A 72,089-nucleotide genomic window follows, 5' to 3' on the forward strand; every position below is an offset into this window, starting at 1 on the left:
AATATAGTAAAAGGTAACTCAAAACCACAATCATTATAATTATGTAATTATAATATTTGTTTTAGCAGTGGGTTTTTGTTTTGTTTTGTTAAAATCCCAAAAAAGGGACGTTAGACTGCTGAATGCAGACGAAATGTGCAGTAAACTCTCAGACGAATATACGCCAAACGATGTATGATAGATGTTCAAATAGTGTACTCTGACATCCACTGTTTATCCAAATGTTGATATAATATCGCTCACTCCTTTCAAGAACGTCATAAATCAAAAAACTTGATTTTTCAGGAGAACGTTTTTAAAGTTTAAAAATATAATACAATGTATCAAAAATAAATATCAAGCCACTTATTGCACTTTTTACTGTGCAACAGATCTTTTTAAGAAAAACCTGATTGTTTTTTCTCCATTTAAAAAATATTTAGTACATTTAAAAAAACAATTAAACAAAACCTTTTCTTCAAAATGCAAAAACGACACTTTTTGCCCAGTTGCGGGTAAATATTAAGTTAAAAATATGCCGCTAACATTTTTTACTTAATATAATAATATTAAGTAAAAAATGTCTTGCTGGGATATAGTACATTTTCTAGGCATTTCAAAAACATGCACAACTGAAAATTGACGATTTTTGATTTATGACGTTCTTGAAAGAAGTGAGCGATATGACAATAACAAAAGTGTCATTTAATGTCAATATTTAATGCCGATAATTTAAATATCTAGAATAAACCATTTTTGAGTTATATCAAAGAAAATGTTGATTTGAAAATATTTGTATGGCAGATTTAAAAATAGGAGAAAAAAGTAAGGTCAGCGACCATGGAATGACCCAGGTGCCGTCTGACTTTGAGGCTTCTAGAAAATAAAAATAAAATACGGGGTTTCAATTTAATTACAGTATTCAACGTAAGAACCGCCGTCTGTAAACAAACCACCAAAGGTAATGAAAAGAAATATATCAAATATTTTCATATTTTCATTTCTGAGAAAATCTTAGCGCTGTAATATTATGTAGGATCTGCGAAAAACAGTAATATCAAAAATCATAATCGACCTGCTTTTTCACAAAATATACAGAATAAATGAGAAACGATTTTTCCATTAAAACTTTTCTTCCATTTCTGGCCGACGCTAGATATTCAAAAATCGGTTATTTTTTTAAGAAAGCAAACAAACGATATTCATGAGAACGCAGCGATAGATCGAATTCATTTAGTTCTTATTTTTTTAAGTTGAGAAATTATTTTTCACTACTACAAATCGTTTTTTTTATAGTTTTAAGGATTCATTTTATCGATTTAATGTAAAATAGTTATATTTTGTATATTAAAAGCATTGATAACTTTGTGGTATGGTAATAAAACACTTTCCTTATCATCCATTGTTCACATTATGTAATACGACTTTTATAAACACTCCATCATCAGGTCAATAAAATAAAATATTACGATTTGACATTTGTATTAAAATAAAATTTTGAAAGAGAGAAAGAAGACAAATGAATCACAATGGGCATATTTAGTTGGTTATTTATTTTTATTCTTACAAAATTTTATTTTTATAAACACAAATTAAAAACACAAGTTGAAATTTTATTTTAACGACCTGATGATGGAATCATTTTCTGATACCATTTTTCGTGACTACCAATAAGTGTTTATAAAAATGGTATTACAAAAAAGTGAACAATGGATTATAAGGAGATAGTTTTTAAATGATTATTTCTCAGATTTGACTTTGGTTATGGAGCGTGTGGAAATATGATAAAGCTGAGTAAATATAATGATTTCTGGGTAAATAAAGACGGATATACATTTTTATAATTGCAAAGTAAAGATGAAGAAAGAAACCTGCTTTGATTAAAAAATCGTAAACTCAATTTATCGTACTAGATTTCTTAGCGTAAATATCTTTCTCTAACCCTTATCCACACCCCAAGGGCACTGCATCATGTAAACGCAGTGTTATCTTGATCGTAAATATATTAAGGTAAGGCGTTTCTGGTACCAGTACAGGGTAATATTGAATAAATATTGGACTGACAAAATTACTTAAATTTATTTGACACCTCTGGGAATCGAACTCGGGATCTCCAGAACGGCAACCGAGCGTGCTGTCCATCACACTACGGAGGTGGACAAAAAGGAGAAGGAAAATGAGGCAACAACTAGATCAATTTAATACTTAAAATATAGCGCTAGAATACATACAGAATTAATTTTTTTTTTTTAAAGTTTACAATTCCAAGGGACAGTTATCATTATCCAATAGGTATAATTACAAAATAAAATGTTTTTTGCAGATATTATACTTAATGACGCATTTTATAAAACTTCCTAAAATAAACTTAGAATTTTGTTTTTACACGCTTTTATTTTGTTACTGTTCTCCTGAAAAAATTTTAAAAAAATAAAAACGTTCCAAAAATAAAAGTGGTTAAAAACAATGTTTCAGTTTTATTTTATGAAGTTATGTAAAAATAAAACAATGTACAAGACCATTTTTGAATTTATAAATGTAAATTAATGCACAATTCTTTGTTTTATATGTTCATCTTTTTTAGTATTTTTCGATCGAATAACATACTTAAAAAGTAATAACACACTATTTTATCTTAATATTTTATTGTAAAGTGTATACTTTACGACAAAATAATAAGATAAAATTATATGTTTTCTAAAATTAATATTATGTTTTGTATAAAACGTATTTTTTATGTTTAAATTGGCTACGGTCTTTAATAAAGAAGAAAATAAACATTTTTAATCTTCAATACAATGCATTCGGAGAAAAGCAATATACAATTATGGTTTCTCTCGAAAGAAATACAATACTGTTGAATTGATCGCAAATTGATATTAAACTAGCGCCATTTATACCAACTTCGTAATTGTCTATACGTTCAATTTGAAACGGTTCAGAAATATCCAATACATTAATCAATTGCAAGCAAATATTTCATGGATACGAAAATAACAAACGATTATGAAACGCTCACAATACTGGTGAAACTTTATAAATGACATACTAGCTATAACTGGCAATCCGTTGCTGTGGTTCAGTCTGATGAAATGGAAATGAAAGAAATTATGTAGCACACATTTCTGATAAACATAATTTAACAATGTTTATGAAGCAATGAAATTATTTAAAAAATCTGTAAACCGACAATTCAATCGAAAATATAGAAAATTCTTAGTGACAACAGCTTTTAATAAGCATACCATGAGCTATGTTTATTTTATATCGTGTTGCCATTTTATCTAACAGACGGCACTGCCATTGAGGTAAAAAAAAACACGTTTACCACAACCGCAGAGTATGGAAAATTATTGAAAAATGTCAATAAAATCTGGTCAATTATAACCTTAAATGTGTCATAAAAATTTATATTATTTTATCATAATTTCAAAAGAGTTTGGTACATCAAAAAATGTTGTAAATAACAAATAAATTAAATGAATTATATACTTGTTTATCTAAGAAAGAAAAAGAAAAACATACAAAATAATAATAACACCAAGAATATATTGTATAACCAACAAAAATAAACAATAAATAAAAAGTGAAAGTCCCTCTTCAAGCACAAGAGCTTTTTCGTTTTATTGGTGAGAACTACGTAATTAATTTTAAGCTTGTAAAATTAGAAATGTCCTTAAAATGAATTAAGGTAATTTTAAAAAAATATGTAACCACATTAAATAATAAAAAAATACAACAAGTAAAAAAAAAACGGGTCCCTAGAAAAAGTTCGAGAAACACTGGATAGACAAGTATAGTATAGTATACATATGTTACAGTCGTATAGAGCCATCAGTGGCAGACAGTACTTAAGGAAATAATGATATTCATTCTGCAATCTGATATCACTATGGAATAATATTTACGTGAATACGATAGCAAGAGAATACACAATTGTAGTTACTTGTTATATCTACATTATCTGTATCTAAATCGTATAAATACATATATAGTTACTCCACGTATGTTCTCGTACATACATAGAGTTACAACTTGGCAAACAATATGCAGACCCTCACATAATTAACTGGAAGTAGCTAGTAATACTCATTCCTCTTAACCTTAACACCTTAACTACGGGTAAAATTTCAAATGAATGCATTAATTTTCAACAAAAAAGATATATATTTTATTTTTTATTTTTTTACAAAAATGTTAATAATATTAGTATATAACCACTCACCGAGATTTTTATGCCTAGCGGTTTCGAGACGTACCCGTCTCTTCGTCAGGACAATCACTACCACAGAATACAAACAATACCACCCTTCACTACCATAGCACCATTTTAACACTTAAAACTACACAAAATGTTTAACACGTGTGATTTTTGGTCGACCCGAAGACCAACGTGCACTACAGGTTTCAGCACGAGCCGAGGTTAAACTTGTACTATAATTATTAGATTTTTTTATCGTGATTATTTACACAAACACTTTGATTATAAACTATTTCTGTATTTTAATATCGGCTCATTATAATATATAAATAGATGTTCCTAGTGAATTCTAGTGATTCAAGTACAATGTTTTGAAATCGGATCATATATATAGAACTAACAATAATTTAATAAGTGTGGTTGTCAATCATGGGTAGAATTACTGAATATTACACATGTATAAAGTGATCACTTAAACCAGCCTATGACGGTCGTAAGCCCCGTAAATGCCCAGACTTCCATATTCTTCATCTTTGTTGAAATGCCAATATAAAATAACTCCTTAGTGGACTACATATAGTACTCTAGCAGTACATATAATGGTGGGTATTTCGGTTGGTAATGTGGATTTCTAATCCAGCATTACATGTACTCCTAGACCTAATAATATGAATTATTATTAGTTTATAAGACATTTTGTAAATATTTTTAGTCAGTGTTTGAAAATGTCCGCCTCCGTAGTGTAATGGTCAGCACGCTCGGCTACCGTTCTGGAGGTCCTGGGTTCGATTCCCAGGGGGGGTAAAATAAATATAAGTAATTTTTTCTCTGTAATATTTATTTAATATTACCCTGGACTGGTACCTGAAGCGGAGGGTTGATCACCTTTCCTTCATGTGTAAACGATCAAGATAACACAACAACACTGCGTTTATATGAAGCAGTGCCCTATGCACCATTTGGGTGAGGATAAGGGTTTTATTATTATTAATATTATGTTTGATAATGTCCTAAGAAGACGAAACGCGTAACGTATTAACATATGTTTACATAAATAAATGTAGAATTCAACCAAATAAACCTTGTTTAATTTTGGATATATTACCCAACAATTCAATATGGAATTCTACCAACTGTCTGCAGTTACAATAAAACAAAATTTACGTAATTTTTGCTGATATACCGGGACTTCAGAAGTTTGCACGGGTATACTTTCTCCCGCATTTGATATGCACTTCCGCGGTTTTCCTGAATGATCTCGACTGAAACCCTTCATAAATAGCGTAGGAGTGCTTAACAGCTCATAGAAAAGAAGTGTTTGGTATACGTATTAGCTTATTAATAGAAACTACTCATGTGAAATAATGAGATTACGTTCGTACTTTTTCAAAAAATGCAATGATATTAAAATATATAAATTGGACCCTTTTCTCTTCCCGGCTTGGTGGAAATAAAAAAAATATTGAAAAAAAATACCCACAGAGTTTCAAAATAAATTTAATATAATTTTTTTCGCTTTTTTGGTCAGCACGCTAGGCTTTCGTAATGGAAGTCCCGGGTTCGATTCCTAGGTGAGGGGGTCAAATAAATATAAGTGATTTTTTTCACTCTAACATTTATTCGATATTACCCTGGACTGGTAGGTACCTGAAGCAGAGAGCTGATCACCATTCCTTCATGTGTTAACGATCAAGATAATAATACTACGATTATATGATGCAGTGCCTTATGCACCATCAGGTAAGTATAAGGGTTTGAAGAAGTGAATATTTGGTCAAGTTATTCAAAAACTTGGATGTGGCCATGATTGAAGAAAGAACGGTAAAACAAATTTATAATGCAAATATTAGAAACAGGAAAATATGGCGTTGTCAAATATTTCAAATACTTAAAATAAAATGGCCAGGTCATGAATTGAAATAATCGGCGGATATGTATGAGAAGATGCATGAAAGTGGAATAAGCGATTATTACTTGCATAGATTGGTGTGGCGTTCTATTCTCTCCGCCTACCCCTGTAGAGAAGCGGTGCGCATATTTATTTTATCTTATACGACGGCATACAAGTTTTAAGTTCAATGTCTCTATATTTAATATGACATATATTCTTACTCAGATAATGGATGAAAAACAGAGTAAGTTGAAAAACGTTGTGTTTCTTTGTTTTATCTTTTAAATCGTAGCAAGTTTAAGGATTAGGTAAAATAAAACACTCTCTTTACAACTAAATGGAACATAACAAAGTTTTTGTTATGTATGGTCGCTATTTTAAATTCGCCTTAGTAACCGAAACCAAAGAAACTTTTCCGAAACACTTATCCTGTATTTTTGGCAACCACTGCTTGCGAGAGAAGCATAACTATTAATTATTTGACATTAAATGGCACAAATTCGGTAAAACGCGAGGTTTCCGGCACTAAAACAGATTTTTATGAATACATTGAACCATAAAACCTTCGAAGTTGAATGTCCTTACATTAATATTCAATAAAAATACCTTGTTTGAGTTTACATTGAGCTAAATTAATTTAGTTAATAATAATGAAACAAAAAACGTACATTTTGAATTACTTATTATTAAAAATATTTATAAACAAGGCAAGTAAATAGTCATTTTGTATAAAATCGCCAATTCATATTTCGATATTTATTACTCTTTAAATATTTACGTTAGCGTAAGTTAAAGTAAAAAAATATTGACTTAACAGTTTCGAAAGTTTTTACGACAGACATTTTACCGAATATTTTTAACGATACCTTAACGGTTTTACATAATCATTATAGTTAGATTACACACGTGCGGTTCAATCAATTTTCCTGCAAGACATTTGACAATTAATTGGAAAATAAATTAAAATACGTTATTTTGTATTTTGTTAAAATTACATACACATTAAGTACAAAAGGTCATTATTTTTAACAAGCGTATTGTTGCCAAGTTATCGGCAACAAAAAAGTATTTAAAAATTAATACATTGTTAACGGTATGCACATATTGGTGTATTTTAGTTACCTTAAACTACCTTAAACTACTTAAACTACAGTCGAAATGCGATCCCTCAGACGAATGTGTGGCAAAACGATATTTGATAGATGTTCGAATGATGAAATAAGGAAAGAATGTAAGTCTGAGATAAGCATTATCGATAAAATTAAGAAAGGTGTGTTGAGATGGTTTAGACATGTGGAGCGTATGAGTGAAGAAAGAACGGTTAAACAAATTTATGGGGCGAATGTAGTCGGAAAAAGAAGCAGAGGACGACCGAGGAAAACTTGGCACAATCAGGTATATCAAATACTTGAAAGCGGCCTGGTCAGGAGTCGTAATAATCGTCGGGTATGTATGAGGAGATGCATGAATGTAGAAGAGGCAAAGAATGTTTGCAAAGACAGAGTGGTGTGGCGTTCGATTCTCTCTGCCTACCCCTGCGGGGAAGCGGCGTGATGGTTAGTTAGTTAGTTAGTTAGTTTAAACTACCTACATATTTGAAAAAAAAAACACGTCCTAAACGTCTTATTTCTTGTCATGTTTGTTTTCCTGTGTAGCGGATAGGTGTCACTATAATACAAATAAAATCTTCTTTTCTGTGATCAATATTTTAATGCGTTCAATTTGATATTAATCAAATTACATTGCTTTAACAAACTTTACCGTAAGCAATTTAACAATCACACGAGCTTATTCGAAGCTTTTAAAGAGACTTTTTAGAGATATTTTACCTCAACAGATAGAGATATCCTTTTAAGAGATATTTTACCTCAACAAAGCTCCGCTTTTCACAAAAAAAAATGTGATATGTTCCCTTAAAGGTGGGAGCTGACCTCCACATTACGTCGTAACGTAACATTCGCGGCAAGCATCCGACTTCGGATGGAGCACTTGGAACGCTGCGCTGTACTGACTATACGAATGCTCGCATCGCAACGTGTGACGTTACGACGAAATGACTCCGGTCAGTCCCAACCTTAATAATGGTTAAAATAATATATTGTTGTCCGCCGATAAGTACTGATTTAAATCTATATATAAAACTAAGCAGGTACTAAGTTTTTTTTAATTATCTGATAATTTTTTTTAAATAATCACATACGGCATTGAAATCTATTTCACGATTTATATAATTCCTCTTTTTATGTAAAGATGTTTCTGTGTCAAAACTCATACAGATGTGTAGACAAAACACTCCACCCTAATTTAGTGAAAAAAAAATTCAAAACCCACTAATATAATTCAAATCTCTTACAACGATCAACCCTTAAATATTATTGAGACTACGTAATTAACATATATACTCGTACAAAATATAAATACTGTTTGAAGCAATTATTGAACTTAAGGGATTCACAACACGATATAAACGTACGCAAATCGCTTAATGTTTATGCTAGCATGGATATAGCTGTAAACGTTGCTGAAAGCTCTAGGTACGGAGCTATGTGGAGCAAAAAAGACCAACTCCAGCGTAATTATGCACCCGACTGCATTTATAATTTTGAAAAAGACAAGTGCGCGAACTTCATTACGTTCTTGCACTTTTCTGAAATTAAACCTTTGTTCCCGGAGCATTGGCGAGCTCGTTTTATTTGTTCCTCTGCATGCATATTTACACAACCCTAGCATTGTTAATGGAAATGATGTCGTTTTTCATACATTCCAAACAGACATATTTCTAGATGGATCATTAAAATGCCGGAAGCAATTCATATCATTTTTTTTTAACCTAAAAGAGAGGTATAAAAAATCAAAAGTTTATACATATTTATTTTTACAATTTCAGCTCTATGGCACCAAAAAACTCTTAAAAGTGTGTCAAAACATGGTGTTGGTGAAATAGTAAGGTTGGTAATATAATTTAATTTGACCTGATATTAAATTTTAAAAATTAGTATTCGTATTTCAAGGTAAATAAAAATTCGCATATTTTTATGCAAGTGTATATATATATATATATATATATATATATATATATATATATATATATATATATATATATATATATATATATATATATATATATATATATATATACATTTTTTCATATTGCTGGTAACATTACAAAGCTGGGCTATCCCTGGAATTATTCAGTTATACCCATTTTCATATCATCATTGTTAATGTATTTTTTTCCTTCTAAGAAATGTTACTTTGAACAAAAAAAGTGGTAGACGGAAGGAACAAAGTCCAGGGAGTATGATGAATGTCTCAAAATATTCCATCCTAGACTATTAATTTTTATTTTGTAAAAAACGAAAACAAAATAAAAAATTTGGACTGACTGGAATCGAAAACGTTAACGAAAAATAGAATTAAGATTTAAAATCCCGGTATATTGTGGTGCCTACCCAACGGAAACACCTGGCTACGTCGTAGTTGGCAACACTGGAGAGAAGTTATAAAAAAAGCTAGCGCAGCTCTATTCCCGGCTTTTTCTTTCTGCACTGCTCGATGTACTTACTCATCTGTAAACTTCGTCTGCACTTTTTTCAATCTTTACGAATATTTGAAAATTGGTTAAAAATGTACTTTATTTTTAATTAATTTTTTTCTTTTCTTAAACTTTATTATGCAATAGTATAATGAACATACATATATATAATGACATTAGTGTAATTTTCCATAAAATATACAATGGTATAATAAATACAATAGTGAAATAAATGTAGACTTAAATATAAAATAATTTTAGTACATTTTTCCATTTTTTTAATTTGTTTTGAATATTTGTTTTGTATTTTCTTTCACTTATATTTTTTGAGATTTTTTAGAAGAATTTCGGTTAAAATTTAGATAAAAGGTTTTTTTTCAAAAATCTTTAAACTCAATCTTCACCTGAATACATCGATTTATTTGTCCCTTGAAATGTACCTTTATTCTTCCTATGCCAACTTTATGCTTTCTTGCTCATATAAGTGATGGATATCCAGAACTCAGGATAAACTACATAACTGGCAGTTCTTCCAAATCATTATTCATAAACCTAAGATTCTCCACTTAGGCTGAGAAATACAAATTTGTGAATAAGGATTTCAACAAACCCAAAAATAATGAATACAATAATCTTGTCAAATTGTAAGCTACATAAAAAAAATTGACATCTCAACATAGATGATGAAGAATATGGTATGACTTCCAAAAAATTCAAAACAAGAATCAGGGAACATGAATTATGTTTGAGACATAATAATTTGTCGGAATTCGCTAACCATTTAATAGATAATGATCACAAATTTAATCACAAGAACGTAGAAATCCTAAAAATAATTAATACAAAAAGCCATAAACTGCAACATTTTGAAACAATAGAAATTCATAAAAATATAAATAACAATAAACCCATAATTAACAATTTGACAATGACTAAAGGCTATTGTCCTATCCTATTGTCTATGTTCCCACTGATAAGATTTTTTTTAAAAATTAAAATAAAATTTAAAAAAATAAATAAGAGACAGCTACTACCCCCTCTTCAACCTTCAACGTCCCAAGGACCCAACTCTAAAATTTGGAATTAGCTTCACATACGGTGTTTGAAAATGATGCGGAATGCATCGAAACACGTGTCACAGTAGATTTTAAGAAATAGTGGTATTTACTAAGTAAAAAATTAATTAAATAAAAAATATATGGAAGTTTGGGTTTTTACAAGGCGCTAAAAAGCCATTTGCTTCAACTGATTTCAGGGCACTCACTCTGTTCCTTTCATACATGGGAATACAAGGTACGGATAATACGTGACAATGAACTTTGACGTATGTCTCTGTGGAGATAGGGGGAATCAAACCCGTGACGCGAGCTTCGCAATCAACTATTTGCGCCACACAAGTGAAGTTTTGACTGGATTAAATAAATCACATAATGGCTCATGTCCATCTCGGGGATTTCCCCGCCGTTGCCGCTGCATATGCGGGTTTTACTTTTACAATTTGCATCCGAATGTGTTCCGGTTCCGGAATTATTTACAATAACTGCGCGCGCACACAAAGCCGCCGCTAAACCTCGCGTGGTAGTTTTCATATTCGGTAATAAGTTTATTGTGCACGTCTCCCGAAGATGCACTGCAGCCGAGGCGGGAAATAGTATGCAGCCAAGACTTGGATACGTACGACTGATTTATGAACAAATTCTTTAATTCAAGATTAAAGAAATTGTTAAGAAGCTTAATAAAATCTCAACATTTTGGATGTGTCTAAATATAAATCTATCCTTGTTTACATATCTGGGTTTGGACGTTGGAATTCTGGGGATTAAATAGGTTAAAAACAGAATTCCGTTGTGTACTGGCAGTTAAGCTTTTGCTTGTACAATTTTAATTGCTTAAACTTATTTCAGTGGACTTTTCACCATGTTCGCAGCATTTACTATATTTTTCATATTACAAATAATTTTTCTATCACTTGAAATCATACTACCTAAATAAATGATATCATTCTACCTGTTTCAAAATTTCCCCATTTACAAATATTTTACATCCAAATCTACATCCATCTCTTTCATAGACCATATTTTTTTATTTACTTCTTCCATCAGTAAATCACTTTCTTTACACACATTATACTCGTACACTTTTGACACCAACCCCTACAGATCTTCTCTGCTATTAGCAATAAGCAAAGCAATATCAGCATACAAAAGCCAACAGATAGTCAAATCGATCATTTTAACTCCAATTTTTAGTACCTAGAAGGTCGACAAGGTGTGGGCATGAGAGAGATCTCCTGGCTTCGGAAATTACGAGATTGGGCTGGGATCAGGACTGACGAGGCGCTGTTTAGAGCTACCCAAGACAGGCACACATACTTGCAAATGATAGTTGACGTACCTGACATGACACACACAAAATAATAAGGGTTTAAATAATTTAAGCCCTTAGTTATAAATACATACAGGTATTTTACTACGAAGACCTACATGTAATTTATAAATTTCATTGTTAAAAATATTAGGAAAAATACTAATATTAAAGCTATAAGAGAATGGAACCTTCCAGACTACCCCACATCGCGCTGTACGGCCAACCTCATGGTAGACCACTCCCGGGCAGACCACCAAAGAGATGGGTCGATAGCTGGGAATCGACATCGCAGGAAGCTATTCCCTCTTAAAAACAGTCCACAAGGCCTACAACAAGATGAAGAAGAAGAAGAAGAAGGTAGAAAATACGGCGTGTATGTATGTGTATATACATATATGTATCAATGGTATGGTATTTTTGTGTAATGGTCAGCGTGTTTAGCTACCGTGCTGGAGGTCTCGGGTTCGATTCCCAAGGGGGGAGGTGAAAATAAATATTAGTGATTTAACACTGTAATATTTATTTAATATTACTCTGGACTGGTTCCTGAAGCGCAAGAGTGATCACCTTGTCTTCATGTAAGTAATGATCAAGATAACACTGCGTCAATTTGATGCAGTGCCCTATGCACCATTAGGTGCGGATAAGGGTTATAAAATAAATGGTATACTCGTATATGGTATATATTGCATAAAAAATTATGACAAACTGCTAAAAATGCAGTTTATCGGGACTTATAATCTTACGCCGTGAAATTTCATATTTCATGCATTATTCTTTGGGAATTTTTGAAACTTTCTCGTCTTCGCTCGAAGCAGTAATTTCAGAACGTTTTCAGCTGAGATTTAAGCTGTGCGGGTTTATTATTCATACATTTTACACACTACTCGACTCAAGTACTCGCTCCCGGGAGAAATAATCCCAAATCTATTGTATTAAAGTTGCACTGCATATTATAATGTGTGTGCTCGTACCCTTAGCGAAATGTCTTTTATCCGCCCCGTGCATGAAGACTGTGAAGAGAAAACACAAAACATTCTTAATATCTATGTATTTACAGCGTGACACATTCTGCTTTACCACCAGATAAATTCGTCTACAAACTAACAAAGATCTTTTTTATAAAAATAATGGAAACATAAAGGTAAAATCCTGATTTTTGGGGATGGGTATTAATTTGTCCGCCTCCGTAGTGTGATGGTCAGCACGCTCGGCTAACATACTGGAGGTCCCGGGTTCGATTCCCAGGGGGGGGTCATTTAATTATTAGTAATTTTTACACTTTATTATTCATTCAATATAACCCTGGACTGGTATCTGAAGCGGAGGGCTAATCACCTTTCCTTCATGTGTTAATGATCAAGATAACACTGCGTTTATATGATGCATTGCCCTATGCACCATAGAGTACGGATAAGGGTTTGAATGAAAAAAAAATGAAATAAATTTTAAAAAAAAACAAACAAGATGGTGACAATACGTCAGTTTTAAGAAAGACTTGATAAACTTATCGTAAGGTAATGTCACCATATTGGTTTTTCATATCGTACTCGAACACTTTTGAATTTGAAAATTAACGGAATACGTGTCTTTACATATTATTAACATTTGTTAAACTAATTTTAAGCTCATATTATTTTTCACATCTCATCAAAGATGAAGAAGAATATGGAAGTCTAGACATTTACAGGGCTGACGACCGTCATAGGCTGGTTTAAGTGATCACTTTACACACGTGTAACATTCACCAATTCTACCCATTATTGACAACCACACAACTCAAATTCTTGGAAGTTCTATATATATATGAACCATTTTTTCACTTTTTGAACTTCACTAGATATGTCTATTGGTGAGAGGAAAATAAGCTTTTTATTGAGCAGAAACTCTTTTATTAGTATGTGAGGTCTTAATCCTGGATTTAATCACACACATGAGAAATGCCAGAAAATACCATTTTATTTTTTTTTTATTTAAGCTTATAATTTGACCAGATAATTATTTACATTTTGAGTGTGTCCAAAACTCCTGTAATTGGAGATAATCCAGATTTTGTGAACAAGTGATTGGACACACTCAAAAATTTATAAATTTATGCTATTGAGTCTGACAATTAACAGTTGGAAATTTTGAATATAAAATAAAATAAAATTATGTTAATAAAATGAAAATGTTTCATTTCCGGATTAATCTCCGAAGCTATACGTCTGTAGTTGTGCAGTTTTAGTTCACTTGTAAAATGTTACATACACTCTCGTACAATTTATATGCTAATGGCAGTCACAATTTTAAAGTTTGCATAGAACATTTTCCGAACTAGTGTGTGGATATCTTTAATATTAAAAACAAACTTGAGCAATATTTTAAAAAATCCTTTCAATAGAATTTAATACGAAATACTGAATATTTAACAGTGTTAAAAGTAATTTTATTGGTTTTTAATAAATAAAATGTAAATCTATGATATGTTATCGATCACGGTTAAAGGATCCCGGTAATATGTAATTATTTACGTCAATAAATAAGTTGTACATCTATGTTACGTTATCGATCACGGTTAAACGATCCCGTTAATATGTAATTATTTATGTTAACAAATCCAATAAATATCTAATTTATCGATCACGGATAAGAGATCCCGGTAATATGTAATTATTTACGTCAATAAATAAGTTGTACATCTATGGTACGTTATCGATCACGGTTAAACGATCCCGTTGATATGTAATTATTACTGTATACAAATTCAATAAATATCTAATTTGTCGATCACGGTTAAAACATCCCAGTAATATGGTCAATAAATAAATTGTATATGTATGGTACGTTATCGACCAAGGTTAAAAGATCCCGTTGATCTGTAATTATTCATGTATATAAATTCAATAAATATCTAGTTTATCGATCACGGTTAAAAGAGCTCGTCAATAAGTAATAATTTATATTAATAAATTTAATACATATCTACATTATCGATCGCGGTTAAAAGAGTCCATTAATATGTGTGTATGTGTATATTCATCTCAACCATTGTGCTCTAGGTGATTTATGGAAAATATCCAGCATAATAAATATTTACCCACAATACAAAGCAATACAAGTTGTCTTAATATCTGGTAAGAGGATCCATTACGTCATCTTGCGAAGCCTTTTTTGCCATTTCGTTTATTCAAATAATTCTCTTATATTTCGTGTCTTTTTGCAAAGGTCTATAAAGAAGCGTTAGGTCGGAAACGGGTGACAACAATGGAGGTCCTCCTTTTTTTACGGAAATCTATTCATCCTAAAATGCTCATTGTACTCAATTTCTTTTACAGGGCGGAGAAATATGAAGTGAAAACTACCCCCGAAGGAAAGGGGATGTTTACTTTACAGTGACTGGAGCGGTGGTTTAATATTATTGAAAGGTTATCGCTTCCGAAACTGTTGCCTCAGCTATTTTTATAGTTGTCAGCTGTCAATCCAAGCGTAACTTATCGATTCAGAAACTTAGCAAGTAAATTAACTTATTTATTTATATTTCATCATTTTATTTATACAAATAATTTATAATTGTAATTATTTATTTTTTAACAAAAATGTTAAAAATATCTGTACATGACCACTCAGCGAGATTTATATACTAATATAAGACTCGGTGAGTGGTTATATACTAATATTATTAACATTTTTGGAAAAAAAATAATTAAAAATGACTAGCCACAAAGTAAATGCTTTAAATATTAACAAAATTGATAATAATTTATATTTCATTCAATTTCATCATAAAAATAATTCCAAATTACAATTTTATGCTCTCACTGAATATGATTAAGAAACTATATTATTTATTGATTCGGCATTCACTTGTGGAATGACATGTTGATTATTTTATGATCGTCGGTTTTTGTGATCACTTGTCGATGAAAATATCTGTAGTTTTTTTCAAAAATTGTCGTGTGAAATTGAATAAAACACATTAAGTGGTATAATATTAATAGTAATAATATTTGAAAAATACAACATGAAAAGAAAAATAACTGATAGAATTTATAATAAATACGAACGATTTTCACTGTTTACATTACGTTTTCATGTATTATTATTTGGAATGATACTTTTTTTCGAAAAAAAAAATACACAATTTATCAATTAAGTATGTTAATAAAAATATTGAAAAACAAAAAAATATAAGCGTTGTAAAATGTTCATTATGTGCAATACTACTTGACCAAAAATACGACATGATGACAAATCTACTCACCTCTATTATCTTTTTATTAATAACTCCTTTCTACTATTAAGTAAGTTAACCACATTAATTAAAAATGGATAGATTTTACCACAAAGTGACTGCCGAATCAATTAATGAAATTATTGAAGCCAGTACGGTTAAAAAGGCAAAATGTATAGAAAGTTAAGAAATAGTGGTATTTACTAAGTAAAACATTAATTAAAAATGGATAGATTTTACCACAAAGTGACTGCCGAATCAACTAATGAAATTTATTTTTTAATAACTATATGAATAAAGAAGGTTGTACAACTTGATTGCACAATAATTAAAAATGTTTTGCATTTTTGACATCTCAACGTAGATGAAGAATCATATGGGAGTATTTACAGGGCTTACGACTTGTCGAAAGCTGGTTATTTGATCACTTTACACACGTTTATATTCACCATTCTACCCATGGATTGAATACCACACTACTCAAAATTTAGAAGTCATACATATGTAAATGATCAATCTCATGACTTTCTATGATTAGGTTTACAACAGCCATCTTTGATTGGATTAAAAAATATTTTATTTCTATGCAAGATTCGAATCAGTTATTATAAACACTGAGAAACGCCTTAAAACTTGATTTTCCTTTATTATGCAGAATGTACTTTTGACCAGTCATTTAATTTGCAACATTTTGACCAAAAGAGATATCGTTTCATCTGCCCTTGTGTTAGATCCTGTATTCCTATCTACGTTCCCATAAAATGTGTTTATTGTGATTTGTGTGCTTTGGAAGAAGGTGCTTTCTTGTGTTATGTGAGAGTAATTTTTGAATGCATATTTTAGGATTGCTCATATCGCTCACTCCTTTCAACAACGTCATATATCAAAAATCGTCAATGTTCAGTTGTGCGTGTTTTCGAAATGCCCAGAAAATGTACTATATCCCAGCAAAAGCGGTACATTTCCAACTTAATATTTACCCGCTACAGGGCATAAAGTGTTGTTTTTGCATTTTGATGATAAGGTATTGTTTTTTTTTTAATTTCCTTAATATTTTTCAAATGGAGAAAAAACCTTCAGGTTTTATCTAAAAAGATTCGTTACACAGTAAAAAGTTCAATAAGTGGCTTGATATTTATTTTTAAACACTTCATTATATTCTTTTACTTTAAAAACGATCTCCTGAAAAATCAAGTTTTTGATATATGATGTTGTTGAAAGAAGTGAGCGATATAAAAACTTAACTCGTGAATAATGTCGAAAAGAAAAAAAATATTATTAAACCCTTACACACTTAAAATACCCTGAATAAAATATCAAATTCACAATAATGATCTGAACGTATTCTCTTACATAAACAGAAAACATTATATATCACAAAATAAAATGGAATATAAGTTTTTTTCACAAAATTACATCTGGTAATATAGATGCGCAAGATATCCTCACACAAATTAACTTAAATGTTCCCCATCGCATTACTCGTACCAACACTTTATTATCTCTAAGACACGATAGAAGTAACACGGAAGTTAAATACAAACAAGTGAAAACATAAAAAAGAATTCTCAGTCAGTGGAACAAAAAGACGGTTCAGTGAATGTGTTCTTACAACAAAGGCAGCTATGAAAAAAATCATTATCACCCCAAAAAAAATTACGTTTCTTTTGTACAAAAAATGTTAATAATAAGTAACATAAACTTTATAAAATTAAACAACTTTGTTTAACCACTTTTGTTATTATTAGTACACTTTAACCTACCGGTTTCGAGAAGAACCTTGTCATCATCGCGGTTTATTAAATTCTTAAACATTAAAAACATTAAAATACTCATAATTAATTACATTCCCCTACCAAATACTTCCACACACTCCGTAAAAAATCCTAAATGTTATTTTTATTATGCATTGCGTGGCAACCCCAAAAAACAACTAATGGAATCACCCAAAAAAATTATTAACATAATTCAACTACAAACAAAAAAATGTGTTGAGATGTTTTGGAGTTTTTGTTTAACTGTTGAAATCCAAAAAAAGTGATGAAAGTACACTGAACGCAGTCGATATAGTATCTCTCAGACAAATGTGAGGCAAAATGATGTACGATAGATATTTGATTGGTGAAATAAAGAAGTAATTTAGTAAATTCAGGTATAAACATTGTCAACAATTTTGAAGAAAAGTGTGTTGAGATATTTTGGGCATATAAATCGAATGAGTTAAAAATGATCAGTAAAACAAATTTATGAGGTTAATATGTATGATAATAAAAGCAAAAGAAAACTTGGTTCGATCAAGTATATCAAATACTGTAAAAATGGTCATATCAGGAATCGGAATTATCAGTGGGTATGTATGAGATATATGAATTTGAAAAGGCGAAAAATGTTTTCAAAGATAGAGGTGTATCTATTTATTAGGCGTATTTATCTTCTCTGTCCACCCCTGCGGGAAAGCAGTTATATAGTTTAATTACATAAAACTGCAATCTAAACGATAGGCAATGCGTACAACTTTCGAATACGATGATGAAAGGACATTATCAATTTAAACATCCCTTGCTTTTAAGCAAGCGTTTTCTTCGACACCCTTTTCCGATATTCCGTAAATGGTATTTTTATTCATGGTCGTACACTATATTTTTTTTACGGCAGACAGAGGGCGTAAGTTAACCTCAAAGGGTGGAGTTAAAGCATCTTAAAATAGATTGATGTACACAAGCGTTGGCGAGGGACGTACTACACATCGCTCACTCCTTTCAACAACGTCATATATCAAAAATCGTCAATTTTTAGTTCTGCATGTTTTCAGAATGCCCAGGAAATGTATTTTATCTTTTTTACTTAATAATTTCCCGCTACAGGGCAGAAAGTATTGTTTTTTCATTTTGAAGAAAAAGTATTGTTTTTTTTTACATAATATGTATTTTTCAAATGGAGAAAAAACATTCAGGTTTTACTTAAAAAGATCTGTTGCACAGTAAAAAGTTCATTAAGTGGCTTGATATGTATTTTAAATACATTTCATTAAATTTTTAAACTTTAAAAACGATCCCCTGAAAAATCTGTTTTTTTTTATATATGACGTTGTTGAAAGGAGTGAGCGATATATTACACATACTATAATCGGGAACGTGATGACATATTAGACTTTTAACAAATGTTGGGTTTTCCCAACAATGTGCGCTATCATTCTAATTTAATGTGGTAGGAACGTTAAAATGAAAAATCGTGTTTTTGGAATAATTGTTTATTTTTATTTCAGCCATCTAACCTAACCCTAAGTATTATGGCGAATTTGCTTTATATAAAAATTTAAACGTGATGATATATTCGCCTTTTTACAAATGTTGGCTTTTCCCAACAATGTGCGTAATTTTTCTCATTCAATGTGGTAGGTCCGTTTAAATGAAAAATTGTGTTTTTGGAATAATTGTTAGTTTTTATTCCGGCCACGTTTCCGAAAGTACCTACGTACACAGCATAGCTTATTCTAGTGAATTGCAAACCGAAAACATTTCCAAAATCTGATCACATTGTGTAGCGCTGATCTCCCAGAGCTACGCGGCGCATTCTAATTGGCCGATCTCTTGTTAGGAAAGTGTCGGCAAAAACAAACTATTTATGCATTGCGAACCTCTCATGCGGTGGCACTACAACTACCAATAGGGATGGGAGGGCTAGTTGTAACAGGGCAAGTAGTTGTTAAAGGGGTTAGTTGTTACATCCTAAACAACTCCCTTTTCACGAAATCCTGTTGCGTGTGTCACACAGTATGCGTAAGTATCACACCTGCTGTTCACATTTTCAATGGAATGTTCAAAAATTATACTTTTCTTTGATATTTTATCACATTTTTTTGTTGGTATTTCTTAATGTTTAGGTTTGACCATAACTTGGCTATATGCAATAATTAAAACGTGTTTGATTCATGTTAAATTACACTTATAAGTTCCCTTGGTAAATACCATTTTTCATAGAATCTATTGTGACACATGTTCGATGCATTCCGAATCATATGTAAATATGGTATGTAAAGCTATTCTAAATTTTATGGGTCTGCCCTTGGGAATGATGAAGAGGGAGTAGGAGATTTTTGAGAGAGAGAAAAAATTTCAGTGGGAACAAAGACAATAATTGGGAGGTTTTAGTCACTGTCATATTATTTATTCTGGGTTTATTATTATTAACGTTTTTTTATGAATATCTTTTTAGTTTTTCTATAACTACGAAGTGACTGCCAAATCAATTAATGAATAAATTAAAATAAAACATGCAACCTTTATTGACCGACTTTAACGATTAAGTATTCGTCGACTTTAATACGTAAGTTGATTTAAATTAAATAATTAACATTAGCATATCTCTGCTTACATTTAAATAATTTACTGAAATCATAACTCATTCCGTTTTAAGATTTCCTTCTTTTTCTCAGTCAGAGGGGCTAGTTGTAATAACGAGATGGGACAATTTGAACGATAAAGAAGAATATGAAAGTCTGGGTATTAAAGGGCCTACGACTCGTCATAGACTGGTTTAAATGATCAATTAATACACCTGTAACATTCACCATTCTACCCATGATTGAAATGTAAATCTTCAACATTTTGAGTGTGTCCAAATACTTGTTCACAAAATCTGGATTATCTCCAATTACAGGAGTTATCTTCATATTATTTTTTGACATCTCATCAAAAATGAAGATGAATATGGATATAAGATATATTCTAAGAGTTTCTGCTATTATCAAAAGCTTCTTTACATCTCACCAATAGATGTCTCAAGTGAAGTTCTAGTGATTCAAGAACAAGGTTTTTAAAATAGTTCATATATATGAACTTCCAAGAATTTGAGTAGTGGGGTTGTCAATAATGGGTAGAATTGGTGAATGCTACACGTGTGTAAAGTGATCACTTAAACCAGCTTATGACGGTCCTCAGCCCCGTAAATGCCCAGACTTTCATATTCTTCTTCATCTTTGATGAGATGTCAAAAAATAATATGAAATGTCAATCACTTAAACAAGTCTATGACAGGTAGTTAACCCCCTAAATACCCAAACTTCCATATTTTTATTCATCTATGTTGGGATATGGAAGTATGGGTATTAACAGGACCTACTTCTTGTCATAGGCTGTTTTAAATGACCACTTTAGACACTTTAAACATTAATACTCTCCTTATCATTCACCGTTCACTTTGTGTAATACCACTTAAAAACACTCGTTCGTGACTTAGTGGTATAACATAAAGTAAACTATAAATTATAAGAAGAGTTTTAAATTATCATACCACTAAGTAAACAATGCTTTTAAAATACAAAATACTTGTAATATTCACCATTCTACCCATGATTACAATTTCAGTCACTAAAACCAGCCTAGGACATGTAGTATGCTTTTTAAATACCCAGACTTCCATATTTTTCATCATCTATGTTGAGATATCAATTTAAAGTTTGTTGAATTTGTAAATATTGTAACAACCTTCATAGTTTTAAGCTTCAGAAATTTTGTTTTTAGAAACAAACCGCAATCTTTGTACATACTATAGTTACTTCCCTCTGTTCACTAATGAGTTAATCAAACACAGACCTATTTAATAGTCCCCTAGTTTTAATAAATAATTAAATTAAACACGTTTCCACTAGGAAAAACGTGTTTCGACTAAATTTCGGTAATTACTGTAACGTACCGTATATAAAATCAAAACGTACTCGTTCTGGATTACGAATCAACAAAATAATATTGATTCATATACGAATCCGAGAGCGTTACAACCATCTCGATTTCCCCCGCGCCTCGCATCGTTTACAATCATAACTTTCTACAGCATGTTGGTCCATATGTATTTCTCAAACTTTACAGCCGTACATATTCAAAATAACACGGCAGTGGTTTCAATAATTGAAAAAGTTACTCTGTTTTGAGTTGAACTTAACTACGCCAAGGATTGTAGTTTTGTACAAATGTAGCAATTTAGTTTGATCTTATTAATCCCCAGACTCCAGAGCTGTTTGCTTTTGGCGAATGAAAATTTTACTGAACATAAATAGATTTAGTATTGCGATACGTACTTAAGCATTTATCCATATTATATTTGCGTTAATAAAACACACACACACATACAAATATTAACAATTTTCACCAATTTACGTAGCACTAATTTCATAAAATATAGTCAAGTCAAGGGTGCTCTACATTTCTCTTAGTTACTTTATCTTATCCTGTGTACTATAAACGAACTTAATACTTTTCATTAATCGTTGACTTTGTGTAATACCACTTTGAAAAATAAAAAATATAACACTATTTCATGATTACCGGTTTCGGAAAAACTATTATCACAGCAATGAATGATGAATGATAAGGAGAGTGTTGTATTACCATACCGTAAAATTATCAATGCTTTTAATTCACGAAATATATACAACTATAATAATAACCTAATTTTTAAGATCTTATTATTTTGCTTCCATATTCTAAATATTAACGATTAAATTTACTTTATAAAATAAGACAACCTTGTTTTAATCACTTTTTATTAGTACATTTTTTTATGTTTTTGGTATCGTAAGGGAAGGGTAATTAACTATAACCTAACTATGAGTATTTAAATATTTTACTGAAATTAATTATGAATTAGGACAAAAACACTGAGGATGACAAGGTTCTTGTCAAAACCGGTTGGAAAAAGTGTACCAATAAAAAGTGGTTTAAACAAAGTTGTTTTATTTTATGAAATGCAGATAACGTCAACTTTCTCTATTCAGTATACGTACAAAACATACATATTCAATTTCATTTTAAGGTTTTTTATTCATTTCTCTACATGAATTAAGAAATTGAACCGCAGTCTTTGCAAACATTCTTCACCACTTCCACATTCAAGCATCGAATACGTCTACTCCGAATACGGTTGGAAAAAGTGTACCAATAAAAAGTGGTTAAAACAAAGTTGTTTTGTTTTATAAAGTTTATAAGTTGTGCCACAAATTACCTGCAAAAAATATTCAATAGATTAAATTTACATTTTAGGTCATACCTTCATCAATGTTTAAGTATAGAATAGAAAACCTTAAAGCGGTGAAGAAAAGGGAGTTTTTTCTAACCCATTCAGCTTTTTCATAAGTGCTCCTTTAACGATTGCTTCATCTTGTTCATATATTTGGTATTAACTCTTGGTCATTCGAAATACCCAGAGCGTGTGCGGAATAACCAAATATGTTTAATTGAAAACCAGTAGCTTCATTTTAATGCTGCGTACGGGGCTCCTTTGCGAAGGCACCCTTGCTGTATGTATTATTATTTTATTTCGTGCGAAAATTTCAGGAATCCGATCGTCATTGGACGGGTCACAGTAATCGATAATCCAAAGTATTTAATAATTACATACGAGTAAAGGGTGTATCATTTTTGTAAACATTCGAATTTAGCAACTCAACATATCTCAAAATTTAGTTAATAAATAGTAAATTTTAGTTAATTGAATAAAAATAGTCAAACACAGTCAGCGAAAATTACTTAAATGTGACAAAATATTTTTTTAAATTTCAGGAAAAAATGTTTGCCTTTTCTCTTTTACTGTATTTATTTACCATTTTAGTGTTTTTTAACTGCTTTGTAACATTTTTTTTATTATTATTGAAAAAAATGAGAATAAGTTATAAATATTTGTCTAACCTACAGTTAATTAACTTACTTCAAAACAAATATATTTTTATAAACTTGTACATGTTCGTATTTTATTGAAGTCCATTTTTAGCTTAGCTTCCGAAACTAGTCGTCACAAAATAAACTCAAATAATGGTAAAAAACAAATGTTTTCATAAATTATTTCATCATGTCTTATCACAAAGTAAATGCCAAAACAATAAATTAAATACTTTGACTTAAAAGGAATTTTTAAACAAGCACTTTTAAGCACATCTCATATTTATTGTGATCAGACAACCAAAACGTTCCCAAGTTTCATTTAGGTTTTTGGCAAACTTAAAACATTTGTATTGTTATCCATGATTCGTGAATGAATCTATAACAAATGAAATGGATACAAAAAAAAACATGATAAGAATGCGCTTGTTAGATACTGCCAGAATATAATCATTACTCAAAATTCAAGGTTTGCATAATCAAACAATGTTTTGAAGCACTCAAATATTTATCTCTGGGATTTTCTATTCAGACTTCTTTGAGAAAAAAATATCAAATGGTAGAAATATAAATCTTAAAGATTCTTTTTCTTATTTTAGGGGACTGAAATTGAGATGAAATATCTATCCTTTTTATATGAAAAATATTGAAAGTCTAAGCATCCTAAGGCTTATGACCTAACATTTGGCTAGCATAAGTATATATCACTTTATACACATGTGTAACATTCAACATTGTGCCCATTATTGAACATCCATATTACATTAATTTTTTAATAATATATTTATGGAAAATCGATATATTCCTTTCACATGCTAGATCTTATTTGATAGATTTGGAAATATACTGATAGTGTCGTCATCAGGATTTTTTTTAACCACATAAAGCTTACTTCGATTTCTTCTTCTTCGTAAAAAATACTTTTAAAAACAATCAACTCTTTGAGGCAAATTGAAAAAAACTCATGTTTTTACATGAGAAAAAAAAACTCATGTTTTTACATACAGAAGTTTTATTTTCATAAATTAGTATTATGTTTGTTCATGTTAATCAATAAAGAAATAAACTACAAAAAAAGTAAAATATTTTAACTGTTGATGAAACTAATTGCAATGGATGGGATTAAATTAAAACCATAATTCCAGTAGCAATTTGAAATTTTCGAGGTGGTATAAAAAATATTTTACCAAACAGTTTTAAATATCACTTAACCCCGCCATGCCTCAAAGATTAAATGTAAGGTGTGTTTTATTTCTATTATTAAATAAAACCATTTTTTTAAATCGCGCTCATATTATTCCCTATTATATTCATTTTGCACTTCCTTATTTAAAGTACACACTATGTACACACATTCCATTACTCTCGTTTTACTTTATCAAGTATCTGAGCTCATATTGACTTTTTTACTAAATATTTTTGAGAAGCTTTTAAAAGTAGCTAGCAGACAGATTACTACCGGAAAAGTCATAAAATGGAAACCTTTATCTTTTTTACCCCAACCGAGATTATATTTTTTTTAAAGTAATACAAAATTTCAAGCCAAACGGAAAAGTTTTTTTTTTACGTTAACATTTTTTCATACATGACATAAAATTAATCGTGTCTTTTGACGTAAAACATTTTTATAAAATGATTTATTCAAATCACATATGTATTTCAATTTTGGTTTAGTTGTCAATAATATTTAGTTACGTTTTAATACTAGACACCAAGTAGCAGTCTGTATGTAAATTCACGTGTTTTTATTTCATGTTACTAGGGGAGGAAGCGACACTATCACAAAATTTCAAAAATGTATGAGTAATGTCGTAAGAGAAAATTTTAAATCGAGAAATCTTTTTTTTTTTAAGTGGAAAGTGGTTCGAAATAAATAAAATTATGAATTTATAATAAAAAATATAAGCTCATATTTTTTTTAAATATATTCATGAATAAAACATTTGTTTTAGACAATTTTTCGAGTTTATTAATGTAAACACAACTAGCTTTAAGAACTATAGATGGTTTCAGCAACAGGTAAAAAAACACATCTCCGTTTTGTTTAGTTATAAAATTTGATATTAAATACACACATAAGAATCACACAGAATTTTAAGTCTTCTTGTTTTTTGTTTTTCAACGCTTATTTAATTTGACCAGCGACCAGGTTTCATCGTTATCGATATCGATATCAGACTGGTAATGATGTCGTTTATGACAAAATCTGATTACTGGGCAAATTAAAGACATGTGGAAAAAACTGTAATTTTATTACATAAAATGCAGTTCCACCAAGAAATGTCAATACAAATCTCGAATCTATTATTTTTTTTAGATAAATATAGACGTATTTTTATTTTACGTGTATCCCAAATATGCCTTATTAAAGCATAAATTTAATGATTACGTGAAACTTTCATCCATGATACCCAGAGGAAAAAACAAAATATGAGACAATCGAATTTACTAAAAAAAATACATCAAAGCAACTAAAGCAATTTTCAACATGAAAAATTTCCCCCTTGTTATTTGTTTTGCGCTAATTTTCAGTTGTTTTCCCATCATAAAATTACTAGTTGTGGAACTTTTTCATTTTCTGTTTAATAACTTAAAGTTTGTAATATTCGTCAAACTAAAATCCCTTGATTAACATTAGTTGGATTTGATTTTACAAATAAAAAATTAGGGGGTTGTTTAAAAAATCACACTACGCAAAGATTTTTGTTCATATACAATATATAACATTACTAAATTTATTTCATTAAGTTTTACGTGTTTTAAATATGGTTTATCCTCAAATATAGAACCTAGATCAGGGATGGGAATTTTTTTCATTTTTTTCATTTTCAGGCAATATCCATTTATCTGATTCAACATAATACCACGTTTGTAAAAATGTCAAGTCAATCCATTGTGTATTTTTCGAGTTTTGGGGAAACAAACAAACAAGTGCAGAATTTTTGTAAACAAATATTTTTTTCAATTCGTACAAGTCGAAAGATCGTATAATATTAGCCCAAAGGCCGCAGATTCTCTACCTCTGTTCTAGATAATGTGTGGATGTGATGTATTTTAACCACTTCACCCTCCGCGCACCGCACACCGCATATAAGGGATGAAATAAATTCTTATTAACAAGCGAGAAATACTTTATGAAAGATATCTTAAAAATAGTTTAATTAATTTCCACTTTTCTTGACTTCACTTGAATTAATCAATCAATTTATTTGTCCAAACTGTAACTTAATTTATTAATTTTCAATTTAAATTTCACTTGGTAAACACCCCTATTTCTTCAAATCTATAATGACACGTGTTTTGATAGATTCAGCATTATTTTGATAATGGTAGTGGTATCTACTAAGTAAATTTCATAATAAAAATATATATATATTTTTCTTCAAAGTGGCTTCCAAACCAATAAATGATATTGATAATTTAATTTAAGACATGTTTTGTCCAAGACATTGTCAAATTTGTAATTTAAATTAATATTTCAATTCGTTTAGTATTTTAAGGATACGAAATAGAAACCATTTTTTTTAAATATTGGCAAGAAATATATAAAAATATTATTAAAACAACGAAGGCATTTAGATAAATATCTGGCTTTAAATGTTACAATCCATATTCATAGGCAAGAAAAAGAAATTATATAAATTTTATTTAGTCCAAAGACAAAAATATATCTTTGTTACCCGAAAAAATTAGGAAAAAAAAACCTCATGTTGCTATTTAACAAAACTTTTTCGTTAAGTTTGGCTAATCTTAAGTAATTGTCATACAAAAAAAATATGAAAATGGAATTTTATCTTATAATACCATGGTTATAATTTTAACCTTTTTTTCATTATAACAATTAATTTGATTGCTTTTACAGACGATTTTACGAAATTAAATGTAAATCCTCATCATTGAATGTGTTCTTAAAATCTTTTGACCAAGGGATCTTCTTTTGTAAAATAACAATACGAAAAGAATTCGAAACGATTTAAAAACAAATTACGGCGATGAATACAATAAACTTCCAGCGAAATTAGGGAATATAAGGAAGCCCTTGTAAATTAGAAGGACCCTGAAAACTAAAAGGACAAAGACAAGGACAAAAGTGTAGGTATTATCAGCATTAATGTCCCTAAGCATTGTCTTGCGGAAAATCTCGCAAGAAGAAACACCACAAAAATACTAAACCGGCTATAACCATCGCGGCTAATGACTCAACACTTAAAACTTTGGCTGGAAAGGGTATTAAAGTGAAAAAATATCGGAATTTTTGCGGCGATTTTCAAATTTCTCGAAAATGGTACTATTATTCTCCAACTGCGTTTAACGATCTCCAATAATTCAAATAATTACGAAAGTATTGTTTTACTTCTCATTTCTTGAATGTTTTTCGCAGATACTTTGTGGTATATTTTATAACCTTTATAAAATAAAACAACTTTGTTTTAACCAATTTTTTAGGTACACTTTATCCAATCGGTTTCGACAAGAACCATGTCATCATCAGGGTTTATGTGAATTTAGTACATAAACCCTGATGATGACAAGGTTCTTGTCGAAACCGGTTGGATAAAGTGTACCAGTAAAAGGTGGTTAAAAAAGTTGTTTTATTTTATAATGTATTGTTTTAATTTTATATTATTTTTATATACCATATTACCACTTTCCAAGTCCCCGCGATTTAATTTTTATTATTACTATGATATAATTTTTTGACGTTCAATGAATTTTAATGTCAAAAGAATTAGAATATTCTCTCAGACTAATATGTGTAAAATGCTGTATCATAGATGTTCGAATGGTAATACAAGGAAAAAATGCAAGGCTAAGATAAGCATTTCTGATAAAAATTGGAAAGGTGTGATGAGATGGTATGGACTTGTGAATCGAATGAGTGAAAAATAAACTAATTTTAGAGGTGAATTTGGTTGGTAATAGAAACAAAGGAAGACCGGGAAAAAATTTGGAATTATTAAGATTTTCAAATACTTTAAAGTGGTGAGTTCAGAAATCGAAATATTGAAGCGGTGCGATAGTTAATTTGTTAGCTTAATAAATTTTCCACGTGGGTTTAAAGTAAAAACCATTTTCAAATAGGTACCTAAAATCGTCATTTTTGTGCTGCACAGATTTATAAAACGATGGTGTTTTATAGTTATAGTTGTTTATTACTTTCGGCAACACAAACGTTGAGAATCTGAATCATTATGACATAATTTTTTATCATCTTTATATTTTAACAAATTGTTCACACATCAATACGCGGGCAAATGATACAAAAAACATCTCTAAGGCACCATAGGCCTAAAAAAAATTGAGAACCTCCGGTCTTTTTAGTTTAATTTGAAGTGGAACGAAACATGTATTGTTTTTATACGAAAGAATATGGAAGTTTGAGCATATTAGTGCTTATGATCTGGCATTTGGCTGGTGTAACTGGTCACTTTATACACTTGTGCAACGTTCCCCATTCTGCTCATGATTGAACATCCATATTTTATTCATTTTTAAAAGATGTATTTTTCTAATTTACAAAACTTGTGTCCGACCCATCATGACGTATAAAATCGAAAGTAGAGCGGATACCGTAGCCACTAAAAACGCGCTTAGAGTGTCATAAATGAAGACTCAAAGAATCATATCAGGCAAGAGTCTTCGAGATAGAATAAGAAATGCCAGGATCAGGGAAATACGCGAGATCGAAGATGTCGTTAGGTGGGGAAGGCAACGAAGGAGACAATGTGAGGAGAATGGAACCATCCAGACTCCCTCACATCGCACTGTACGGCCAACCCCATGGTAGACGACTCCCGGGCAGACCACCAAAGAGATGGATCGATAGCTGGAAATCGACATCGCAGGAGGCTAATCCCTCTAAAAACAGGCCACAAGGCCTATAACAAGATGAAGAAGAAGAAGAAGATATTTCCAATTATGCTGGATTCCTTTCGTATGGCAGATATGATTTCGATAGATGTAGAATGTTGGCTTATGGTGATATCCTCAGTTTAAAATTGTTTCCTTTTTTTCACTGCTATATTAACGTCGTTGAAAAATATTTTGGAATTTTAAGATCTATTTATTTTTAGTACAAAATTGATATTTTAATTTATCATAAATTCATTAGTTATTTTTTAAACATTAAAGGTTTTTATGAAATATCTTTCTATTTTAACTGAAAAAAGATAGAAGTCTGAGTATCTTAGGGCTTATCACTCGGCTGGCTTAATTGATCACTTTATACTTTCGTGTAAAGCTATCGATTCTTATTGAATACCCATTATTGAATACCTTTTTGACATTTATTTTTGAAAGATGTATATATACACTTTTAAATGGCAAGTTTTGAGTTCTTTAGACTTCCATCGTCTTTCGTATAAAAACTATATATATTTTATCTCAAGTAGAGACAAGACACCTGTTTTTTTAATAAAAAAAGAAATATTTGTGTTTATTTTATTTAAAAATTTTATTTACTATTTTTTTTTTTTTAATATTTCAATTTTAAACTATTTATATAAGCCTAAGCGGCTCATTATTTGAAATAAGTATCAAATTGTGGTAGAGTGGGTTCCAACCGAGAAACTCTGATTTAAGAGTGTGCGACACTAACCACGGGATATTAATAATGATATTTAATCCGTAGGGTAAATAATCTAATGTCTGATATATAATTGCCATTTAAAAATATATAAATATTCGAAAGCACATGTGATTTCAAAAGCATTTCGTTTTCTACGGCACACTTTATATACCGATAATACGTTAGAATTTTCCACAATAACGTGACTTTCGCGAGAAAAACCCAAAAAATGTTTAGTCGTTTTAATAGAGTTACGTGCTGAATAAAGTTTAAAAGTTCATGAAATGAACAAAAACGAGGAAAAAATATTTTCCACGCACAACGAATCAAAGCAAAGCAATTTAACTTTTGTAATACTCTTCAGGTACAAAAACGAACGTATTATTTGATGCTTTTCCAATATTGTTATTAGACATATTTGATAATAATGTCGTTTTTGTAAAACTCATTTTATACAAACAGAAACAAATATTGCGACTTGGTCACGAGTCCAAATAATCAGCGGGATATATGAGGAGATGCATGAATGTGGAAGAGGCAAAGACAGAGTGGTATGGCGTTCTTTTCTCTCTACCTAACCCAGCAGGAAAGCCACGTGACGGTAAGTTAGTTGCTTAGTTATATTTATATATGTTAAAACATATATACATATATACTAGCTTTACGTATTGCTGCGGCTCAGTAAGGTTAAACGTAAAAGATAGGAAATGGAATGTACACATTAGTAAAGCATTATAATTATTAAAAATCTATGAAACAACAATTCAATGACAGCAGTTATCAAGAATCATACTGTACACCATGACAAATATTTAGTATTCTGCGTTTTGCTGTTCAACAGATGGCGCTACCATTGAGGCCAGAAGAAATGTGTTTTTTAACTTAATTGTATCTCTCAGGTTAAATCACTTGTTACATAAAAACGAATGCGTAATCAAATGCAACGTTGTGTCATATTTTCAAAACAATTCGTGAATAACTTAAGAAGATTTAAGATTTTAAACATGCGTTGAATTTTTATTTATAAAGGTACTTCTAAATAAAGTTTCACTAATAAATGTCAACAACAATAACAAAAGTTAAACGTTTAAATTTTAAAAGATATTTATGAATATTTTTCATAACTGCGTTAAAACGCTACTTCATACTTTACCGTTCAATTAGATTGATATTTACGTTTTTTTGCCAGCATCACTTCTTTGGTGTGCTGTAGTAGGTTTGTATTCCTTCTCAGCCCTGAAATTAAAATGAAACTTTTTCTGTTCTAGCCATTATTTCTAGATATTTCAACCATACTTCTTGATACTTAAACCTTACTTCTATTTGGTAAAAATCATACATTTTACATTTTCGGTGTAACTATCTTCCTGGTTAGAAAATGTCTTAATCGGTATAAATAAAAGTGTAGAAGTTAAATATAAGTAATATATAGTACGATAAAGCGTTGTTATCTTTTGACTGTAATTTCAACCAGGTTGTGTTATGAAATGACAAAGACAAAAGCCAGGAAGATCAGAATTCCCGATTTGGTAGATAATTTGGGATCCCGGAATTGTACTATTTACTAAAACACTTTCATATATTAATGTCTTCGTTGTCTGGAATCGATAAAACAAAATATTTCAACAGTTTTCAAGGCGTATTTCCATGAAATTATACAATATGATTCCCAATGGTTTCATATTATTTTTGACATCTCAACATTGATTAAGAAAATATGGAAGTCTGGGTATTTACGGGGCTTTCGACCGTCATTTTAAGTGATCACTTTACACACCAGTAACATTCACCCATTCTACTCATTATTGACAACCACACTACTCAAATTCTTGGAAGTTCTAACCATATGGTTCAATTTCGAAACATATTACTTGAATGACTAGAATTTCACTGGAGACAGCCATTGGTGAAATAAAAGAAGCTTTTTGTTGAGCAGAAACTCTTTCATTTATATGCGAGGTCCCTGAGGTTTCATTTCTACCTGTACTTACGATTGAATTAACAATACTATTGACAAGATTTGGTAGGGAGATAAAGGTACCTTGATGTAATCTTAAGTTACATAGCATACCTTTCTCACGGTAATTACTAAAGTTTATATCGACGATAGTAGGTACCTTCAATTTTATAACAATGCCTGCTCCTATAATATTTATTGATTTGGGATGCTGATTATTTATAGATATGTAATTGTATAGATTTCTATTCGACCCCTTGAAGAATTAAGGAACAATAAATTGTACTGTGAATGAGGAAACCATTAAATTTCCAGCCAAATTTAAAAACATTAAATTATCATTAGAATTAACATTTTTAATTAACACATAATAAAATTACATTAAATTGTTTCTTTTGGATTCTTTTCGATTATTGGGTCCGTTGGGACAAAGAATAATTAGATTCCATTGGAAAATATGTATATAAAAATATGTTTGAATTCTACCCTTCAATTTACAGGTAATCCAAATAAAACACTTGTATAAGACTGTTTTTGGAGTTTATTAACATAAACATGACTAATTTCGAGAAGTAAAGATGTTCTTTGCATGGTAAAAATACAAAAGAGTAAAAAAAAACAATATTGTATTTTTACTTGCTGATGTGAGATCAGTAATTTTCGAAAGTGGTTGTGTTTACATTTATAAACTAAGAAAGTGGTTTTTAACAAGTGTTTTGTTTTTAGTATTTTAATCATCATGTTATTCTATGATTAAAATACACAAAGTTAAAGACGTATCAATAAATAATATAGATTATCTCTTGGTACCTGAAGCGCGGGGCTGATTACATTTCCTTCATGTGTTTGACGATCAAGATAACACTCCTTCTTTAAGTGTTGTAAGTGTTAAAAGAAGAAGAAATCCGTTTTTTTAAAGCGATTGATTTATAAGTAGTCATTTACGTAAAATGCTGCCTCACGAGCTCAAAATCGCAATAAACTAGAACAACAAACCAACGTACGGTAATGTGATTTTAAACCAAAGTTTAATTTAAAACAGAAAATTATAGGATTTTTTACGACTTTATTTCAAAACGTGAACAGCAAAAACTTTTTGTGAATTTATTAGCAGAGGTCATATTATGTTGAATTTAGTACTACACATAAATGTTATGAGCTTTTATTATTTATGAAATACAAATAACAGTTGAGAAACATTATAATTAATGTCATATGTAAAGTTGAACATTTTGAAACACCCTTTTTTTGCATGGTGATAAAATTATTTACTTTTTATAGAAGCAGACAGAAAATATTTATAAAATATTATATTCATTAAACAAATTTATGATGCGATTGTAGTTGGAAAAAGAAACAGAGGAAGACCGAGGAAAACTAGACAAAGCATCTTGGTCAGGAGTCGAAATAATCGTCGGGTTTGTATGAGGAGATGCATGAATATGGAAGAGGCGAAGAAATTTTGCAAAGACAGTGGTGTGGCGTTTCATTCTCTCTGCCTACCTGAAGCAGAGTGATGGATAGTTAGTTAGTTTAGTTAATTAGGACAGAAAATGAACCTACTTTAGTTAACCAAATACGTACAAAAAAAATACGTGACAAATCCAAAAATTACAATCAAAGAACATCGTCACGGTCTTGTATTGATTGCGAATCCCATAATGGATACTAATAACGCTTTCGATTCACTTTAACTTATTACATTAATTTGATTTTTAGTCAAGTTAAAAAAATGTTTTTCATATAGAAACTATATTTAAATTATTTTATTACATTTAATAAAGTAACTATAGTTAATTAAAATACAATTTCCATACATTTTTACTTAATACAATCTTTGAGTTTAGTTGCGCTAAATAGACTAAGCTCTTGTGAATAGAGAAGGACTTTTTTCTAATATATTTTATTCGACATATTCATGTTTTACATTTTTTTTATATATTACTGGTGAATATATATCTTTATTCTGTGCGAGGGAGTTATCTTGTTTAGTTTTCTTTTACCTCTAATTTATTATTCCTTTTGATAATGCGATAAAATTATTTATCAGGAACATCATTAAGATTTATAATATTTAAAATGAATTATTGAATAGTCTTACAGCAAAGAACCGAAGAATATTTCATTTAAAAATCCCAACACAAAATCGCAGATACATATCAACTTCCGTTTGTTTACACGCGTTCACCGAGACGCATTACTTCTTCTTCATTTATTCCAAAACACGCAAAATCATTATTCATTGTTCTTTCTCCTCTCTTCCTCATTCATTCTTGATCGCTCAAACCATTAACTCCTTCAAAAACACATTATATTCCCAATCTACCAATACTTCAATCGAGTGCACAACTCACAGAACACCACGTTACAAACCATAGGTATTCTTCACGTAATGTAAATGTCTGAATAAATATCAGTGTTCAGTATTTGAATTGATTAACATTTACAACATAATTTTCTTTTAATATTTGATATTTCCACACAAACCTACCTCGAAAATTTGTCACAAAATTTCATAAATGTTTAATGAGTTAAAAGTAAACAGCAAGAATAAAATATAGCAAAAGTTAAGAAGATTAATTCATTCGAGGCAGACTTAATTCAGAGCTAAAGTAAAAAAAAATATAAAAAAACCTGAACAGTTATAAGATGTACAAGTTGAGAAGAGCAATAAACTAAAAATGAGTGCTATAAGGCAACAACAAAAAAATAGTAAACACATAAAACGGAAAATATACGCAACAGATACGTGGCTATTATTATTGATACGTAGATTCAATACATTGATACGTGGCATCAATATATAAATATCTCACATGTGAAAAAAACCCAGCGCTGTAAATAAAAATTTGATTCTGTTAAAATTTCAAAACAATCAGTGAATACCTTGGAACGTTTTAAAATTTTAAAACAGGGAATATAAACATTTGTATTTATATGGATAATAATTCAAAAATTGTCCTAAAAAACGTAAATTTAGCAAAAGGTTTAAAACAAAGTTAATGTTAGTGAAGTAGAATATTAATATAAATATTATCATAAATTACGGTAAAAATATCCGACGCAAACTAATACTCCTTATTTCCTTACTTAAATCAGCGGATGTTACTTCACTGACAAGCTAGGAATTAATTTTCTTGGTTTCTTTCACAAAAACAAATAAATCACAGAGAAATTCACTAACCTCCTAATTATTAGAATCTGTTACAAAAAAATGTTCAAAACTTTTCTTCATCTTCCGACATTCCGTTTTCATACAAATTTTAGGATGAAATGAGGAAAAATGATTGCGACTGATGCCAAAAAATAACATCGTTTGACATTTTTAAAGTTCTTTACTTAAAATGTTTCGACGGCTATTTTTTTTAAAATATTTACTGTGTACCTTGGATAGATTACGAAAACAAATTAAAAGATTACTAAAAAATAAAAATAAATATCTTCTATTTCAATATTCTGTTTGGACTCATATTGTCCGCCTTACCATTCTTTTATTTTTTACCTTCTTTCCCTACAATTTCTAACCAAATACTACTTCCACGCCCTACTTTTTATCATCAGTTTACAATATTTTAATGATTTTATATATTTACCATATGATGCTGCGATTTTTCGAGTGTATATTTGTGTGTAATCTTAACTAACTAACCATCACGCCGCTCTCTGCAGGCGTAGGCAGAGATAATAGAACACCATACCAATCTGTCTTTGTATACAATCTTCGCCTCTTCCACATTCAAGCATCTCCTCATACATACCTGCTGATTATTCGAAATCCTGACCTGGCCATTTTCAAATATTTAAAATATTTGATTATGCCTAGTTTTTCTTAGTCTTCCTCTATTCCAATTTCCAATAACATTCGCCTCATAAATTTGTTTTACTGTTTTTTCTTACTCATTTGCTTATTTATTGTACCAGAATTCAATTGAATTAACAAAGAAATGAATCAATATAAATGATTAAATTTATTAAATTCCCTCTTGGTCTTCCAGTTTTCTAATCTTCAAGCTTCTACATATATTTGAATTTGCAAAGCTTCTTCACCTTCAATCTTCGTGGATATATGAAAGTAATTCAATTTGAAATGAAAGCAAAGGCGACTCGTGTTTCTTTTCTGGTTAAGATTTTATCGTAGTCAGGGAGTGAAATTGAAAGTATCAAGAGGAATAAGAGAATCGATGACAAATGGATTTAGATGGAACCTTTCGCCTTCGATACATTTCACTACCATACAGGATATTATTTTCCATTCAAAGCAATTTGTAACTAACCGTATTATTTTTGAAAAATTAACATAAATTTTGTCAGAATATTAAGCAAAATTTTTATCAATATTATTTATTAAACTCCAATAACAATACAATCATTAATGGCAATAATGGAACGTCATTTGATTGATCAAATATGTATGACTTCCAAAATAGTATAAGTATTAACAATAAACGATAAGTGAGATCCCTCTCTAACAACAAGAGCTTTATTTTAGAGGAATAGCGCAACTGTTATTAATACATGTTAAAAGTAAAAATGTCTCATTGATGAATTAAAATATTGTACGATATTGTAACTGCAATTAATAAATAAATTTAAAAAATGTACACACATGATGAATGAAAAGTTAACTGAAATTATCTTCTCTAGAATTGAATTAAATTATAATTTTATATTGTAATTATCATAAACAAATAAATATATAAATGAAAAAGATGTAGAGATATGATGAATGAAAAGTTAACTGAAATTAGTTCCCTAGTCTTCCCTATAGTTGTACGCTATTACGCGCTCTGAAACATCAGCATAAATGCTTGAAAACAACACCACAAAGACCAATAATTTCCAACTTCCTCAGAATTTTCAGCAGTAGGTAACTATTTTATACGATGTTCTTATTCCTGGTATCCTAAAAGAGCCACTGTTAACCTACCCTTAAGGCTTAAAATAGCACAAACACGTCCCCTTGCACTTTTTCAGGCTGTTGTCACGTGTTCACTACAGGGAAGTCAAAAAAATAATTCATGAAACAGACAAACAAGTTTTCTTTTCGTGCTGAGAAATGGGGCGGATATTTTACAGGCTCACTAAAAGTGGATGAATTTTTGGTGATGTGCTATCCAATTTTGTTTTAATTTTTATTTTTTTAAATTTTTATTTTAGAATGCTAAACATAGTATGCTTTGAAAATTTTCGTTAAAAAAACACGCTTCAGAAAAGAAGGCGAATTTTCTTTTTCAAAAAGAAAAGCAATTGTACTGCTACATTGTTTAAACGTATAGGAATAATAAAAAATGTGTTGTAAATATAATGTAATACCGACAGCGATATTACGCATTAAATTTAAATAATCATCATTTATTCACGTGATCATTCGGCCGTTAAATTTATAGTCACATGATCGACTTCCTTTGACCTACTTAAATAACGGTTTTCTAACCGTCGGTTCATCATGTGACTCGGACCACGCCATTCCAGGACTATCGGCCTAGCCGAGTGGACGTGCTCGTCGTGCGGACTGTCGTTTTGTCACGGAGCTACGTCTATTTTCCGTTGAAAAGTTAATTTATTTATTGGAATTGAACTCTACTATTCCTAGTTCGAGTGTGTAACTTTTTTGATCCGAACTGACGTGGACCAAGTGGAAATTAGTCGACATAGTCTCACAAGAACGTGCAAGCTTGCGTCGTCTGGTTTAAATTCCCGCCAACCAGTCTATCAAATAGGGGAACGCCGAAGTTGTGTCCTGTATTACTGCCAAGTTATTTTCATCGTGTCCTATAATAACTTCCGATCATTTCTCCAGCTTCAAAGCCTACAATACTCGACTCCAGAGATCTTCCTGCAGCTACCATGAAGACAAAGATGACGTCATCGAGTTTGCTGCATCTCCCGCCAGAGCGTGGTAGTGGGTGACGTCACATCGAGTTTGCTCCGTCTGCCGCCAGAGCGTTTGACAGATGACAGCTGTCAATTGCCGCCATCTTGACATCGAGTTCGCTACTTCTGTCCAGAGCGTTTGACAGATGACAGCTGTCACACGCACATTTTGTAATCACACATTCCTAGGTATTATCGTTCCAGGATAGTTTAATAGAAATTCAGACAACACATAAACTTTAATCAATAGTCTGGTGCAGTGTATCTAGTATTAAAGGTAGTTTTAAATAATATTTATAAGTGTTCGTGCTACATAACCTCGAATAAACCCGTTGTGAAAATGCCCTAGTCTTTCATTTGGTCTAAGAGATATCCCAAGTAAGTTTTCAGATAATTCAATTGATGACCCATGCATTTACACCCTGAGAGTCAAGAGCAATTGTTCAACACCACTGAGCAAGTCAAAGTAAACTATAATTTAAAAATGTACTATTACAATAAACAACATGAATTTTACTATCAAAACTATCTTGATTTGAAATTAATCGTATCATCAGCCATGTCAACTAAAATTGCGTGTAAAATAGACAAATAAAAAGGATTGTAAAATGTGCCCTTGAAAAAAACCCATTGAGAAATATTGTAAAGTTATAATTATAATATATGTATGACTAAAAATAAATGTTCTTTTTTTTAATATGCAAAATATTATGTAAGATCTTCTCTTAAATTCCGAACTCTCCTTAACATCACAACTATCTTGGATCTTCTTACTTTTCCCCTTCTATTCCTTATTCGATCCTACTCCCTAAAACTTCATTCTTAATATCAAATTACTGATTTATATACATATTTTTTTATTAATTTTTATGGAATTCCCCATATTTTAAATTTTATTTTCTCATTCATGTATTTAAATACTACCTTCCCACTAATTTTGAACAGCTGTGTGTACGATATAAAATTTTACAAGTAATGATAGTTTTTTTTTAATTTATTTCTTTGAAAAATATTGATTCATAGCAATACGCTTACGTGAAAATATTGTATAAAATAAGTTTAATAAGTAAATATTGTAACTATTTATTATAATTTGGTGGAATCCTGTAGGAGCTGAAGTAATAAGCTCAGAGTGGTGTTAGAGAAGTGTAGGTTTAAATGCGCAGGGTAACAATAAAAAACGTACCTACCCTTAAGTCTAACAAGCTCGTAGAAATCTCACGTTGTCGTTTAAGATAAAAATCTCGACCGAGCGCACTACTCTGCTAGTAAATTCTGGAAGACATGCCATCAAAGGAGAGCGTGAGCTTTCCAAAATTGTGTTCTTTTCTCAACGTGAATGAGCAAGATAATAACAGTAATTAGGTTTCTTTGGGTTATTTCTTCAATAATTATTTCAGTTAGAGAAAAAAACAAATATTCTGAAAAAAAAATACAGATGAACACGCAATGATTTTTTTGTGTAAAAGAAACATGGAAGCATAATCATTTACGAGGATTACGAACTGTTTTGAAAATCACTGCGCACACTTTTGTATTTTTTATTTTTACCATTCTGCGCGTAATTTACTACCCAGAGCTGATCATTGACTTGCTCTCTTTCATTAGCACATCCATTCAATCGTTCTTTCACCCTCATTGAGTACGTGTCTAAGTGGCATATATCGCTCACTCCTTTCAACAACGTCATATATCAAAAATCGTCCATTTTCAGTTGTGCTTGTTTTCGGAATGCCCAGAAAATGTTTTATATTCCAGCAAAAGCGGCATATTTTTAACTTAATATTTACCCGCTACTGGTAGAAAAGATATTGTTTTTTTTAATAAACTAAATATATTTCAAATGGATAAAAAACCTTCAGGGTTTACGTAAAAATATTTGTTGCACAGTAAAAAGTTCAATAAGTGGTTTGATATTTATTTTTAAAACATTTTATTATATTTTCAAACTTTAAAAACGATCTCCTGAAAACCAAGTTTTTTTTTTTATATATGACGTTGTTGAAAGGAGTTAGCGATATATTACATTTAAAGTCATTAAAACTAACTTCATGGGATAGTAGTTGACGTGTTTTATTTTAAAGGAATAACCAGCTAAGCCTCTACTTTTTGAGGCTTGTCTGCAGGTAGAAAGTAAGGATACGAAAAATAAGTGTGAAAAACACAGATACCCAGACCAATTGAAAATAAATCTTTCTTAAATTTATTTAGTAAGGTTGCATTCAAAGATTTCCAACATTCATTTCTAAAGGAAGTAAAAATGAAACGAGCTAATTGATTTCTTCACACTAGTATTCATCCAATACTGGCTTTATCGTAATATTTGTGATTTATTCCTTGGAGACTCATTATATAACAACCGATGAAAAACTTGATTATTGGAAAATCTGTCAATTAAAATTTTGTTTATTCAATTATCTGATAATTGATTTTGATTAAAATACAGCAATTAATTATTTCGTTTATAATTTTAATTGCTTTTAATTAAAACCCGGCAATCAATAATTTCATTTGCTTCGCAATACGGAGTGAATTTTTAAAGCTAACCTGATTAATTATTTCAATTTCAAATACACTATTCTTTATTATTGTAATTGTGTTTCTGAAATGGCTTGTAAGGGATAAATGATGAAAATACAAATATCACATATTGCATAGCAATTCAGTTCACAATATAGTTCATGATTTTTACTCCTTGTGGTGTACTTCTCCACAAGGAAAACATTACTTATGTGTGTATAATAATTTAAAATACAAGATTGAAAATTAAAAGTGCAGTGCTAAATTTTGGAAGTTGTCCTCCCCAATAAATGAAGTATACGCCTTCCATAATTCTCTACACCTACAAGTTTCCTTTATACTTACATTTGCAAGTTTATTGAGTAAAATTATTAAGTTTTTTAATTTATTTTCCTTATTAAATTGTTTAATTTGTATTCATATATTTCTTCAGAAACTTGCATAATTATAAATTTAATTGATCTCCTCTCTCTTGACTGTGAAGTGAATAAATAGAAATATATTCATGAATACTTATAGCATTTACTTTCTGGTTGACCATTTTTATTTTTTAGCTAACAATATCAGTATATAACCACTTACTAAAATTTTGGTCTACCGGTTTCGAGACGTACCTGTCTCTTCGTCAGGACAAGCACTACATCAGCATGCAAATAATACTACATACGTCACTACCATAGCACTATTTTTTCACATACAACTACACAAAATATTAATCACATGCGTTTGTCATTGACCCGAGAGTCAACATACTCCAAGGATTGCAAAACAACATGAACTAAAGGTTTAGGTCTTCCAGCATGCAATAATAATTTTTTTAATTACCTGACATATAAATGGCTCCAAAATTAAGATATGGCTTACGTAATATCACTTACAATGATCCTACTTTGCTTCAACTATAAAACTTATTCCTACTTGTACGTGGGTATACCATTTGTGTTTTAAGTTACTACAATTTTATGTTCTTTTATATTTTTTATAAAAACGTTAGTAATAACCGTTAGTATATAACCACTCACTAGTTCACTGACTCACTCACTCACAATGGGTTCTCCAGTCTCCAGTTCAAAACAAAATATTTAAATCTAATAATCAATAAATAAAAAAATAAAAATTTTAAACAAACAAAAAACGTTGAGTATGTTAATATTACTAAAATTTTTGTTAAAAAATAAATAGTAAAAAGTGACTAACAACAAAGTAAATGCTTTAAATATTAATAATATTAAGAATATTATTTCATATAGTACATGACGGAAAATTATAGGTAAAAAAATCACTTTCTCTTAAAAGGCGTGAGTTTTTACCCGAAGCACAGGACTGATCATCTTGATTTCATATAATAAACAAGGAAACTATTTTTTTTTTTTTTTTGGCATTAACATTGTGGTAAGACATGCTACAAGGATTAAGGAAACACTTTTATTTTACATTTTAGTTATTATTCAGACCTGACGATGGAAGTTTAGCTTCCGTAACTAGAAGTTTTTAATAAAACTCAAGTGGTATAAAAACAAGTGAATCTTTAAGCATTGTAACGATGAATCTTACACTACATTAATTTGATGCTGTGCCTTTGCACAATTAGATGTGAAGAAGATCGGAAGTATCAGTAGTACGTTTGTTTATTTGCCATCAAAAGCTAAAGCTGTATGAAAGTAAATACCGTTAAAAAAGTTACGAATACAATCAAATAAACGAATTGTAACAGATACCTTTTATACATTGCTCACTCCTTTCAAGAATGTCATAAATTAAAAAACTTGATTTTTCAGGAGAACGTTTTTACAGTTTAAAAATATAACACAATGTATTAAAAATAAATATCAAGCCACTCATTGAACTTTTTACTGTGTAACAGATCATTTTAGGTAAAACCTGAAGGTTTTTTTTCCATTTGAAAAGTATTAAGTTTATTTTAAAAAATAATCAATCGATACCTTTTCTTCAAAATGCAAAAACAACATTTTCTGCCCTGTAGCTGGTAAATATTAAGTTTAAAATATGGCGCTTTTGCTGGGATATAGAACATTTTCTGGGCATTCCGAAAACATGCACAACTGAAAATTGACGATTTTTGATTTATGACGTTTTTTAAAGGAGCGAGCGACATCTGTACTTTGTACGTACATACATAATTATACGCTTTTGATGTTTAGCTAGATCGGTTGAGTTTAATGCATCCAAAATATCCAACGTTTTGTAAATTACACTTTAAATTTTAAACGTTTTCGTTCAACAAATATGAATACGTTATCAAAAGAGCACTACTAAAAAAGTTCAGCGCGCAGAATACTAGAGGCGAAAATTGAATTCACTTCACATAAGCTTCTAATGACCTCATATCATTTATGAAACGTTCGTAATATTTATATATTTTACAACATTTTGAGTGTGTCCAAATACTTGTTCACAAAATCTGGATTATCTCCAATTACAGGAGTCATTTTCATATTATTTTTTGACATATCATCAAATATGAAGAAGAATATGGAAGTCTGGGCATTTACGGGGCTGACGACCGTCATAGGCTGGTTTAAGTGATCACTTTACACACGTGTAACATTCACCAATTCTACCCATTATTGACAACCACACTACTCAAATTCTTGGAAGTTCTATATATATGAACCAATTTACAAACCTTGTTCTTGAATCACTAGAACTTCACTAGAGACATCTATTGGTGAGGTGTAAAGAAGACGGTCGTCAGCCCCGTAAATGCCCAGACTTCCATATTCTTCTTCATTTTTGATGAGATGTTAAAAAACAATACAAAAAATAATATTTATGTATCTTAATGCCAAACCTTGATGTAAAGCCGGTATGTCCGGTATTTAAAATACTATGAAAAATATAATAATGAAAACATATTGTGATGACTCGGGTAGGTCCCTAAGTGGATAACGGATCTACCTAGCCGTCTAGTTTACTACAGTGAGTTAACAGTAAGTAACGCAGGGAAGGCTATAAAAATCCTTACACACATTCGCTCTCTTTTTTCCTGCCCGCTCGACCAACTGCATTCAAAGCAAGACCTTCGCGCAGTAAGAATTTTTCAGTGACTTTCATTTTTTAATCTAGTTTTAGATTCCTTAACTTTTAATTATATTTATACTTTTAATTAATAAACACTGTACTTTAAGCAAGTACGTATAACTTTCATCGCTAAACAATCTTCTGATGATCTTAATTAAATTAAACAACTTTGTTTTAACCACTTTTTTTATTTTAAGTACACTTTGACCTACTGATTTCGGCAAAAACCTTGTTACCATCAGGGTTTATTAAATTCTACAACATTAAAGAATATTAAAATTCACAATTAATTACATTCCCTAATCAAAAACTACGTAAAAAATCATTGAATAAATTGACCCTCTTACACCATATTCTGATTTTGGGTAAATGATTTCTTCACCGGAAGTGATGAAGTAGGGTGGTTTAGTGGTACACTAGTGTGTTCTACTACTTAGTACTTACTTACTACCTCCAACCCCTAACCTAACCCAATCTACCCTCTATCATCCCCCATAGCCTCAACATACCCTTACCTAAACCAATCCCGCAAAAACTTTCCACCGTAACGGTTTTCTTCAACAGATCGACGATAAAATCAACTTCACATTTATTTTTGAAGAAGGTTTGATATTTCTATTTTTATTATAAAAGGGTGTATTTATATTATAAAGTATTGTGGGCCGTGCGATATTAAAATGTGACGTCATGTAAACGGATCATTTATGTAAACTCACATAGGTTGAAGCAAATTGATTGACGAATTTTACATGAGTATAAAGTGATTACTTACACGCGCATATGACAGTATGGACGCACTCAAACCGTTGTGAGTAAACTGGTCGAAATTTAAGCCGCAAAAAAATTAAAATCATGTTTTCAGGCATTTCCCAGTATGAAAAAATAATCCAGGGCCTAGCATACATCTAAATAAAAAGGTCTGCTAAATAAAAGATCAATGCAACATAGATTGATGTTCTGATATACTGTGTCATGATATTAAGGATATATCTAGGAGTTCCAAATATTTGAATAGTGTGGTTGTAAATCATGGGTAGATGTTTCACGTGTATAAATTTAACCAACCTATAACAGGTAATTAACCCTGAAAATACTCAGACTGTATATTCTTTGTAATCTATGTTTACATGTTAAAAAAAGTCCTAAAACAAACATTTTTTTAATAAATGCACAATTTTTACCCTCATACACACCTAACGGTGCATAGGGCACATCATTAAATATTTACAATGTTAAGTTGTTCGATAATTACATGAAGGAAAAGTGCTCGATTTTACACCTAACTCACCAGTTCAGAATAATATTAAAATAAATATTAGAACAAAAATCGCCTTTATTTATTTTGAAATGTATGTACTTGGTGTATAGTATATTTGAAATTAAGAATTATTATTATCTTTAAATATTATTGAAATCCGTTTATAAGTTTTTATGCTTAAATAAAAAATTATTAGATCTTCGTTGTGCCAAGAAGCGGAATAACGTTTAAGAATTTATAAATATAAAATACACTACAATAAAAAAATAAAAAAACACAATATACTATATGAAAGTACAATATAGTAGATAATGTATTTCAAAATAAGATTATGTTTCTATCTGTGATAATAAAATGGAAACTGTTATTGGAAAAGAAAATTCTATACTTGCATGTTTTTTTACCTGTCACAGGTCAATGTCATAAAAATAACACGCCTCTATTTAATATCTAGGCAGACGGTTATTTAAAATAGATTTTATGTTGCGGTAGAATGGGTTCGAACCTAGAAACGTTGACTCAAAGTCTGGGACACGAACCACGGGACCACAAACCCGACAAATTAGTTAAAACCAAATCACTTAGTTGAAACATTATACAAGAATCACTAGGATTTTCATAAGTGACATCTATTAGTAAGACGAAAAAGCTTTTTTTATTGGGCAGAAACTCATATAGTTGTATGTGAGATCTGAATCCTGGATTTAAATCACATACATATACAGCCTATGACGTAAATGCCCAGACTTCCATATTCTTCCTTATCTATATTGAGATGTCGAAAACTAATATGATAAATAACTCCTATAATTGAAGATAATCCTGATTTGTGAACAAGTATTTGGACACACTCAAAATCTTGTTTATTGCTAGGTGTTCATGTCAACACAGTGAAAGTTTTAATCTGCGTCGAGGGGTGAAGAATGAAATGAATACGTTCCTGAGATTAATTGGGAGTTTCGGAGTGGTGACAGCAAAGTAACGCGTATATTTTTCATGTTGTCACCCTGCAAATACCGCGCGCCCGCCACTGGATGGCGCGCTCTGATAACGGAATTATGGGTGAAGGAGCAAGTATCACATTTAAACGTAAATTGGCAGTGGCGGCACGTAGAACGCGCTACAACAGGGTTTGGAAACTCTTTTTTATTAATAACTTCCAGGGTTGAAAAATATATAAAATGTACACAAGGGTCTAAGAACCAAACTCTTCCACCTTGGTTATGTATTAGTCAAAATATTTGCCTACGGGCATTAATTATTGTAATGATTTAACATTTAAATAAACTTCATAAAATGTTTGATTATGTTGAGTTTTGCCCTGTCTTCCTCTGATTATATCTCTAACTTTATTCGCCATATTGCACTGCACGGCCAACCCAATGGTAGACGACTTCCGGGCAGGCCATCGAAGGGATCGACTGACAGCTGGTCATCAACATCGCAGGAGGTTAAACCCACTTAAAAACAGGCCAACCAAACAGAAAAAGAAGAAGAAGTGAATCTATCAGGTCAGGAGTCGGAATAACCGGCGGGTATGTATGAGGAGATGCATGAATGTGGAAGAAGCGAAGATTTTTAGCAAATACAGATTAGTATGGAGTTCTATTCTCTCTGTTTACCCCTCGAGAAAAGTAGTGTGACGTTGATTTTCTTCTCAAATATCTCTTACATTCGCTTTTGTCATAAGAACATATTTTTTCTGTAGTAAACGTCTGGATAATAAACCATTTAAAAAAATACTACTCAAATAAAACTAATTCGTAAATATTGTGGGGGGATAAAAAAGTTGAAAATGAAATTACGAAATCAATTATTAAAGATTGTGGATGAAATATCGAATGGATGACGGTTAAAAATTTCAGAAAAAATATGTTTTAAATCAGTTTCTACAAGATAAGTTCACAAACTGTCAAAATCATAAAACTTTAAAATGAAGTTTCTAACTTTTGAACTACATAACTTACTGAGAACTCTGGAAATATTATTCGAGAAATTCTTCTTTACCTTATTATTCAATATTCAACACATATTACTGTAAATTCTTATAGCTATACACAATTAATTTTGAAGACATGGAATTTAAAAAAAACTTGTTTTAAATAGTTATATTTACAAACAACAAACCAATATGAAAATAATAATAAAACCCTTATCCACACCCCAATGGTGCAAAGGGTACTGCGTCAAATAAACGTAAAGTTATCTTGATCATTTACACATGAAGAAAAGGTGATCAGCCCTCAGGGTAATATTGAATAAATATTACAGTGAAAAAATCACTTATATTTATTTTACCCCCCTTGGTAATCGAACCCGGGACCTCCAGAACGGTAGCCGAGCATGCTGACCATTACACTACGGAGATGGACAAACCAACATACGGAAAACAAATAACATTGAATTCTTTTCAGTATATTTTATATTTTTAAAATCTTTATCATATTATTTTTGGTGAATGTTTAACCACATAATTTTATCTAATATTAATTTATCATCGGCTGTCAATCGATGAAAGTTCGTTGGCAGGCATACACCTGTGGTTTGACGATTTTTTTATACTACGGTTATAAAGTTTCAAACGTAATTTTCAGCAAAAACACATAAGTTTAAGACGTTTCATATCGACTTTTTCAAGGAAAGTTCGCCAAAATACCGATCATTTTAGGATGATTTACCCCAAAGCCAAATTGAATAAAAGCCTTTCAAAACATAAAAATAAGTTTTAATCAGCAAAAATAACAAATAAACTGCAAGATTTGTTAAAAATATGAATCATAAAAAATCTGCTATTAAGTGGTATATTGTACTAGTTTCAAAAATATTTTTTTTCTCAAAATTTAAAAAATAAACTAACATTTCACTTAATTTAACATACAATGAATTTTTATCATACAATAAACATAACTTTTCTTTGTATATTCATTCAAATTCTTTTCATTCTTCATACATTCAGAACATTTTCATTAAGATCTACCATACTGATAAAAAATTAGGGTATTTTTTCATTTAAAAAAAATAATATGAAATAGTATTTTATAAAATGAGTCTTTTTTATTGGTTTTCAATTATGTATATTACGCATTTTTTTTCTATTTTAATGTACGCTTTTTTCTTTGGCACTTTCCATCTTTGGAAAAAAAATACCTAGTCCATATTTTATATTTAAAAAAATAGTGTTGCAATCTATTGAATGTATTAAAAAAATTGCAATGAAGAGTTACTATTCGAATCCTACTCAAATTTCATGAATATTACGAAAGCATTTTTTTTATAATGAAGGAAAATACCGTTTTGTTCTATTTAATACGGTTGATAATCCCTGATATTATGCAAATGTTTTAAACAGAAATCCCATTATTTAGAAGCCCTGCACAAGATTACGCTTTGGAACAAATTGCGCGGTCATAAAAAATTGTGGCGGTTAAAAGTAAAAAGCATCTTGGAAGGGAAAAACGTCCCCATTAGCGGGCGTTGGATTACGGAGCACGTGTCTTGACGACTGCCGCGTCGCATCCCTTAATGACGGTGAAAAGGTGAGAAAATATCCAAATGACCTGACTATATAGAATAATAAAAAGCTTCTTTACATTTCACCAATAGATGTCTCTAGCGAAGTTCTAGTGATTCAAGAACAAGGTTTCTAAATTGGTTAATGTAAATAGAACTTCCAAGAATTTGAGTAGTGTGGTTGTCAATAATGGGAAGAAATGGTGAATGTGTAAAGTGACCAATTAAACCAGCGTATGACGGTCGTCAGCCCCGTAAATGCCCAGACTTCCATATTCTTCTTCATCTTCGATGAGATGTCAAAAAGAATATGAAAATAACTCCTGTAATTGGAGATAATCCAGATTTTGTGAACAAGTATTTGGACACACTTAAAATGTTATAGAATAATGAATATAAACATTTGTGTAAATTGACATTTATTTATTTAAACTTTTTATGCTGAAAAGAAATAAGTACATTGGCAAAATTATTATTGCTAAATAGCAATATTTTTCAACCAACCAAAAACAGACTAGAGATATTGATCAAAACGTTAGATACCATATACAGCTGTTTGCAATCAAGGGGTAAATAGTACTTGAACATTAAAAAAAAAAACAAATTACAAATTGATGATTAAAAATTTAATTGATGGAAAGGAGGTATTTACAGGGCTTACGACCTGTCATTGGCTGGGAAAGTGATCACTTTACAAATGTGTAACATTCACCATTCTACTCATGATGGACAACCATGCTTCTCAAATTTCGACTTCCGATCTGATCACTTTAAGTATTTGAAATACTTGATCATGCCAAGTTTTTCTCAGTTTTTCTCTGATTCCAATTCCAACTTCATTCACATCATGAATTTATTAATTTTTTATTCACCCATTTGATTCACACGCCCAAACGATCTTAACACGCATAATTTTATCAATAATTCTTATCTCAGCCTTGTATTCCTTCCTTATATCACTATTCAAAAATCTGTCATACGTTGTTTTACCGCATATTTATCTATGAGATCAGATATATTATTAGCTTGATGATTTTTTTCATCATACCTTTATGATAACTGATAACAGAGGAAAACTGAGAAAAACTTGGCATGATCAAGTATTTCAAATAATTAAAGTGATCAGATCGGAAGTCGAAATTTGAGAAGTATGGTTGTCAATAATGGGTAGAATTGGTGAATGTTACACGTGTGTAAAGTGATCACTTAAACCAGGTTATGACGGTCGTCAGCCCCGTAAATGTCCTGATTTCCATATTCTTCTTCATCTTTGATGAGATGTCAAAAAATAATATTTTAAAGTGATTAAATTTACTGTTATTTATTTTACAAAATTTTAATAACATTAGGATATAACCACTCGCAGTTATATAATAATAAAACATAAAAGTAAAAATGATTAACCATCAAGTAAATGCTTTAAATATTAATAATTTTGAGAATATGACTAAAGTTACCTCCAAGCTCCTTATTATTTTGTGTATAACTGTACATTCAAAATGTGGACGAACATACTCGTATATTATTTTTTAATTATTTGGTATATCTCGGCTATTGCGATAGTCTTTATCTATCGCCTTAAGTTGGGTACTCAAGATAAATTGTATTCGGTACAAAAGCGTAGAGAATTTGTACAGAATTGGAAGCGGATGAACAAAGAGACTAAGAAACAGCTGAGGGAGATCGACAGAGAAACTTTTAGATGAGAGATTGGAAACACATTGTAACAGATGAAAGCCTCGATAAAGAAAACTAAAAAAAACTTATAAATAAGTGTCTAGAACCAGAAAAGATATCAGATAAGCCAAATGAAATTGAGAATAATTCCAATAAAAATGGTGTTATTGTTGTGACAAAATAATAATACAGGCCAATATGGAATTCGTACTTTTTTGAGTTTTTTTGGTTTGATATTATTTTTTGACATCTCATGAAAGATGAAGAAGAATATGGAAGTCTGGGCATTTACGAGGCTGGTAACCGTCATACGCTGGTTTAAGTGATCACTTTACACACTTGTAACATTCACCAGTTCTACCCATTATTGACAGCCACACTACTCAAATTCTTGGAAGTTCTATATATATAATCGAATTTCTAAACATTGTTCTTGAATCACTAGAATTTCACTAGAGACATCTATTGGCGACACATAAGCCCTATAATTATCCGTATTTCCATATTTATCTTCATCTTTGTTGAGACGTCAAAATTTTGTTTATTTTTTACCCATTTAATAATAAATGTATTCGTTTTCAAACGGTAAACTTTACTCTCTAAACTAAAAGATATGATTTCAAAATTCGTAAGTTTAAGCAAACTTTTCTGACAGTAGAAAATGTACCTTCAGAACTAAAGGAAAACATGTCAAGCTTTTTCTAAATTCCAACAAAATATCCACTTAACTCCTGTAAAATCTTCCGCTTTCAGGAAGCACTCAGTTAAAAGATACAACTTTGTGTATTTTGCTTTGATATTTAGACTCCTGAAATAATATACAGGCATCCTGAAATCCTTGAATAATCATGAGACTGATGATGGACCTTATCATATTCTATTACTTGGTAAATTAAGACAGGGGCATTTTACCGTAGACCAATGGATTTGTTTTTAATGTACCTTATTACGGGACTTTCGTAAAATGTACGACGATAAGAAAAGCTCACATTTTACCAAATACGTTTAACAAAAACATTTTTAAAAAATAAGTGCAAAAACAATTAAAACATACGATACAATTTCTTTAACGTTTTTCGCAGATACTTTGTGGCATATTTCATAAACATTGTAAAATACAACTAGATCAAAAAATATGACAAGGCTATTGTCGACACCGGTAAGAGAAAAGTACCATTAAAATAGTGGTGAAAACAAGGTTTTTGTTTTATTTTATACAGATGTGCATGTACATGCTATGTAGTTGTCACTTAATTTTTTACATGTTCTGCCTTGGTGTTCCCCACAGCTTGGATATTTGTCGTAAATATTACGAATGTCCCGTAATCAAGGATTAAAAAATGGAAATACTGCATGACTCCGTTTTTTGTGTTCCATCTCTACAACGGGATTATTTTTCACTTTATCGTTTACTTAATAAAATGTTTTATTAAGGAATTGTATTCTCATGTCACCAGTTTTTCGATAAATCTTTAGTTTTTTTCCTCAAAAAAATATGACAGTTTTTGGGCACTTAATTTTAAAGCCACATTGTAAAAAACATACATAAAACACGAATTGGAATATTTATCATAAAAATTGTCCTTTTTAGATTTTTGTGTCCATATATGGTTGGTTTGAAAAAGTTTTTATTAAGCACAGAGCCTTTTATATAGTTAGATGTATGTAAGATCCTAACCGTGTTATTTAACATACACGATTAATTATTTTATGCAGCTTATGATTAGACCGATTTTTTATTCACAACATTTGGGCATACCCAAAAAACTAATTTGATTTGGTCACACGCCATGCAAATATTGTGAATTGTTTCATTACTTAAACAATAAATACTACTCATAATTCTCATTTCTAGGGATGGAAAGATTGATAAAGACATAGAAAGGAGAGTGAATGCTGGGAACAAAGTGAATGGTGCACTGAAATCAGTTATAGCAAATAAAAACCTATCAGCGGAAGCTAAACTGGCAATGCACAACGGAGTCCAACTGGTTCCAACTCTAATGTATGGATGTGAAACATGGATTTGGCAAAAGAAGGATGAAAGTAGACTGAATGCAGTCGAAATGCGATCTCTCAGAAGAATGTGCGACAAAACGATGTATGATAGATGTACGAATAGTGAAATAAGGAAGGAATGCAAAGCTGAGATAAGCATTATCGATAAAATTAAGAAAGGTGTGTTGAGATGGTTTGGACATGTAGAACGAATGAGTGAGGAAAGAACGGTAAAACAAATTTATGAGGCGAATTTTAGCGGGAAAAGAAGCAGAGGAAGACCGAGAAAAACATGGCACGATCAGGTATGCCAAATACTTGAAAGTGGTCAGGTTAGGAGTCGTAACAATCGGCGGGTATGTATGAGGAGATGCATGAACGTGGAAGAGGCGAAGAATGTTTGCAAGGACAGAGTGGTGTGGCGCTCTATTCTCTCTGCCTACCCCTGCGGGGAAGCGGCGTGATGGTTAGTTAGTTAGTAAGTTTAATTCTCATTTATATGCATTATCACTAAAAGTTGTTTCTGAACAACCGTAATAATTCCAAATGCCGCTGGATTCATTCATTTCATTAAGGGATGATCTGATATAGTTAAGGGTTTGTTATATGGGTTACTAACAGTATTACGTATTACCGCCGAAGTCACCCTTACCCCCGAAACGTTGGCTCTTATTTTACAAAGGGTTTGGGACTCTCTCAGATATGAACATACTTTCAGCATTAAAAAAAAAGATCACAAGGGGTTTATTTTTTATCCGTTTACATATCATACTAGAAAGAAAAATGTATTGTCAACTTCTTCACTCGAAAACTGACCGCATCTCATTGGATTTGAAAACACCAAATCCAAAATTAAACATTATCGTTTGCCGAGAATTTTTTGTCACAAGAGTCCCCAAATACTTTCATTAAATATGAAAATAAAACACTCAAATAAGACCACTTTTTTGAGTTTATTAATGTAAATATGACTTCTTGAATGTTTTTCGCAGATACTTTGCGGCACATTTTATAAACTTTATAAAATTAAAGAACTATGTTTTAACCACGTTTTTATTGGTACACTTTATCTAACCGGTTTCGACCACTTTTTTTTATTGATACACTTTATCTAACCTTGTCATCATCAGGGTTTATGTACTAAATTCTAAAACATTGAAATACTCATAATTAATTACCCTTCCCTTACCAAAACTTCCACGCACTCCCTGATGATGACAAGGTTCTTGTCGAAACCGGTTGGATAAAGTGTACCAATAAAAAGTGGATAAAACAAAGTTGTTTAATTTTATAAAGTAAATACGACTAATTTCGAGAACAATGGATGTTTATTTCGAATTGGGAGTCACCGCCGCTTAAAACTGATGTAAATAATTTAATACTTTTGTCAACTAACAAACCTCTCTGTAGTTGTAGGCAGAGAGAAAACAATGCCACACCAATCTGTCTTTCGAAACATCTTTCGAAGCATCTCCTCATACAAACTCGTTACGACTCATGACCTTAGCACTTTCAAGTATCTAAAATAATTGGCCACGACAAGATTTCCTCGGTCTTCTTCAGCTTCCATATTCAACTTTCGTATCATAAATTCGTTTCACTGTTTTTTCTTCACCCATCCGTTCTACATACATTCCCAAACCATCTTAACACACCTCTCTTAATTTTATCAATGATAATTATCTCAAACTTGCATTTTTTCTCATATTCCCATTCGAACATTATCGTTTTACCGCATATTTTTCTGAGAGATTAAGCCAAAAAAATTACAGTTTTTTTTAATCCAAGCTCTTTGCTTTTTTAATTGTAATTCAACCTTCTTCATCAAGTCTTCCTTGGTTCATTCATTCCTTACACTTGTTAAAATCACCTCAACACTCCATTGTTTATTATCGATATGTTTTTCTCAGCCTTGTATTATTTTTTTATCTTTATTTTACTATTCAAACATTATTTTGCCGCCCATAAATATAAAACCCAATATCACTCAAATGGTTTTACATTCTGAAAGTGCATTTTCATGTATAAGATTTAAATCACGTTTTAAATTTTACTATCTTTTAATTTAAAATTGTCTCCAATAAATATACCATTAATTCACTTTAAACTTTCCAGCAGTTTAACGATGAAAAATGTTTCAGTTTTTATAAGGGGTTGTTTTTTGCCACTTTTCATGAGTGAATACAGCTTAAAGGATACTTAAAACTTTCATTTTTTCTGAGTTGGTAATGCGAGTTTAAAAACCATTTTTACTGTCTCCACCATTTAAAAAAAATACTTTTGAAAGTAATGATAAATTAATATTAGTATTCATAAAAGAGCTAAATGGATACTTGTTATTTTTCAAAATTATAAAATGATAGTGATACAGATTATCTATTTAAAAAAAGTTTATCTAAAACCAAGTTCAGTGAAAAATTAATCACAATACTAATACTATTTCATTAATCGATTCGGCAGCAACTTTGTGGTAAAACCTATGTATTTTTAATTAAATGTTTACTGTAGGAGATAAGATTTTGAATAAACAAACATTTAAATTCAGGAGAAGAGATGCATGAATACGTATTTGGAACAGGTGAAAAATTTTTACAAAGACAGTTTTGAATTTGGTTTGTCGTTCTATTTTATTAAAGAAAACACATGTATAAAATACCACTTGAGTTTATTTTTAAAAACTAGTTTCGGAAGCTAAGCTTCCATCCTCAGGTTTATATTTATTTGCCTTATTTGCCCTACTGGCCACAGATATTTTATTTATTGTTTCCGCATTTTTTTGTGGTAAGACATGTTAAAATTAGTAAAGAAAACACTTGTTTTTATACCACTTGGTTTATTTATGACTACTAGATTCGAAAGCTAAGCTTCCATCCTCAGGTTTTTATTTAGTTGCCTTATTTGCCGAACTAGCCATGGATATTTTATTTATTGTTTCGGCATTTATTTTGTGGTAAGACAAGTGTTTTCATTAATAATTTTAACATGTCTTACCACAAAGTAAATGCCGAAAAATTCAATAAAATATCGTTCTTTTTTCTCTGTCAACGCACTTACAACATTTACATTTGTTTAGATTTTAGAATGACATTTAATTCATGTTCGAGGAAATTGTGTGACTACCCATTAATTTATGTTTTTCTATTGTATTGTACTGTTAATGCAGGAATGTCATAATTAACAGTAATATGACCACGCGTTCCAACACCATAAATCCAAATGTGCGACCAAGTTGATAATACAAGCAAAGCGTTGATTTGATGGCGGTTGTTACTAAATCGAGTGGAACACATTCGTGTAAAACTTTTGGCGCCCTGTCAAATGTATAGCCGGATGTAATTCAAATTCAGAATGTCAAAACTAATTTATGCCGGGCACGTCTCTGCCAACCCTGATCCAGGGGGGTGATTTAGATTTTGGACTGTAAACTGTATCCTCATCTTAACAAAAGTGACAAACTGCGCCCTTTATCTTTATTCGTGAACCCTCAAAGGACATAGAAAAATATTCATCAAAAAATTATTCATATTTCGAATATTTGAAATTAAAATATTTTTCATCGAATGTTTATATTCCTGCGTATGCCTAATATTAATATGCTTACATTTATGGCTTAACGCACTTCTATATGGCTCCAAATGCTAGACGATGTATAGCACCTTCTCTAGGCAACTAGAGTCCGCTGAAATGCGAATGCTTAGATGGTTAGCGGGAGTGTCCCTTGGAGACAAAAAAAAGAGTTAACACGTTCGTGGAAGCCTTGGCGTAACAGACATAAATAGGAAGGTAAACGAAATAATATTGAGATTGTATGGGCGAGAGAACCCGAGCATGTCGTAAATCAGGCAATAGTAATGGATTTTTCTCGAAGGATATCTAGAGGAAGACCAAAAAAATCATGGATGCTGCAAAGAGAGAACATGGTTCGAAGGCATGGTCTAGGTGACGTTGTCCGTGACAGAAAGACCTACAACCTGAGGACGAGGAGAGCTGACCCCAGCAGTCTGCAAAGACGATAAGTTGGGATGTAGCCATGTAAAATAAGAACATTTACAGCTTAAAAGTATTATTGCGTAATTGGGAGTATTCCCTTACAGTTTTAGTACAGTATTTTATGTCAGTTTATAATGAATAAAATAAATAATTAAATGTTCGTGAACGCTCAGATTGATCCCCTCGATGACTCGTGTTTACACTCGCTTATCTCAAGGCCCGAATCTTGGATTAAATTCACATATTTAAAAAAAATGATTTTCATTTTTTAATGTAGCTTTTAATTTACCAATTATTTTATTTACATCATTTAAGTGTGCCCAAATACTTATTAAAAATCTAGGTTTTCTCCACTTGGGAGTTATTTTTTACATTTATAACATCAAAAATGTAAAAAATAACTCATTAACTGAGATAATCTAGATTTATGAACAAGTATTTGGACACACTCTAATAAAAGTGCAGGTCCTCACCAAAACGTTACATTTACATTATAAATTATTTTAAGTAATCAGGAATTTTTGTTTGTAAATTTGTTACGTTTTGGTGCGATTTAATGTTTTCATATGGGTTTAACACAGGATTGGTAACGTTTTGTCGCAACTTTAATTTAGATTTCGATAGAATACAGTAAACAGAACAGATTTGGGATCATTTAAAGGATCACTTTTTGTGCAATATTTGAAATATAACTTTTTAGTGAGGACCACCACAAATGTTGTTAACAATATTCTGAGTGTGTTATTTTTTTTTATTTTACTTAAGATTATTATACTGTAAAGGCAGCAAATAGGAATGTTCCTATGAATGACAGTCAAAGATATTGAACGCACGAATATATCATTTTCAAATTCGTCTTGTTTGTTACAAGTACCGACTCGAGATCAAGATCCATACAAATAATAGTATAAGTTATTTAAGCTCGTTAGGGGAATACAAACAACATTAATGTTATAATATAATTTAAGGGGTGAAATTGACCCGGATCTTAGTTTGAAGGGTTGATGGAGACGATGTCAAATCTAGCCCGGGGTGACGGCGAACCGAAAGTGCCACAGACATAATGTTAGGAAATAGCACCCCTATCAGGAACTTCACTTAGCTACTTCTAACTAACAAACTTCATTTGCCTTGATATTCATGATAATTATACCAATCACCGTATGTTTAAATACCTGTTTGTATTACTAAAACTTACAAATCTGAAAAACTTTATATGTATGTGTATATACGTATAAAGTTTTTTATACATATTTATATATATATATATATATATATATAGATTGTATTTATATATATATATATATATATATATATATATATATATATATATATATATATATATATATATATATATATATATATATATATATATATATATATATATATATATATATATATATATATATATATATATATATATATATATATATATATATATATATATATATATATATATATATATATATATATATATATATATATATATAACTATATATATATATTTATATATTTTAATACATAAATATAAATATATATATATATATTTTATTTTTTATTTTATTTATTTATTTATTTATTTTCATAATACATAGATACATTCAATATACATATTCATTTCATATACACATTTATTATACGTATTACGGCTCTTTAGGCATGGCCTGTGTTGAGCCGAATACTAACATGGTAATACAAAGTTTATACATATATTTTTTTTATTTTTAATATATATATATTTTTTTAATGATAAGATTATAAACATAACATACAGAAGATACAAAAATAATTTATGTTTTAAGGTTTTTCATTGTGATAATTACACCTGGACTTTAATTAATTCACTTTCCACCTTGTCCCTTCCAATGTTAAGTAACCATCGACGGACACTGTTCTTAAAGACCTGATCACTCCTGGAAATCTTAATGGTTTCGGGCAGCAAATTAAATATTTTTGGAGCGAGGAATGAAAAAATTTTTTGGCCAAAACTTGTTTTAATGGCTGGGCCAATGTAGTTTTTATTTAATGCTGCCTGGGTTCGGGCAGCATTAAATAAAAACTACATCAATATTAATATTAACATATATATATATATATATATATATATATATATATATATATATATATTATATATATATATATATATATATATATATATATATATATATATATATATAATAAATATATATATAAATATATATATATATATATATATATATTATATATATATATATATATATATATATATATATATATATATATATATATATATATATATATATAAATATATATATATATATATATATATATATATATATATATATATATATATATATATATATATATATATATATATATATATATATATATATATATATATATATATATAATATATATATATATATATATAAATATATATATATATATATATATATATATATATATATATATATATATATATATATATATATATATATATATATATATATATATATATATATATATATATATATATATATATATATATATATATATATATATATATATATATATATATATATATTTATATATATGTATATATTTATATGTATTTATATTTATGTATAAATTTATATATTTATAAATATTGCTTATATGGTTGGGGTCAGCTCTCCTTAAGTTTTTTGCGTCTTATGTGCCCATACTATCTCAATTGCCTTTCCACTACCTAACTACCATATATGTAAGCTGTTTTATCTTACTATTGTAAGCGCTTGGGTTCGACTCCTAGGGAGGAAAATATTATATACATTACTCTAGATTGGAAATTGAAGAGCTGGCCTGATAACCTTTCATCGTGTATTTAATGATCAAGATATAAAATAGTACTTCTGTATGACCCAGTGGCTTATGCACTTTTGTATGCCAATAAAGTTACAATTTGAATATATATTCAATCTTTTGGTTTTTGTGAAAAGAAATACATTTTATTTATTTATTTATTATTAAAACCCTTATCCGCGCCCAAAGGTGCATAAGGCACTACATCATATAAACGCATTGTTACCATGATTGTTATTGATAAATGAAGGAGCGGTGATCCCCCTTCGCTTCAGGTACCAGTTCAGGGTAATATTGAACAAATGTTAGAGTGAAAAAATCACTTTTATTTATCTGACTCCCCCCTGGGAATCGAACCAGGTACCTCCAGCACGGTAGACGAGCATGCTGACCATTACACTACGCGGACACATATGATTTACAAGATATGAATATACTGATAAGCTTTTAGGATTAAAGTATATAATAGAATTATGTTTTATGATCGAAATAAAGATATTATTATCAATCCCTCATCTCTAGATTCAAATCAACTACTTTCCCTTTATATAATACAATTCTTCAACTGCCAACCGTATCTCTTTGTTTTACAACTAGGCCTGTTTTTCCATGTGGACAAAAAATAGCTTTTTTCAAAATAAGAAAAATATCTGTGTAGTTTTATTACAAGGATGATAAGGTATTAGCTTATGTATGTAAACCTTTTTTATAGCCTAGCCGCTTCACGCGAATCAAGAAAAATATGCAAATAAAACTGATTCAGTCGAAATCCCTAAAAAGTAAAAAAATTCAATTTTAGATAAACATAGAAACCGCCCACTAGAACAATAAAATTTACTCTATACTTGTAAAAATTTCCAAAAAAACCCCAATAGATATATTGTTTTATAAACTTTAAATAATCCATAAAATCTATTTTTGAAGCACTAACTTTGTGATTTTTCATTTTATAATTAAAATGTAGCTTTGTTTTAAAATCACTATGAATATTTTATTATAACTTAATTAAAATGTCTGCCGGTTTCAAAGCTAACCGCTTCTTAATCAAGACTGATTAATACTTCTATAATTCTTGAGAAAGAAGCGGTGATTAATACAAAGCTACATTATATTATTTAAATAATCCATCAACCCTTTAATCTTTTTTTGCTTAGTATTTTATATACACACGTGTGTGTGTGCGTGTGTGTATGTGAGTTAATTTTTCTTTTAGCACATGTTTAGTTTTTTTACGTTATATAATCTAAACGTTCATTAAAATTAGCATAAAATATAAGCCCAAAAAATCAAACACGCTTGCAAATTTCATCTTAAGGTTTGAAATTAAGATAAATGATAATAAAAATAATATGAGATAAATCATAAAACAAACCGTAAAGTGAAAAATCATTAATTGATTCGGCAGTTACTTTATGGTAATAATATCAATCCATTTTTAATTTAATTTAAAAATGGATAGTTAACAGTGGTATTTATCAAGTAAAACTGAAATTAAAAATTGGAAAAAGTCTTCAAGCCACGCTTATGGGAAAATTTGTTCATAATGTCGAGATTAACCTACTAGCTAAAAATGTTTAATTGTGTGGTCATCACAATTACAATAATAGCCAATTTTTTTTGAAATGTTACTTCTTGCCCCGGTTTCCCTTATGTCATATCTACAGGGACCAAATAAAGTATTCAATGGAGACTAAATATTTATGTGATGTTTTCAAGATATTTTTAAGATTTAAAGCATTTTATCGTTTTCACACAATGCACGACGGCACAGGAAGCGATTACTACCCCCGTTTTCACTTCCTTATCTTCTTCCTACATTAAATTTATTGCAGAACTAAAAATGAAGACCGAGAGATGATCTAACTCCAAAATATTACCAAAAGAGATATAAAAATGTGGCTAAAAGTATAATTTAATCTCGAAATATATTCCTGAGAGCGCTTAACGGTTTTCTGCGAGTCATTTAAAAACTATTTATTCAGAAGTACTGAAAAACTTAGTACCATTTCATTGCTGTCATTATGATATTTAAATCGGATTTCGGAAACATTTTGCGATAGTATAATAATTAACATTTTATTTTATCAAAATTAAACAAACGATTAAGTGGTATATTCAAGTGTTTAATTTTAATAAAATAATCATGTCATTCCACACAGTTAATGCCGAATCAATAAATAATGTTTTATTTATTGTTTCGGCATTAACTTTGTGGTAAGACATGTTACAATGATTAAAGAAAACACTTCGTTTTTTACCACTTGAGTTTTATTATAGACTAACCCCTTCCCCTTACTTTCTCCTCTCCTTATTTATAGAACAATTTTATATTTTATATTTTAGTTATTATACAGACCTGAATGATGGAAGTTTAACTTCTGAAACATGTAGTCCATAATAAAACTCAAGTGGTAAAAAACGAAGTGTTTTCTTTAATCATTGTAATAAATAATGTAATATTTAACACTTATTTATCCTCAATGGACAAGCTTGTACAGGTATGTAACTCCGAGTAACCTGTCCATTTGTTACTTTCTGTTTTATAAATCAGTAGTTACTTTCACCCTTGAGCTCCTTCACATACCACTTTGATTTCTTTAACTCGTTTTGCAATCGGTTTCACGTTCAACTTCACCACTTTTATGTTTATACCGTTTATGAAAAAATATATATACAACATTTTGAGTGTGTCCAAATACTTGTTCACAAAATCTGGATTATCTCCAATTACAGGAGTTATTTTCATATTATTTTTTGACATCTCATCAAAGATGAAGAAGAATATGGAAGTCTGGGCATTTACGACAGACTTCCATATTCTTCTTCATCTTTGATGAGATGTCAAAAAATAATATGAAAATAACTCCTGTAATTGGAGATAATCCAGATTTTGTGAACAAGTATTTGGACACACTCAAAATGTTGTATATAAATTATCTGGTCAAATTATAAGCTTAATAATAAAAATGAAAATGGTATTTTCTGGCGTTTCTCATGTGTGTGATTATAATCCGGGATTCGGATCTCACATACTAATATAAGAGTTTCTGCTTAATAAAAAGCTTCTTTACATCTCACCAATAGATCTCTCTAGTGAAGTTTTAGTGATTCATGAACAAGGTTTCTAAATTGGTTCATATATATAGAACTTCCAAGAATTTGAGTAGTGTGGTTGTCAATAATGGGTAGAATTGGTGAATGTTACACGTGTGTAAAGTGATCACTCAAACCAGCCTATGACGGTCGTAAGCCCCGTAAATGCCCAGACTTCCATATTCTTCTTCATCTTTGATGAGATGTCAAAAAATAATATGAAAATAACTCCTGTAATTGGAGATAATCCAGATTTTGTGAACAAGTATTTGGACACACTCAAAATGTTGTATATAAATTATCTGGTCAAATTATAAGCTTAATAATAAAAATGAAAATGGTATTTTCTGGCGTTTCTCATGTGTGTGATTATAATCCGGGATTCGGATCTCACATACTAATATAAGAGTTTCTGCTTAATAAAAAGCTTCTTAACATCTCACCAATAGATCTCTCTAGTGAAGTTTTAGTGATTCATGAACAAGGTTTCTAAATTGGTTCATATATATAGAACTTCCAAGAATTTGAGTAGTGTGGTTGTCAATAATGGGTAGAATTGGTGAATGTTACACGTGTGTAAAGTGATCACTCAAACCAGCCTATGACGGTCGTAAGCCCCGTAAATGCCCAGACTTCCATATTCTTCTTCATCTTTGATGAGATGTCAAAAAATAATATAAAAAAATATATATATATATATTTTTTTAATCCCTTATCCGCACTTAAATGGTGCATAGGGCACTGCATAATATACCGCAGTGTTATCTTGATCGTATACACATGAAGGAAGAAGGGTGATCAGGTGTCCAGGGTAATATTGAATAAATATTACAGTGAAGAAATCACTTATATTTATTTGAACCCCCCTGGGAATCGAACCCGGGACCTGCAGAACGGTAGCCGAGCGTGCTGACCATTACACTACGGAGGCAGACAAAATAAATATTTAAAATTATAAAACCCTTAATACTTTTACCCAATCCTACTACTTTGTTATACTTTTGTTTTTATCGATTTTACAGATCTATAAATATATTATATTATTTTTTTAACTTATTTTTTAATTTACATAATTGTGACACGTGTCACGATAGATAAAAAAAATATGGTGTTTATAAAGTAAAACTTAAACTAAAAAGAATATTTTTATTTGATTTCTTCCTAGCAACAAGCCATCTAATGTATGTTTATTTATTCGGTCGAAGAAATTCCATAAGTAAGTTAACAATTTTGAGAGAAAATTCGGGGATTTTACGATGAGCACTGCCGACTAGCTTTATTGTAAATATTACGTATATAAGAGTAATATTTATTCCTAAGGATTATGGTTCGTTATCCTTTAGTACACAATAGAGCCTTTTCAGTAAGTTTAGTCTGAGAAAGTGTTTAAATATGAGATGTTAATGACCTTACATCGGAAGTATTAGATGAGTATCAGCACAAAGTTATTGGAAATGGGGTGTTTTATAAACCTTGCCTTATTGGAACTTACGTGCTAAGCTTTTAATAACTGCCAGGATTGTGAATTAATCATTCTACGAAATTTTATTATTATCTGAATCATTATTCACAAATGCTGGATTTTACCCTTATTTTTGGGTGATGATTAAAGGGTGGTTGCTTTCGTTATAGATTTATTGGCACATGGATCCTGAGTTGCTTTAAAATGTTTAAGGGTAGGAGGAGAGTCAGGAGGTAGGAAAAGATTCATCTTTTTTATATGGACTTACTATTACAAGGTTAAATTTTTTATATAAAAATTCGTGTAAAAGTAGTACTGTACTAGTAAAAACACAGTTGAACCATGTTTTTTTTATAACTGTTTTTCCTTATTTTTTGTATTTTAATGAATTTGTACACACTCACAATCAGTGGCGTGCATTCCACATAAACAGAAAAGAAGTCCCTATCCTAACTTACCAGCGTGACATATAAAAACGTATCAGTACCTACGCTACCTTACTAAGCGGTATACAGCTTACCTTACTACCTACCTCTACTGTCTACCCTAGTAATTAGTACTTAGCTTACCTTACTACCTACTTCAACTGCCTACTCTAATTAATTATCTGTGCACACCACTGCTCGCACTATATACATAGTTTTGATTTAATATGAAAATTCAGCTAATGTTTTTTGCTTAAGTATTAGCTGTCTTAATATACTATCAAAACGTGCTTCATGTAATAAAAAAATATGTAAATAGAGCAGCAAACAAAAGTAGCAATAGCAGATAATGTCACCACATAAACACACTCTCTGTGGCAGGTGAATAAAATCATACTCAAAAGTTATTATTTTCCCATACAAAATACAACCACCTGGAAACTATAAAAGTGACAGGCCGTTTTCTCACAAACACTTTTTTATAATATGTGCCACGAAGTTCATTTCAAAGGGGGTTGAAATGGTTATGAAATTTATACCTTTTTGCATAAAAAGTAAAGTGATCGTGATGGGTTTATTAAATATAAATCTTAGATATCACAGGAATGTTAAGAAGAGCTTTTTGAAATGATATTCAGGCAAAACTTAACGAGTGCCTTGTTTAAAGACAATAAATAGTTACGATGGTAACGGAATGCTAACTTTCGTTATTTTTCTACCTTTTTTCACAACATTTTGAGTGTGTCCAAATACTTGTTCACAAAATCTGGATTATCTCCAATTACAGGAGTTATTTTCATATTATTTTTTGACATCTCATCAAAGATGAAGAAGAATATGGAAGTCTGGGCATTTACGGGGCTGATGACCGTCATCGGCTGGTTTAAGTGATCACTTTACACACATGTAACATTCACCAATTCTACCCATTATTGACAACCACACTACTCAGTAGTAACCACACTACTATGTTACACGTGTGTAAAGTGACCACTTAAACCAGCCGATGACGGTCGTCAGCCCCGTAAATGCCCAGACTTCCATATTCTTCTTCATCTTTGATGAGATGTCAAAAAATAATACCTTTTTTCAGTTTTATACCCTTTACTAGTTTTTTTGTTTTAAAACATTATTTCATTTTTATAATATTTTTATATTAAATTATCTCTTAATACGAAGACGAAATATGTTTTATTTTTAAAATCAAGTAACTTGTACCTATTTCAAAACAAGTACTTACTATACCTTGTGATGATATATGTAGTGTCTAATATGTTAATGTTTAATTTTAATTAAATTTCACATATTTGTATAAGATATCCCTTTTACTATTGCAAACAACACATACTCTATTATTAAATAGCGATTTTTACTTCTGAGCTGATAACGACGTTAAAATATTTTACATTTTACATATATAATATGTACTTAGTGATGTCGTCCCTAAGTATCACAAAATATCAAAATATTTACTCGAAATATTGTCGATTTAATTTTCTTAAAAATCCTAAAAACTAAAAATGAATAACCCACCACAGGTTCGAAAATATAATAAAAATATTGTGAATATTCAAATTATTTCTAAAAAAAGAGTATATGAGTTAAGTCCATAGAAATTCATTGAGATGGTCACCCTACCGAAGCAGTAGACTTTTTTTTAAGTGTAAATGATTTAAATATTAAATTAAAACTATATAAAATTAAAGAACTTTGTTTTAACCACTTTTTAATTGTTAGTACACTTTAACCTACCGGCTGAAAGTTTACTAATAATAATTGTTTTTGCTAAGGGAATGTAATTAATTTTGAGTATTTTAATGTTTTGGAATTTGATAAACCCTGATGATGACAAGGTTCTTGTCGAAACCGGTAGGTTTAAGTGTACTTATAATAAAAAAAGTGGTTAAAACAAAGTTGTTTTATTTTATAAAGTTTATAAAATGTGCCACAAAGTATCTGCGAAAAACATCCAAGAAATAAATTAAATAGCAATTTAAATCATGCTACGCACTGAGCCCAGTGAAGTTTTTGTACAGTAAAAAAATGCCATTTTTAATATGAAAATAAATTAATAGACTTTTGCAGGTGTATATAAATACGTGTTTTTTTATATTGTAAAATTATTTACCGTTTTTTTTTATTTAAAAGGCCAATATAGGCACTCGCAACAAAAAAATGTTCCGCTGAAAACTACACACTGTACTCATAATAGTTACATAAATATTGTTTGCAATTTGAGGCAGGTGTTGGTTAGCTCGGATTTATCAAATATAAGTTTTTCTTTCCTAATGTTAAGTTTCTACTTGCGTCGGTTGGCTCTCAGCCATAAATAATGTGTTAAATACTCAACTTATGAATGGTTATCTGATTTTTTTTTCGTACAATTCTTGCAATGCAGTGGTATGAAATTAAAACTAATAACGAGAGAATGAATAAGAAAGTAGATTTGCCAAATGTGAACGAGGGAATAGAACTTAGGCGGCCCAAAAATATTTAGAAAGACCAGATAAATACGAATCTTAAATCTATTTGTGTCAAAAATCTACGTAACCGGAGGGCATGTATGACTAGATTTATGGATGTTGAGGAAGCTATAAGTGTATGTCAGTACAGAAAAGTGTGGCTTTCCATCCTCCCTGCCTACCCCCGCAGAGAGATGACATGATAGTAGCGGTAGAGTAGTAATCTCCCAGTAATAAATCTAGTAAAACATGGCCATGTTGACATAATGTTTTTTTTTATGAATTCCTTTTAGATGTAGACAGATAATAGACGTTGAAAATACATAGAGATTTTTTTATGGTGTGGTCATAAAACCAAAAACCGTTCGTGAGTAGCGACTATAATCGTAATATCTGTGCAGCATAACATTTAGTAGCAATGTTTCCTTCCGCTGTCACAGTTTACATTAAATAGTGCCACGCTCTACCATTATTTGGTGCCATAACTTAAGTGCGGCTTTGTTCAATGATACCTAACCCATTGTTGGTCGGTAGATTACGTGATATTATGTTTAGTGTGTCTGGACAGTGGGTTCACACAGCATATTACACCTGCAACTGTTATAAGGCATAAGTAACCTAGTTTTATTCCAAGCGTTACCCTTTTATTCATTTGAAATACAACTGTCCACTTACATTGTAGATACGAGTACGTTTCATGAGATACCGTGTAAAAAAATATATAAAAATATTAATAAATATGCTTTCTTCTTCCTGGCTTCATCTCATCTTATCATCTTTGTGGACTGTTGAGGTCAGTTCTCCTCGTCCTCAGATTGTAGGTCCTTCTACAACGTTACCTAGGTCATGCCTTCACATCATGTTTTCTTTCTTTAGCATCCATGAATTCTTTGGTCTTCCTCTAGACCAGTGATTGCCACAAGGAAGCTCGCCGAGGCTTTTTCAGTGGCTCACGTAGGATATTAAATTTGCCTCGTAATTATATACATATTATGAGTTATTATTTTGTATTTAAATAAATATTTAAAGTACCTAATTTATTTAAAATAATATAAAAATATTGTTTATGGGCCGATGATAAAAAAACTATAAAGATGGAATTTGTATAGGTAGCTCACCAGACAAGTTCAAATTCTGAAAGTAGCTAACATCCTTATTGAGTTTAGAGGCCACTGCTCTACACGCTGTTGAAAAAAAATCCATGGCAATTGATTGCCTGGTTCACAAAATGATCAGGTTCTCTGCGTCTTTTGTGCCCATATCATCTCAATTGCCTTTCCTCTTCCTTACTTTTGATGTCTGTTGTACCTTTGCTTCCACGAATGCATGAACATTTTATTTTGTCTCTAAGGGACACTCCAGCTGACTATTAAAGCATTTGCATCTCAGCAGTTTTTTGTTGCCAAGAGTACGTGCTATACATCGTCCAGCATTTGGAGATATAGAAGAGTGCAGATCTGATAATTGTTTATACACATTTATACAGATATGAATATATTAATTTGTTTTGCATATTTTCTTTTAATTTATCACTTTTTTGTAAATTATCGCACGAAAATGTACTAAAAGGATACTCTTGTCGTAAAAACCAAAAGTGAAACAGTTTCACATCGTTAGTAACAATATCTCTTCGTAAACCACGTGTATACGTAGTTTACGAAGTCGGACATTTATATTAAGTTTTACTTTTATTCTCAAGGTACATGTTACAAGTTTAAAATAATATAAAATGCATTTTATATTTTAGACTCAAAATATTTGTGTTGCTTTGAAAAAACAAAGAAAAGACACTTAAAGTTTATCAAGTCCTTCTCAATCCTACTGACTTTATGTCGCCATCTTGGTTTTTCGTTAATAATTTTTAGGCAAGTACGCATTTTGCTGTTGAATTAAAACGAAATACACCATGACAAAGGTTTTTTTCAAATAATTTTGAACCTGTTTAATTTACAATCAATGTGTATTCGGTGAAAAAGAAGACAAAATCTTAATAAAAGAAATAAACATGTAATTTGAACGCCCACTAATATCCCGTAGCTAAACGCCATTAATTTTCATTGGCTGAAGAAGCGGCTATTAGGGCCTCGGAGCGTGGACCGGCAACGTCTGGTGAAATTGATGGCGGCCGAAATGAAAAAACAGCTATATTCCACCAAATATTGTGAAGTGATAGTGATGGATGCTCGCCTCTCTGCGGTTTGGATTAGCCCCGTGTTGCTTATCTAAAGCAGGGTTGCAAAAAGCTAAGGGTGTGTTAAATGCCAATACTGAAAATATTGCGAACAATATTTTTTTATTTAATTTAGTAACATTTTTTTATATAATTTTAAATGATTTCAATATTTTTATACTCCATACAATCTAATTATTTTAGTTGCCCTGAGCCCCTCTAAAAAAGAGACTGAGCTTTTGTGCTCGGAGGACTTTTTTCATTGGTGAAATATTACTAAGGAACATACATTTATACCCGAAATTGAAATAACATCATGTATTGACTTGGCATTGACTTTATGGGAACATATGATGATTCGAATATTAATGATGATTTAAATTCAAAAATACTAAAATTAAACACTTTTATAAGACCATTTTTCAGTTAAGTTTTTGATGTAAACAAGACTAGTTTTAAGAACTACAGATATTCTCATTTACGGGTAAAAATACATACTTATTTGTATTTTCACCTCGTGACAAGATCATCTATATTTCTCAAAAAAATGGCGTGTTAATGTAATCAAGTCAAAGGTTCGTTGAAAAATAGGAGAAAAAATAATATGAAGAGAGTAAAATTAAGATTTATTTAAAACTAATACGAGGCAGTTAAGAACAATTGTAAATATTAAAACAATAGATAGGAAATTTAATTAAAGTTACAAAAAGACTAACTTATTTAAAGTTGATTTTTTTAATTAGATTAGTATGCTTTGCTTATGTAATGTGTTAACAAACATATTTGGTGACCATGTAACGGTTTTTGTTCCAAAGCCTTCAATTAAGATTAAATCTTTCCTGTATTTACCTTCCAATTTCTGAAAATCGTCCCCAACACGCCAGATTCGCAATCATGCCTCTAACCAAACAGGTCTTTACATTTTCATTAAAATAAATTAACAGAAAATCTCATGCGTTCGAAACGTAATTGTTTTCTTTTTTAATTGTCGTCGAATGGCATCTTCCAGCCCTACGTCATCGCCAACCCACTCGGCGAGCTTTACGGCCATCTATGTAGGGACTCGCTGTCCCGGTAATAAAAATGTGAAGAGGGCATAAAGCGAAAAGCCTTGTGTTTGTTTTACCGCCGGCACAATGGCCAATATTCTGGCTGAGTTATTTATGCTCCTCTAGAACTGTGGGTCTGACAGGCTCCATCAATCAATCAGGCGAGACTGCCAGGCCCCTAGACTCGCAGGGCGAACTTGAACCTCCGCACTTATTAAACATAATTAATTTCGGACGCTTATAATTCCACAAAAGGGCCTCTCCCTCTTAGACATCTTTTTCTTTTGTTTTTCTTCCTGTTTTTTGTTTATCTTATTTAGAATCAACACAGCGAAGGTTTTTTGTTTACTTTATGTGTAATTAGATGTAACTCGACGAAGGGAATACTAAATATCTCTGCAGAACGAATCGGAAAAACCAATTTTAGAAATTCTCTAGCTCAAATTGTATAAAAATTCTAATGTTTGTCCACTAAAATAATCAGCAATTTAGCAATTTCAACAATAGCTTTTTTATGAATAACCCGCAAAGCCTCTAATAGAGGCTAGTCTGCAGGTAGGATAGTAAGGATAGGGAAGGTAAATGTGAATTATACATACATCACAAACACCCAGACCAATTGAAAATTTTATTAAAAAAAGTTTTATTTTGCAATAAATTTATTTTGCACTTGGCAGGAACAAATGATTTTCCAAAACTGGTAGTCACAAATAAGTGTTAACAAAAGTGGTATTACACAAAGTAAACAATGGATGGTAAGGAGAGTGTTTTATTACCATACCACAAATTTATCAATGCTTTCAATATACAAAAAATATAAAAATATTTCATTCAAACTCTTACTACCCATCATATTATCCTTTCCTTAGATCATCTCCGTACTATACTAAACTCTTTTTCTTTTCTCTATCTTATATTCTATTTCATCTTTATTATACACATATAATAACAGCAATCATATAGTTGTGTTGTATTTATACATGTACTGTCTAGTTATAAATCCAAATACCTCTTTAAAGTAAAATATATAACTTATCACTTGTTTTCTTTTAGTTAGTTATAGATAATTGTATTTTAACAATAGAAAATATGTTAACATCTTAAATGTACCCATTTTTCGAACAATAAGTTCAGAAATAAAAAATAATACAAATAAAAAGTTGTTAAGTAAAGAAGATCTTAACGACTTTTCAAGTTTCCGCCTTCGTTATATAAAGCTAGCTTTAATCTTCATTTTGTACCCCAATATTCTAGCACAGATTATCGGCGTTCAATCATGTAACAGCCCTTTTTTCTTATACAGAATTACGTGAACGTTTTTAAAATCAAAGCACGCAAAAATTGTTTTTATTTGAAAAAAAATTCTTGCATGATGCTTAAAGTAACTGGAAGGCTCGCTATCAAATTTCAGGAAATCCGGTCATAATTATCATCACAAATGAAAATATAAAAACTCAATAATAAAGCTCAAAAAAAGTCAACGAAATATTTTGTTTCATTAATTGATTTGGCAATCACGTTGTGGTAAAATCTATCCATTTTAAATTTAAGTTTTACTTAGTAATATTTTGAAACAATAAAAATTTATACAAATATAAATAATAATAAACCCATAATAAACAACACTATAATGACTAAGCCTCCCTCCTACTGTCTTTGTTTCTACTGATAAGGAATAAAAAATTAAAAAGAAATAATAATAAAAATTAAATTAATTAATAAAAATAATTGATTTATATTATCTACTGACACTTCGTGATGGAATTGCATTTTAATATATTATTAGATTAAAACCAATATTTTTAGCTTTTCCACTTTATTTTTATTTGACCAGCGACCGGGTTTCGTCGTTACTGAACATATCAGACTAGTCTGATGATGTCAGTAACGACGAAACCCGGTTGCTGGTCAAATAATAATAAAAATAAGAAACAGCTCTTACCCCCTCTTCAACCTTCAACGTCCTAAGGACCCAAAAAAATAGAATTTGATCCACATACGTTGTTTGAAAATGATGCGGAATGCATCGAAACACGTGCCACAGTAATTTTAATAAATATAAGTATTTACTAAGTATAACATAAATTAAAAATCATATATTTTGTTTTTAAACAGGTTGTAATAATAATATATATAATAAAAAAATAACGACGTCTATTCTAATAGTTTAAGTAGTTTACACATCAAAGCTCTGAAAGATCCTGTCAAAGTTCTCAGACAATATTATATAAATATGAAATCGATTTCCCGGAACTTTTAAGTACTCAAACTGAGCATATTACAACTTTTGCCCTAATGATACTTAAATATAGAGGCTTTTAGTTTAAATCCCCGTTATACTTGGCATATAAATCATCTTTAACAGCCTTGACTCAT

The sequence above is a fragment of the Brachycentrus maculatus genome, unplaced genomic scaffold (assembly GCF_059751285.1).
Source record: "Brachycentrus maculatus isolate JH-2025_06_01 unplaced genomic scaffold, ASM5975128v1 h1tg000307l, whole genome shotgun sequence".
NCBI lineage: Eukaryota > Metazoa > Arthropoda > Insecta > Trichoptera > Brachycentridae > Brachycentrus > Brachycentrus maculatus.